The sequence below is a fragment of the Biomphalaria glabrata genome, chromosome 1, assembly GCF_947242115.1.
Source record: "Biomphalaria glabrata chromosome 1, xgBioGlab47.1, whole genome shotgun sequence".
NCBI classification, from domain to species: Eukaryota; Metazoa; Mollusca; class Gastropoda; family Planorbidae; genus Biomphalaria; species Biomphalaria glabrata.
In genome coordinates, this window is record NC_074711.1 from 81,014,190 (window position 1) to 81,075,137 (window position 60,948).

General features: G+C 37.0%; 1 protein-coding gene across 2 annotated transcripts; it reads left to right on the forward strand.

The window, feature by feature from the left end:
- Positions 1-9,382: 9,382 nt before the first annotated feature.
- LOC106075082 (fibroblast growth factor receptor-like 1) lies at positions 9,383-60,715 on the forward strand. 2 transcript variants are annotated; one of them, XM_056018034.1, is made up of 10 exons: positions 9,383-9,722; positions 9,910-10,278; positions 50,919-50,996; positions 53,799-53,953; positions 54,514-54,634; positions 55,136-55,213; positions 55,703-55,966; positions 56,568-56,686; positions 57,379-57,616; positions 57,967-60,715. In XM_056018034.1, exons 3-10 carry the CDS (start codon positions 50,930-50,932, stop codon positions 58,389-58,391), a joined length of 1,467 nt encoding a protein of 488 aa, XP_055874009.1. In that variant the 5' UTR covers positions 9,383-9,722; positions 9,910-10,278; positions 50,919-50,929; the 3' UTR covers positions 58,392-60,715. The 2 variants fall into 2 exon arrangements, with proteins under 2 accessions (XP_055874009.1, XP_055874008.1); XM_056018033.1 differs by lacking the exons at positions 9,383-9,722; positions 9,910-10,278 and adding an exon at positions 47,511-47,841.
- Positions 60,716-60,948: the final 233 nt, after the last annotated feature.

The window sequence follows — 60,948 nt, forward strand, 5'->3', positions numbered from 1 at the left end:
CGTGAAGGCAAGGAATCGGACTAGTTCCGTAATGTTGTCATTGCCGTAAGTGGTAATGGATGTAAGGACTTCATTACATATAGACTATATGCTTCCAGTGTCATGCCTCTAATCTTATCTATCTATCTATCTATCTATCTATCTATCTATCTATCTATCTATCTATCTATCTATCTATCTATCTATCTATCTATCTATCTATCTATCTATCTATCTATCTATCTATCTATCTATCTATCTATCTATCTATCTATGCATGAATCATATAATGGTGGACTGTGAATTAATCAAAGTATTCTACACCTGTATTACATTACATAAAATGTAGACACTGCCACTGAACTATATTTTGTCTGTAAGTAGACTGTTCTGGGAACTGTACTTTAGTGTGTACATTGTAGGCACTGTTGTTGTTGACAGTTGATCATGAAGACCTCGTGTGTAAGTTCGTAGGTAATGGAAGTCAATTACTTTGCTTTATTTAGTGTACCCTCTGCAGGATTAACGTTACGATGGAGGCTGATATCCCACTACACACTAGTGTGAGTAATCGTTAGTGCACGGAATGTACTTGCTGTGTGTGCGCGTGTGTATACATGTGTAGATGTATGTGTGCGCCGTGTGTTGCACGTTGACAGGCCTCTGACGGTAATTGGTGTCAGTACCAACCTGTCATGACGTTTCTAACAAAGAACAACTGTCAGCCGATGGCTGAGTAACGCTGGAACGGCGATGATTGCTGGGGTCTGTATTCAGTCTTGCCGGTGTGCACAGAGTTTTATCTCACAGAAACACATGAACAGGGATTGTATCTCAACAACTGTATGCTGACTGAATATAGAAATAAAACGTTTATTCCAAGTACATTTCTAACTACTATTTACAGATCTAGAGACGGTACTGTCACGAAGAAAACAAATATTTATTCAAGAGAAAAGTGAAACTACAACAACAGAAAAAAACATTTACAATGCGATAATTATCGAATTATGAGCTTATCAGCAGAGGCGGCCTAAGCAGTACGCGGGCCCTGGGCGACTGTCATATCAGGGCCACTAATATTTGTAGGATGGGCTGACGGTGACAAAAGATTCTCTTTATCGCGGGGCTCCCATAAGACGCGGAGTTTGGGGGTTGCCCCAATAGCCACCCCATAAGGACGCCTCTGCTTTTCAGCCAGTCATTGTAGGTCAGGACTCTCAAAATCCTATCATCATAATGAATTCCGGGGCCGGATTTAAGTAAGTGGGGGTGGGGGGTGTCCTTGTAAGACTTTATGACAACAATGTGAATTAATGCCACAATAACATTACTTGTATATTTCATCTCATTTGTTAACATTTCCTCCTATCAGCTTGCTAAATCTTCATAGGTTCAAATAGTAAAAAAAAAAAAAAGAAAATGAGTCAAAACTAACAGGAAACTGGCTGGTCGAGCATTTCGAAAACACCTCTAACGATTTTTTCCTAAAAAATTGATAGTTTTTTGTATATCTTTGGGGAAAAACAATTACTGGATAATTGGCCACATAGTGAAAACTCTGGTTTGACATGAATAATTTTACAGAATTATTCAATTATTTTAAAATTAAATTTGGCTTACGTCTTTATACTTTGAATAAAGTTTCAGTGGGACTTCCCGCACTCGACTCAAATGTTTCTTTGTATTTAGTAAAGAATTGAATACATAAATAAACGTACACAAACATTTTGCGGACCGTCATATGTAGAGATGCTTAGCTTCCTGGAATAATGAAGGATTGCAAGAAATAAATAAAATAAGAAATTACAGACCGCCTGAGACCGCCATCAGCTTTATAAAGGAAAAACTGATTTGTTTTTAAAAATGTTACTTATTGAATAATTAGTATGCATATTTTTGAAAATTTTTTTGAGTTTGTGAAGGCTCTCTCCCCCAGCCCCCTTTCTTGTAAGGCTTTGTGAGGATAGAAAATAGGAAGACAGACGTAAGCCCAAAGTCATCGATAGAGTGTATCTCTCTTCACAAGTTCACAGACCGCTCAGACTTGTATAGATCTAGATGTATAAACTTATAAAACACCTGTGCATCAACTGAGGAAGTCCGTGTGTAAATTTGGGAGGACATTGTTGTAAATAACTAGAGACGTTTACTTCCGACAAGGAAACAATACTGCGATTGTATACAATCTCTAGAAATACATTATTATCTAACTTCAATGGCTCTCTTCGGAATTCTGGCTTCAGAAGGGTAAATATTTCCCATTTCTCGGCGGGGCGCAGTTTGGTAGCGTCTTCCCTCTTCGATTCCGCATGCGCCCCTGCCTGTGATTTATTTTCATTAATCCCTGCCGTTGACCTTGGTGCAGACGTAATTTTTCAAGTGGAGAATTCTAGAAAGAAATCACGTCTCTCATTTATCAGAACATGTGAAAAAAAATTTTTTTTTGATTAATTTTTAGGCAGAACCCATTGTAAATTTCATCTTTAATTTCGTTTCACACGCCTGTATTGAAATGTTTGTTACGTTTGGTTTTAATGGGACGTGGGTCAAGGTCGGAGGGGGGTGATCCGTTTGACCTTGCCTCGCCGAGTGTAAACATCCAAGTGTTTTGCAGTTTCGCCTGTTGCCAGATGTCGTTTTAAAAAGACATCGGGTCCGAACGAACACCGCACCGTTAGAAAGTGTGAGCGCTTTTTTTTTCTCTTAATTTTTTTTCCCTCTTCCTATCGTCCCCCCGGTCATGAGTTTTGAAGCAGACGAGTGAGTCCGGGCGTAAATACGCCATAAAACACTGCCCCCGTAAAGCCGGCTTGATGCCGTCAATTGCCTTGTTGAGTGAGAATTGATGGTTTTTATGGCCTAGTTGCGCCAATTATTTTCCGCGTGCATTTACTTTAGGAGCAGTGATTCCCAGCGTGGGGCGCGCATCACCGGTGGGCAGTTTTTAACATCAGGAGCGCAGTTTATGGAGACTGTTAAAAACAGTTATTTTATTTCACATTAGCTCCGCCTCCATTCTATTTCCGTTAAAAGTGCACTCGTTTTTCAAATCATTACAGTATCGTTGTTAAATCTCCAGATTGTGAGAACCCTTTTTTTTTTAAGTCAGGGGAGGCAATACTCTTGGAAGGGAGGGGGACAATTTGAATCAAAAGAGTAATGTGCCCTTGTCACTCAAGTTGGGTTTATCTACATGCTGTCATGGCCGACGGACAGCCGTTACGTGGGACGCTTGATGGCCCAGTATGTAACGCCCTGGAAAACCTGTTGGGGGGTGGCCCAATGGTTCACTGAGAGGCAATGAATGATGAAATGGAACGGGCATGATAGAATCAGTCGTATTTCGGGTCAAGTAAAATTAATAAACCAAAACCTAGAATCTAATAGAGCTCTTCAGCATTACAAACTAAAAGTTAAAGTAGAATCACGACCCCCCCCCCCAAAAAAAAAAAAAACCCAACCCCCCAACGTTTCTTTCAATATTGTTATAAACTTGGTGGTGGCACAGATGGGGGTAGTGGTGTGAGTGTAGTCAGCCGACGCAATTCGCCCCAGGCCAGCGCTAGACGAGCGGTCAACCGTGACGAGCTACGACGGTCAACCGAGTCGAGTATCAACAGGACGGTTCGTGAAGGATCGCCGTCGTGAACAGAGCTCATGAGCGTCACGAGAGTTGTAGTCATCTGACCACCTAGAAACGTCGAGCGGCGTTCTGTCCGGTTCGAGAAGGCCAGTAGGGACCCTATATAAAGAGTGGAGATGTCGCAGTCAAGAGAGTGGAGAAAAGGGGCTCAATACAGCAAGGTTCACGGCAGGGGTTCAGAGCCCGGTTCACTACAGTCCGGACGACTACAGCACAGTTCAGCGGTGTGGTTCTGTACGGAGCATTACGACGGTTCAGTGCGGAGTACTATCAAGTACAGTTGAGACGAACGGCGTCTTGATCTTGGTCTGTGATCGAGTCCGACACAACGAGCCTAGTGTGTGAAGTCAGTCCCGAACTGTTGAACCCAGTGCAAGCCCGGAACGAGACGGAGAGACCAGTGCAAGACTTGATACGGCGGAACGGTGTTATCGAAGAGATATTTGTTATCGCAGAGCTATTTGTACTGTTCTACGTGCTGCCAATTGTACAGTATTGGCTGTTATTTATGGACATTAAACCTTTACGTTATTTTGGAGCCCTGACTTGTCAAGTTCTTTAAGTTGGTGGTGTATGGTGCAGTTTGCAGAGAGCCTGGATAGTGAGATTCGTAACAATATGTTCGAAGTGTCTCTTACGTTCTTAAGGGTAATTCTATGATTATATTTTGTTATTTATTTAAATTTGTGTAAGTGTTCTCATACAGAGGCGGAAACAGCGTCTTGAGTATGAACACAAAGTGTTGGGGAGAAATGAAATAATGAGAAATGTCAAATTAAAAACTCTTAAAATAAACATTCCGAGTTCACCGTTAGAGGCGACGCCTCTGTTAATAATTATCTTGACATATGTTGAGCTCTGCAACAAGAATGGTCCAAGTTCACGGGCAATTACTAACCGGAACTGCCCAGCAGTTGTCCGATGTCCGTGAGTTGAGATCGTTCTATTCAACACGTCGAGCCGAAGCCCCCCCCCCTCACCCCCCCCCCACTGGTCAATTAGGAACAGGTCCAGCTGTGGTCCTAGGGTAACAGGCAGTTACGTGTCTATTACACAATGAAACAGTCTACACTATTACGTCACGTTACGTAGCAATGTGTTTCTCTACTTCCCTTGTTGTGATTATAATTAATGACTCTACATTTAACAGTGAGAAAGAATCTAGATTTTAAAAGTCAACAATGGGTTCTTTTTGAAAGAACGTGAAGTCTTCAACATGATTCAAATATTTCCATGACTAAAACATACACAATAAAGGGCTAAGAAATATTGCATGATATACATCTTTAGAGAGATAAAGAGAGAGGGAGAAAGAGAGATGGAAAAGAGAGGAGAGAGAGAGCTGTAGAGAGAGGCGACTTGAGACAGATAGCAACAAGGACATTAGGACCAAAAATTTTTTTTTTTTTTTTTTTTTATTTGCAAATCAATCCAAGGTTGTTTTTTCTTTTTCATCTAGCTTTTTGACGGGTCAAGCAATCACCTAGTACAGTTAAAGTACGATAGTATTGCCCATCATTTTGTATGCTTGTGGCCATTTTATTGAGAACTAACAGTAGTGACTCCACAGTCCACACTACCAAACAAGTCCCATCAGGGAGCACATCTTTTTAAAAAGGTGTATGGGGGGGGGGGGGCGCTGAGAGAAGATATATGCGTGGGTGGCTGGAATACGAATACACTCGACTCAGTTTTACCTATAGGATTAAATATTTATTAAATGTGCTATTTATGTTTTAAAATAAAGATAACTTTTTTCCAACTAATTTTAATGTCTTGTAATTGTTTGTGTGGAGTCACTGCTGTTTGTGCTAAATATCTTTCGAGAATATATGAATACATAGAAGACTGAACACCTGCACGGAGTCTTAGTCACATAGACACATCTAGAAATATCTTACTGACACGTCAACGCGTCCAACTCATGTGCAATTTTATGGGGCTCCTATCAGGACCCGCTATCTTTACCTCAGTTACCTAATGCCGATAATCCGCGAGTTTACGCGAAGGTTTACGCATAGCGTTTCGCCCAGCGGATTAACTCATTTTTACTTTTCAATCTTGCTGGTGGGCTGCCTTGGCGCGGTGGAAGAAAACCGGCGCCCTACAAACTGCGCCGTTGGTCCAAGAGTAAAAAGATAACGTTCTGAGTATAAAGAAAATGGCGGAAGAAAAAAAAAAGATAGGACGGTCTGGCGTCTCATGTTGCAAACAATAGTTCGTATCAATGAATGTATTCCGCTAAATTTATTTAGGGCTAATCATATTGTATTGACTCTATGAAAGACATTATGGTTTTTATTAACTGCGAGCGAAGAAACACATCAGGCCACACAAAGAATGTTTCACATACATGTGTATTAAATTAAGTCTAAAGCTTTATGCATAAAACGTGTTATTTTAGGACATTTTTTTTAAGAGACGAGAGACGTGAGAGAAAACAAAGAGAATCATAGACAGAGAGAAAAACAAAGAATCTGAAAGAGAAAGAGAGTGGAGAGAAAAATTTGAGAGAAAGAGAATGAGAAAGAAGGAATTAGAGAGACAGAGAGAGAAAGAAAAAAAATAGGAAGAAACAGGAACGGAGAAAAAGACAAAAGAAAGCGAAAGAAACTCAGAAAGAGAGACAGAGTGATAGAAAGAGAGAAAAAAAATCGAAAGTGAGCGAAAGAGAGGGTGAGAGTCAAAGAGAGAGAGCGAGAGAAAGAGAGATCTTTTTTTCCTTTTTTAACTATTGTTCTGTATTCTGTTGTTCCGTTTCGTTTTGTATTTTTTTTTTGAGCATTCTAAATGTATTGAACAGGTTTTATTTTAATTAAGCAGTATTAGTAGCTTTCACGTTGTGCTGTTCGTCTATCAAAAACTTTTTTGAGTTCTTGAGAAAATTCCATATAGATGACACGGCTACTTTCGGTCTTCTTAAACCTTTTCTATTATAAATTAAATATGCAAAATTTGTTTTTTCACATGCATATACACCTTCTTTAAAACAAGATTCAAAAGTGTATATTCATATCTTAGACAGAATTAGATACAGTGGCAATATTATAAAATATGGAAGAATAATGATGCAACAGTTACTTTCTGTTACTAACGTTCTCTCAAAAGCGTGCACTTTACTTTAAAAAACTCGGCATGTCCATAATATAGACACAATAATGTAGATGTGTGGAATAAAACGCTTGGCTACCTGTCCATGAGGAGTTCGAATCCCGAGCTGAGTTGTGCTTGCTTAGCGCCCCATAGACAGCACGGAAACATCGTCTCAAATACCCCTTCACCCCACGAGTCCATCAAAGAGACAGGACCCCAGCGCAATGAGCAATCGATAGGGATGAAAGATGCTCTATAGTCTATACCAAAAAAACAACAAAAAGCATATTTATTTATATATTTTAAAATAATATGACTTTCATAAAAGGACAGAGTCGATCCATACCATGTGGAGCATGAGTGTGCATGAGTACAATTGATCCGCAATCCATAGGGATGAAAGATGCACTATACCAAAAAAAAACAATAACAACAACAAACATATTTATTTATATCCTTTAAACAAGATAATTGGAAAGGGAAAGCCGTGTTGATCCGTACCATGTGGAGCATGAGTGTGCCTGAGTACAATTGATCCGCAGCGGCCGCCTATTTTTTTTTATGTTTTGTTTTAATCTATTCCTGGTCAACCAAAGAGGGACAATGTTTGAAGTCCTATATGCCAGACCAGCGTCCACTGTTAATCCCTATCCGACATTTAACAGCCCAGCAAAAATTAAATTAAAAAAAAAAGAAGAATTAGGCAGACTACATTTGTGTGCGAACATTCTAAAAAAAAAAATAATGTCCTCTTTATTTCAAATGTCAGGGCTTGAAAGACAGTTGATTACAGAACGAAGAACCAGACGGACAAGTTGTTTTGGGGAAAATGTCTTGAATGGTGAAGGTTGTCCTTGAAAATGGGGAGTGGGGGAGAGTAGAACAAGCTGCAGACCTCTTGATCACAACTGGAAAAATTTAATGGGGAACAGTGCAGGATGTACACCGCAAGAAAACCAATTCCTGTGTGTGCGCTGTTGTCATGTTTGGGTTGCTCAAGTGGATTGAGTCCCGGTCAAGACAGTTGAAGGACCTCTGCTCCGGACAGCTGACAAAGTAAAGTGGTCAAGTGGATGACCAAGATCACCTCCTAAGCCCAAGCTGAGGGCTTGCATCCCAGTCATGTTGAACTCTGATCTTGACAAAGGCCGTGAAGGATAGAAGTTGTAAGTGGACAAGGGAACCTTTGGGAGGGAGGGAGGGAGGGTGTCACTCTATGAGAATGATGACCACACTCACGTTTATAGTCATTATATAAACTATAGGAACTATATCAACTAGCCGGATATGTGGGCCTTAAATTGGATATTACTGATCTACTGGATTGAATTTAGATCTTTTTTAAACTTGGAGAATGTTCCCTTAACATTTTTATTTTTATTTTGCCACGAAAATAAATGTCAAGTATGAAAATGGGTTTACCCGTTTAGCCGACATATTCATACCCAATATAAATTACTGTGAAAACGGGTTTACCCGATTTGTTAAAAAGGCTCGTTCTTTATTAAAGATACAATTAGGTACTTTTTATCTATTTTTGGGCCCTCCGGTTGTTGTAGTGACATTAATCATACACTACGGTCTCCGCCATGATCTAAGGAACTTTTATAACAAAGTTTATCAAGATTGGTCAGACAGTTTTGATTTCTATTCCGGACATACATACATTACCCTTCTAATTCTAAATGTTATTTTTTGCTTCCATCCTTCCTCTTAGGTTAGTAGGGCAGCAACTCATTCTTCCCATCCCTGTTTGGATTCTAATCATAGGTTTTTCCATGCTTGTAAAAAAAAAATCAATTATTAAGAATTTGACCTTCTTCTACCCCCCCCCCCCCCTCCTTTCACAGCACTCCAACACACGCTTTAAAAAGACCTGTTCCTGTCCGGAAATAGGTCTAGTCATTAAACTATCTACCAAACAATATTTGTCGTCATGGGAACAAAGGACACGCATGATCCTAAATGAAAGCACTTGCACATGAATTACATGAATTATTTATTTAGAACTATTGTGAGCTTTTGTCGTGCTTGATTGCAGTACACCTCCCTCTTACTCCCTCCCCCCTCCTCACTAATGTCGGCTTTACAAAGAAGTAAACCCATTCTCTTTCAGAGCCTCGACGTCTTACCTCTTCTGTGAGTGCGCCGCCCCTAGACAATGACGTGTCTAAGAAAGGTAAGGTAAAGATAATAATCATAATCTCGCTAATCATAAGGATTTATTGCGAAGAAATATTCGCGCAGCGTCGCTCCTGATGTTAACGTGAACCAGTGTGAAGGTGAGGCCTTGAGAGCTGAAGGGGGAAAAAAATAAAGGCTTAAGCAAAGTTTTAAAAAAAGTAGAAAAGGTAGATCTAGATTCGCGCAGACGTGGACAAGCAATTTTTTTTATATTTTGTAATCAAGTGATGAATAGGCTTTCATCCGCTCTGAAAATCATTGCCCCAAACACAGACCTGCAAGCTTGTAGACTTTCCCGCCACCTCACTTCTGCTAGGACAAGCGCGCCACTCTCGTCTCTCTCTCTCTCTCACCCCTCGCCAAGCCCGAGTCCCACGTCTTCTCTCAATGATCAACAGTAGAGAGAGGGGGGAAAAAGTGTTTCGAAGATTATTGAATACTTTTTACGGCAGATACACTTTTAAGAAAGAACACACGAGACTTTTTTTTTCTTTCTACTTCTTTATAGCGTTCTTTTTTTCTTTTCCGGACCTCGTTCATCCCTCACGCGCTAATTGGAAGGGCGGAGCTTATGTCGAGTTCGCAAACCAATCATTTCGTGAAACCCGCCATTGGCGTGGTGCTAATTAGGTGCGGGGTGGGAACCACAGTCTCGGCCATAGTCTCAAAGAAAAAAAAATCACTGGTATCACATCTAGAATATAGACGGTATGATTTCTTACTGTTAAGTGTCAACATACGCGAGACAGGCACGCCTAGCTGCTTTCTCCCCCTTGAGACGATCGGAACTTTTAGGATAATTTCATTTGAGTCTGACACGGTGGGTCTCGCTTCTGGAGTGCAGACGTTATCATAAAAGCTCGAGATATATTTGCTTTGTTTTAGATGTAATTCGGCTTTTTTGCCTTCTTTGTTAAATCGCATTTATCATTAACTTTTTGAGATTCAAAGTTTTCTCCCTTGCTATTGTGTTCAGTTAATGATTAAATTTTTTACAAATCATCCAGATCATGAGTTGGATAAATCAGGATCACCAGAAAGATGACTTGCTGTGTGAAGTAGATCTAGATCTACATGTAAAGACAATTTAAAGACTTGTGAGCTGGCATTGTTCAAGTTTTTAGCCAATCTCTGGAATCGTTATTATAATCTAGATCTATATCTCTAGATTATATAGTCTAGAGATCTATTGTAGATTAATCCAGATCCAGGAGTCTGATGACAATTCTGTGGAATGTGTTGATTTATGGAGTACTTCATTTCCAACACAGCTACGCATCATTCGTTCCAATTGAAATTAAAGTTCCTGCTGTAGACTAACTGAGGCTTTTATCTTCGCGTTTACATTTCACTTTGGATACTTATTTTTTCCTTTGGTAAGTATTTAGATACAGACACATTATTGTCTTACAAAAGATTTCACTTCTAGATCTAGATCTACATCTATAGATCTATTATCTATACTCAGTATAGAACCTAGATCTATGGACTGTGAGAAGAGCATTTAGAATCTAGACTAGATTTTCTAGATCTAGATTATATAGAGTCTAGATCTAGATATAATCTCTAGTTTACTAGATCAGATTATTAAATTCAGAAATTGTAGTTTAGTCCTTGATCTAGAGTTATTAGGTAGAGATCTAGATCTATGTTGAATCCAGATCTACTCTAGATAAGACTAGATCTATATTCTTGTCAATATCAAGAATTTGCAACATATTAAACATTACGTTGGTAAATATAAAAATACATTCTACCTCAGTCACTCCTACAAATGGGCTTGTTTAAACTTGTTAGATGAGAAATAAAATGGTAAACGCTCACCATGTCTTAATGTAGCCCACAATTTAAAGTCTTTCAATAGATCTAGATCTAAAATCTAATTTAGATTAGGTGCAATCTTGATCTACACAAGTCTAAGATAAGTTGCATCTAGATCTAGATCTACATCTATATTCTAACGATATACGTCTCCTACGAACGAATAAAACTAAGCGGTCATAGAGTAAACAATGAGTGACCACATCTTTCCATTTCTTTGTAGATCTAGACTCTATGTATCTATAAATATATCTCAAATAAACACAAAGTTTAAATGATAATCAAAATGAAAAGAAAACGACCTCATAAAGTACATAGAGCCACAGTCATAACTGACATTAGATCCAGTAGATAGAACTACAGACAGATCTAGTAGGATGTTGTAGATAGAGCTACAGACAGATATCTAGTAGGATGGTGTATATAGAACTACAGACAGATCTAGTAGGATGTTGTAGATAGAGCTACAGACAGATATCTAGTAGGATGTTGTATATAGAACTACAGACAGATCTAGTAGGATGTTGTACATAGAACTACAGACAGATCTAGTAGGATGTTGTACATAGAACTACAGACAGATCTAGTAGGATGTTGTAGATAGAGCTACAGACAGATATCTAGTAGGATGGTGTATATAGAACTACAGACAGATCTAGTAGGATGTTGTACATAGAACTACAGACAGATCTAGTAGGATGGTGTACATAGAACTACAGACAGATCTAGTAGGATGTTGTACATAGAACTACAGACAGATCTAGTAGGATGGTGTAGATAGAACTACAGACAGATCTAGTAGGATGTTGTACATAGAACTACAGACAGATCCAGTAGGATGTTGTACATAGAACTACAGACAGAGATCTAGTAGGATGGTGTAGATAGAACTACAGACAGATCTAGTAGGATGGTGTACATAGAACTACAGACAGATCTAGTAGGATGGTGTATATACAACTACAGACATAGGTCTAGTAGGATGGTGTATATAGAACTACAGACAGATCCAGTAGGATGTTGTACATAGAACTACAGACAGATCTAGTAGGATGGTGTACATAGAACTACAGACAGATCTAGTAGGATGGTGTATATACAACTACAGACATAGGTCTAGTAGGATGGTGTATATAGAACTACAGACAGATCCAGTAGGATGTTGTACATAGAACTACAGAGATCTAGTAGGATGCTGTATATAGAGCTACAGACAAAGATCTAGTACAGCGGTACTCAACCTTTTAAGCTCGGCGACCCCCTTGTTACAATCCCCCACTCCGCCGCGACCCCCCCCCCCCCACACACATATACTGCAATAGAAGAGTAGACAATAACAATCCATATTTTCAATGGTCTTAGGCCACCCCTGGCTAATCGTCAATCGACCCCCAAGGGGGTCGCAACCCACAGGCTGAGAACCCCTGAATTCTAGTAGGATGTTGTATGTAGAACTACAGACATAAGATCTAGTAGGATGTTGTATATAGAACTACAGACATAGTAGAACGGTGTATATGGAACTACAGACATAGTAGTACTCATAACAATGGTGAATATAGATCTAGATCTAGTAACGTTAGTGCCAGTAACGTAGCAACATTTCAAAACACATGAACTTGGGCATACTATTAGACCTTTTGTATGTTGTTATTTATTTATACGTTGGCTATTCGGATTGAATATGCAGGTTTCATTCAATCTATAACCGACAATAAGGAGTACACTATAAATTGTTCACAAAGATTGACAATTTATGGTCTCTGAAATTGCTATCGGGCCTGGATCTATTATTTCTTTTGATTGTCAATCCTGTGCTTGACGTTTTAATGGACAATCTAAACATAAAAAGAAAGAAAATTAGTTCAAAATAAATGTTCCCATTTAAAACTAATAACTAACCTCCATTAGGAGACGACTTACAGCACACTCCTGATGTTTTTTTCAAAGATTTGCTCATCTGTTTTATTTATATTCCTTTCGTTTTTTCTAAGCTATGCTTTTTATGCATTAATATTCTTCTAAAACTGCGATGTAGGCCTATTTATTGTTAAATCTGAATTCTGGAATGCGTTTATATAAGTTCAGTCAATATATGTCGTAAAATATAGCATCTTTGTTAATATAAATATATATGTATATATATATATATATATATATATATATATATATATAATATAATATATATATGCGCTAGTTTCATACAATTTCTTCAATACTTCACGTTTGTGTATGTGTATATTTCATATGTAGGCTCCTTGAATTTCCAAAATAACTGACTTCTATTTTGCCCTCAACAAAGGGCTCCAAATATTTCAAATTTTGCACGCGCTAGATCTATATTGTCTGTGGATTTAATCACGAGAAGTTGTGCATTAACATGTAATTCCCACATTGTAACTTAATTTATTAGCATTTTTTTTAAACCTTTCGATTTTCCTTCAGATTTGAACATTATAACATCCAAGCTCAGAAGGACGACGGTTGGTTGGCGGTGGGAAGGGTTTGAACTCGGGACCTTCGAGACGACAATCCACAGCTCATATCACAGGACCAAGCAGCTATCCAATTTCGCTTTCATTTAGCCATGTTTTTTTTTCTAATCTCCATTCGGTTTATCCCGCAGAGGATCTAGTTCGCGGTCTGTTTTGAAAATGTCTTGATGTTTCCCTCGTCACATCCTGGTCAGCTCCATCACCAGCACACCACTGTCAAGCAATTTCAGCACCGCATCTCGCGACACACAACATAGCTTTAGCGCCGCCACCATAACAACGCGTCATCACTGCGTCATCACCCGCTGGCTAGAGCGTGTTGTCACTTGACATCTTCTTGCGTGTCTATTGGGAGGTTTTCATGGAGATAGAGGCAAATAAAAAAAAAAACAATAAGTTATTTTAATGAAAAGTGTTTATATTTTGATGTTTGAAAATCACGACACACGCCAGTCATTCACACACGTTAATCACACTCAAACGAAATTGTGATGCGTGGTATTAAGGAACTAATTATATTGTCAATGTAATGTGTGTATGTGTGGGTATGTGTGGTGTGTGTAGTTGTAAATTAACAGACTTAAACGCCATACGTCTTGTGTAAATCAATAAAATCTTGACTTGAACTCCCAGCGAACTAATTAGTTTGAACCTTTGATAATAGTTTAATAACTAAAAACTGGCAATGCAAGGCTATACAGATGTAATAACGAATTGTACTTTTTTTGTATCTTAGTCTAGACATCGTTGTCCTGCCCATAATACACACAAAAAAAAGAATTATGTTTTTTTAAGTTCAGTCTTAAAGATTTAACTTCTATTTTAAATGTAATAACGGTTTGATTCAGTTGTAATAACGGTTTGATTCAGTTGTAATAACGGTTTGATTCAGTTGTATTGGGGGGGGGGAGGAGGTCTAGTTTTACAAGAACGAGACCAGTGAAAAAAGACGTCAGTTTTGGGCAGTGAGTGCTGAATGTTCACGTGACGTGGTATAGGTCAGCGCATCTTAATCTTTGTTCTCTCAGAATAACTCTTTATTGGACAGTGAGTACTCAAATATTTTTTATTTTTTTTTTAATTTATACACACTTTTTTTCGTTACAAACACTTTTCGCCACAACTTACATCTCCTTTGAGTATCGAGTATCCCAACCAGATCGCCGATACTTCTCTTAGGGTTAAAATACGCTGTTGTAGATCAAATATAAGCTCAATAATATTAACCCTATAACAGCTGTAATAGATAAGCAACATAACTAAATCAATGACGGTAATATAACAAGCAAATATATACATTACCCAATCAGAGATAAGGTATTTACTTTTACTGAAATATTATTAGACAACATTCCTCCCCCTCCCCCTAATACTTACAAAAATATGGCCGTAATCAACTAAATCTAGAGCTAAACTAAGTCTACCAAAATAATACTAAATGTAGAAACGAGTTGTTTCCCCTAGTGCAGTCCACCCCTGTAAATAAACCGACCTCATGCCAATTTGGTAATTTTGTCAAACAGTTATTGACGTGTGTATATTTTGGTGTTAATCCTCTGCACAAAAAACAGATTTCATGAATCTTAAAAAAAAAAAAAAAAAAAGCCTTGATTATGTGTAGACAAGCCACGTGATCTTGTCCCTAGTTACAGTGTTAAAGGTTTAAAATGATTCTATTTATAGTTCCAACTGTTTATCGACTGCACACATAGGAAGCAAGGGCAGACTACTAGAGATCTACCTTACCCCACTAATCTTGTCTCGTGGTTGGTAGCCTGTCAATCTCGGTTCCGTTTATTTCGATCGCTCGCTGTAGAAGTTTGAATCAGAGAGCGATTTACAACAGCGGTTCTAATGTTTTAACTATGAACTCGTTGCTTTACTGGATTTAGAAATAAGTCTCGCCATCTAACCAATCTTTTCTGTGTATGAATTTTTACAAAGGTTATATTATCTTACTCTGTCTGGTTAAAAGCTTGTACACGTCATTTCTCGGATGGAGCTGAAATTTTGCCACAATTATTTCTTTTACCTACCAACACAAGAATCAATAAAAAAAAATAATTAATTAGTTAATTAACTATTGGTAATTTTTTTTTGATATCTCGAATAAAGGAAATAAATTTTACTTGACTTATTAGTTGGTATAAGCTGAATCAGCCCCCTTGATTGTTTGTAGAAAGAAAAGTCTGTAGTTAACTATATAAACTATGTTTATAATCAGCTTCCCGGCACAGTGGATACCGTAGTGGCTTGGGGAGGCCGAGGAGGCCCACGAGTTCGTATTTAGATCACTCCCTTTTTTTTTTTTATTAATGCGTTTTAAAAAGAGATCACCCAGATACCACCTTCTTCTCCCCCCTACCCCTTTCCAACTAGTCCAGACAAGCGATACGATCATAGCGTAGTGAGACAAGTTATAGGATCATAGCGTATTGATATTGATACAAGTGATACGATCATAGTGTATTGATACAAGAGATACGATCATATCGTATTCAGAAAGCTAAAAGCATGAACTTGCGCTAAACAAAAAAAAACAATACACATATATTTCTAATCGATTTATTATTGGTAGCCTAGATCTATTACAAATTTAATTACATGACTGATCCAAACTAATTGATACATCTAAACTTAATATAAGCTTTTTTATGTTTTTTTTTTGTATTTTGCTTGTTATTAATCATATTCGTTAGCTTGTATTCTGTATTCAATAAACTCGGTAGAAAACAGCCTTTGTTTATAGAGGTTTGAGGATGGGGCCACATCAATGCATATACCACGGTGCGCATCACCACAACTATAAATAACTGTCAAAAATCCTAGAGGACAGTGGGAAATAGCCTGTGCGGCTTCTTATGCACCGTGGGCAGATTTTCGAGGGGGGCTGGAAAAGCTCCTCGTCACGGGATACGATCCGTAGGTTATAATTTGAGCATCACTGCAATATATGTACATTAATAGAAAATTAGTTTGCTAGTCTGAAAAAAAAAGGATTTACTTCTCTATTCATTCTACCTACTTCTCTATTCATTCTACCTACTTCTCTATTCTACCTACTTCTCTATTCTACCTACTTCTCTATTCATTCTACCTACTTCTCTATTCTACCTACTTCTCTATTCATTCTACCTACTACTTCTCTATTCATTCTACCTACTTCTCTATTCTACCTACTACTCTATTCATTCTATCTACTTCTCTGTTCTCATTCTACCTACTACTCTATTCATTATATCTACTTCTCTGTTCTCATTCTACCTACTTCTCTATTCATTCTACCTACTTCTCTATTCTACCTACTACTCTATTCATTCTACCTACTTCTCTATTCATTCTATCTACTTCTCTATTCTACCTACTACTCTATTCATTCTACCTACTTCTCTATTCATTCTATCTACTTCTCTATTCTACCTACTACTCTATTCATTCTACCTACTTCTCTGTTCTCATTCTACCTACTTCTCTATTCATATAAGAGATACAAAAAGTGATGGCTCTATGAGATTACAGTTTTCAGACTCCCTTTTTCAGTTACCCCGAAAGCTTTTCCACTGTTACAAAGTGTTATTAGTGTTTACACAATTTGAAAGAAAAAAAAAGGGTCGGAGGGGATAGGGAGGAGTGTCTTTATTATTAATCCCAGTATTCCTCCATCTCTCCAGCTTTTTGCTCTACTCTTCTCTTCTCGCTTTTACTCCGTCCTCAATTGTAGTGTTTACAATACAGTAGAGAAAATACAAACACACCACGAGTGCTGAAGAAATAACTGACTGACGGATCGTGTCCCCCTTCTTTGCTCCATCTTCGCCATTCCACCCTAACGCACCCCGCAAATCTCTCCCGAGCTCTTGTTCCACTGCCATATAGTGTTCTATCGCTTTCCCTAAGAGAAAAATATCCTTATTTATTTTGTTACTGGGCAAATGTAATTTAGTTTTCGCCCTCGCCAGAAAAAAAAAAGAAGATAAGGCCGCAAAAAGATACAATTTCACATCTATCTGGCGTTCTCGCGAGACTTGAAGTAGCTCTTTCTCGCTTCCTGCTCGTACTTTTCTCTCTCGTTCTTTCAAGTGCAACGAGTCTCAGTCTGTGGTCCTTAGCCTCCACCCAGGGGGTACTCGAAGGCGTGGAAAATAAAAAAAAAGTACGTCTTGTTACGGCTCGCTAATTATTTATAAAATAACGCAGTATGCCCAGACTCACACTAGACTTACTGTAGTAACACAGGTTTTAGGACATACTCGCGAGCATGTACAAAGTAGTTTAAGGTGCAACAATAACAAACAAGCTATTCAAAGTTTTAGGAAAATAAAAATGTTAGAAATACCAACGGAACAATAAAGTAAATCGATAGATATTTTTAAACATGTGTATTAAATAAGTAGAAATTCCTAAAGTCCTAAACCAATTTAGAGTACATTTTTTTTTTAAATAGCATGATCATGTAGCCGTAACAAAGATACCGCACTACATCACTACAAATGTAGTTGAAGGTTCGTTTGTTTTGTCGGAAACCCCTTTGTTTGCGTTTAGTCTACGGAATATAAGGGAAAACGAACAATTAAAATGCATAACATAGCCCCCCCCCTTTTTTCCCTGTCTCCATCCTTCTATTTCTTGTTCTCTCTTTCCTAAATGTCGCACGTGGACACCAAATGCATATATTTACCTATAATTTTAATCATCACATTTAACATTCTTTTATTATTAATATTATTAGTATTATGTGAAAAACGAACTGCCAGGCGCTGCCAGGGTCGAGCTTCGTTCAAGAAACAATATTCATTGTAATCCCTTTACAGAGAAATTTTCTGGTGATGTGGTAAGTCTGCAGCAGTACTGCCCTCTAACAGCCAACGAGAATCTTCTTATTATTATTCGTATTAAACAATCCTAACGCCATATTTAAGAACCTTCTTCACTGCCCCCCTCCCTAAAGCAAAGGTTCCTCCCCCCTCCCACCCCTGTCCCTCACGACCATCATCAGTTTGTAGAAGACTCCGCCTTACCTTCACTTTAATGTGGTCATATAGTTTTCTTAATGCTTGTTCCACCCTGCTGGCAGCGTACATTCCTAACATATGCACGTCATTAGCAGCATCACTTCATGGGCTGTTTGAATTTAAAGCTGCTCGGAACTTGAACTAATTGGGGGGGGGGGGAAATAAGGTGAGATGACGCTTTAATTTAAATGTTTTCTTTCTTGTTATTTGTACATTTGAGATTGGAGGACGCTGTGTTTATGGTCAGTGCTGAAACAAGTCGATGGTCAGTGTGGACAATTATTGTGTGATTTGTAGTTGATGTTAAGTTCCCAATAAATTGCTTGTATGTGTGTGTGTGTCGTGTGTAATTTGATACAATGTGTCAAGTTTAACCATTTTTATATAGATAAAAACATAGATATCTTTAAAAAAAAAATTAAGATAATAACATCTACTACTTCTAGAATCTAAATGTAGCCTTTTAAGGAGTTTATTTTTATTCTGACAGAACCTTAAACCGGGTCTGTCTTAGCGCTTGGTATAGTAAATAGGTAAATAGGTAAAATTGACAAAAAATAATCATTCAGACTTTTTAAAAATGAATAATAACTTTGTTTATTGGCGAGAATAATGCACAAGTGATAAATCTCAATTCATATCGCCTCACGTGGTGCTTTCTATGCAGACGACTTCTATAACATTTAGATCAATGCTGCCTAGCATTTCTGACTCCATGTGAATAGCAAGATTACATGGCAGTGGGCTAGTGGCATAATACTTAATGCAAAAAGTGTGGGGGCCCGAGGGGACTTTCGAATTTGGAACCCCCCCCCTCCATCCTAGCTACGCCACTGTGATAATATTCATTACTTTTATCCCTCCGTTACAAGATGTAGAGATAATTGGGGACAGTCTTGAAGAACAAGACGAGAACCGCTGCTTTAATGTGTTGTTAAACTCTCCTTCAATGTTTTTCTTTGCTCTCTCCTTACTGTCTCGCTCATCCCCCCCCCCCTTTTTGCCCCGAACCTCCTGCAGTGGTAGACAAGCCAAGGGACATAACAATTGAAACTACTTCCGTGTCATTATGTCCCCATTGCACCCCGCGATTTCACTAAGAGCACGGAGTGTGTTTGAATGTGCGCGCGTGCTGGAGTGTGGACGTGAGTGAATAGTGAAGAATAGTGAAGAAAGATGGTGAAGAGAAGACTTGTGAAGAACAAAAAGCATCCTTTTACCAGTTCCAGAGGGTAGCGACTTACTCACTAACACCCTCTCAGATAATAATTTTATAGATTTAACTTGTTTATTTTTTATGTAAGTTTAGAATAGCATTCGACTGGGATGCATATGGATGCACTACTTACAGGTTGTGTGTTTCAGTAATGAGCTGGCGAAAGCAGACTCTTTCATCTTCATTCTGAGACATTGATTCACTGGAGCTGGTCTTGTGTGGCTAGTCGCGTGGTTCACACTTTGGTGTTTTCAGTTTAAAAACATCTGCTGACAGTGAAAAAGAATCAGGACATAAAATGAAGTGAAAAATCTTTGAATTTCGAGATGCCCTCATAGGAAAAGTTACTCCCACATATAATGCATTGATAACAATGTGGGGGAGGGGGGGGCAAATGTTAAACCCTAACCTTAAAACATAGTCTTGACCGAATGACCAGATAGTGCCATAACCTTAAAACCCGTGGCTTTCTTTGAATGACCATATAGTAACATAGTCTTTTAACATATAGTCTTCATAGAATGACCGAATTGTAACAAGGCCTTTAAACATGTTGCCATTCCTAAAACAACCAGTTAGTACACTAAGTTTAAAACCTATGATCTTCATAAATATTACCATAACATTTGAGCCTAAGGTACTCATAGAGTGGCCAGATCCCTAGCCATATAACTTCAAGTTCTTCAGAGTTCTTTCTTTTCAATCAACATAAACAACGCACTATATTATTGTAATGAAATGATAACGACTAGAATACCAACAACATGGCTTTCTTCGAGAAGATCGCAGTACACAGTGGACGACATTGCTTAACTACTATAAACACACACTGGACATGACGACATGGACATGACCTATCGTCACGCTGGACGCACACAGAAAATAACTCAGTTACACTACAACATATTTTTTATATACGCTTTACAATGATTTAGATGTCAATTATTATCTCCGTTTTTTTTTTCTTCGGTGTTCGGTTTCCTTAATGTGTATTTTTATCCGAATCATCGATAAACACCGAGTAATGTTTGTTGACCCCTTGGTCTCCATGCTGTAAAGTGAAAGTTGTTTGATACAAGTCCCTAAGTGATGACGATGTTTTAGTTTTCCGAGCGGAATAACACAGTTGTTAGTTTATATTAACTTCATTGACAGAGGCCTACTACTAAATGTATCAATCCGCTTCAAAAAATCATTTATTAACAATATATATTTCACCAACCAGGTTACTTTTATATGTATAATCGCACTATTTATTATTTATTTCTTCCTGATATACAGTTCATGTTTGTGTACTAGTTGATTGTAAGCCCGTCAAACTGGGGGATAACAAACTAAATTTCTTCATTTTTTTTTAATTTTTAAACTTTTCTTGCAAGATTGCTGTGTTTCGTGTTAATTTTTATGCATTTATTTTGTTTTTAAACTTTGAAAAGTAAAAAAAAAAACATATATATGTTTAAAAAATCGGAGTACAAGTCTTTTTAAATTTTATTTTTATTCCAAGGCTATTTGATCCTTGAGATACGTATCTATTCTTCTCCATGAGGATGGCTTTATCAATCCTAATGTTTGAGGGAGATTTCTCTTTTGAGTCTTCTATATTTTAAAACTCTTAACTCTTGCACAACATTGTGTGACGTGTGATTTTCTTGTCTAGCCCCTAACCTTTTACTTTTGCCTCTCTCTTGCACTTAGGAACTGTCCATTTACTCAAGGAAATAAACGCCTTGTGGGGCGGGGGGTATTTACATTCTTAGTTCCAATGTAGAGTGTTTCAGGGCATGGACAAGTCGGATGATTAAGTATTTAAACACTCCTCTTCTCCTCTCGAATCTCATCCTTTTGTAAACACAATCGGAATCTGCAGCAGATGCATGCTCGTGGAGTCAGGAGTAGGAAATTTTGAGCCTGTCTCGTCAACAGCCCTCGTTTGAGCCTCGTGCATTTAGTACAACTTTTTTTTTTTTTACTAAAGGTTCATTTTAAGTTCCTCTTCTCTCACTCCAGCTCTCGTGAGTCGTGGCAGTGAAAAGGGCAAAACGAGCCTTTGTATATATCAGCGGGTCACGTGGTCGCAAGGTGTCCAATCATTTGGGGGTGATGCTCACAGCAGTACCAAATCTCACGAGTAAACAACGCCTCATTTTTACAGCTGATTTCATTCCTACTGGGGATGGGGCTGTGGGGGGTGGTGGTGGTGGAAAGCTGTGTAGGAGTGAGCTGACGAGGATGGCTGTCTTGTTAGACACCTTGACACCTTGTTCCATACTCAAAGAAAAACGAAAATAAAATTACGACCGTGAATACGTCACTCGATGCATGTTGTATTCTTTATTGCTGAGGCTTCGAGAGTTAGCCTACATGCAAACTTTGGCAAGGTCGTTTATCTTCATAGTGTTTCATTTATTCTTCTTCTGCGTTCTCATTTTTTATGTAGGGGAGTTCAAATGACTAGCTCAATATCTGAGATGAACTGCGCAGTGGTTTTTAGATCATGTAGCTATACTGGCTATATGTATAGTTTTTCTAGCTAGATCTATACGTATAATTTTATAGATGTGTTTTGGGAGCAGTGTCTTGTTCGGGTCTCTCGATGGAGAATGCAGTTTTGAAGGGCATGGTAGGCATTCTCTGGAGACACTTCACGAGGGCAAATTTTAACTAGTCTCAATTTTCAACTTCCGGAACAAATGGCGCAGTCTGTAGTGTCCGGTTCTGAGGAGAGAAGTTGGTCACATGATAGATGTGTTTCATTTATTGCGTCTTTATAGTCTTTAGAGTTTAGTTCAAAACCATTGTAGCCATTTAAACCAGAGCGCCGTTAAAATGTTTAGTAAAATTGTCTTTACGACTATGGGACTCTGCAACGTGAGAACCTCCGTAATAGTGTTGTATTCTTCAATCTCCCCCCCCCCCACCCCCAGCGCCAAAAAGCATAGAACAGCCATAAATTGACATATATAGTGTACTTAAGTCGTTGCTGGAATGTAAAAAAAAATAATAATTTTTAACAACATTAACTATAGTTGATTCATAGCAACTTTGATTTTGATTTGTGTACTTTCTTACTTATTGTTACCACCTATTATCAACTGTTAAGTTAGTTTAAGAGTTTTGCTATTTGATTTAGTTTCTCTTACAAGAAAAAAAAAATTGAGTAAAATAATATGTATGTTTGTAGTTAACTGGAGGCGCGGTGGCTAACTGGTAAAGCGCTTGAAATCCGAACCGGGGGACCCTGGTTTGAATCCTGGTGAGGGCTCTTCTAAATGGGTACTTGACATTAGTTGTGTAAAAGTAAAGGCGGTTGGTCATTCTGCTGGCCACATGACACCCTCGTTTACCGTGGACCACAGAAACAGGTGACCTTTATATCATCTTCCCCATTGATCATTTTGATCACAAGGCCTCAAAGGGGAACTTTACTTTTTTTTCATGTAGTTAACTCAAAAGTCATACAAATGTTTTTATGAAGGTAAATTTTTAATCCTATTTTTAATCCTATTTTCTTTAACAAAGCGATTTAAAGAACTTCATGTATTGAATGATTTCGGTTAACCAAAATCTCTAGAACGAAACTAAACTGAAATCGCTATACCCAGTGATACTAAAAAAATGGTGTCAGAAGTGAATTGACAACGTACTTAACATCTTGCATACTCTAAAACTTTTAACTTTAATAAGCATTTTTAAACCCATCGGACATATTACAAATGTCGAAAAGTCGAATAATATTTCAATTAGTTTGGATGACCTTTGTTGAACTTGAAGTCTTGATGATATAGGGTGTAAACAAATATAAAGAAATCGTGTCAGAAGTAATTTGTCCTGGGGTACAAAGGTATTTTGCTTTCTAATGCCCCATCAAGTTTCCATAGAAGTAGAACATCATCCGTGCTACAAAGCGAACCAGTTTCTCGGACCAAAGAATCGTCCAAATATTAACACAAGGAGCTCGTAACTAGCTTTCAAGTCCGTTGTACGTCGCCAGGAGCTATCGCCACCTTCTCGTCAATTACACCTACTCAAAATGGACGCGATGTACTCGTCACCTCTCGCCATGTTTCAATCTCGACACTCTTTTGTGAAGGAGATGCGGATTGTGTTGCACATGATTTCCTGGAGTATTCAATACATCTCTCCCCCCCTGACCACTGGGCAGTGTTACTTGACCATTGTGTCCTCTGCGAACGTGGCCATTCATGGACGTAACGAGTTTCTGACCGTGGACTTTATAGAACTAGCGATCGTGTTGTTGTGTCTTTCCCTCCCCAGACTTTTCTTTCACAAGAAACCCTTCTTCGTACCCCGTGGCTGTTTTTACTAGAAACTTTAATGTGTGCCCTCCTCTCTCCCCCCCTCCCATTTTTGTTTCGCTCTCTCATCCCCCCTCCCCCCAAATCATGGCTCTTCTCATAGACTTCTTTGCTCTTCATCTTTCCGCCTCCTTTTTTTTTCTTCTCTTCACCACCACCTCCCTTGACGCGAATCCAAAAATGATTTACTCCCAAACAAATTCACCTGCCGTAGAAGCTCTCGTTTCACGCTCGGTTATTTCACTAGGGAGCTATCCACTTGCCATTAGCGAACCCCATTTTCCTCTTACCGGTTTTTTTATTTTTTTATCTGGTTTATAGTCTACCCCCATCTACTCCCCGTTTTCACGCAATTTTTTTTTTATAAGGAGCGCTCCTCAATGGCCACCTGTATAGGGCGTAATCGTGTAAGATTTTGTTTAGAGTTATATAGATATATATTTTTTTTAAAAAGTCTTTTGTTTTGAGAGTGTTGGTGAATAAGATCAGTGCGGGCACGAGTGTCGCCAGATGAATACTATTTGGAGGACGAAGCCATTGTTGAGTTTTGTGGGGAATATAAGAGACTAGAGTGCGTCTTGAATTGTGACACTTCTAAGAGAACATATAATCAGACAATCCCGTTCTATAGTCGAAACACTTCATCGTCTCTTCCATCTCATTTATAACACCAACGATCTAAATACATTAGCGAGTCGCGCTACGAAAGATATTTTCAAATCTCATAACGAGGGCCCTGTCGAGAGGTCCCTACGAAACAAAAAAAAAGTTTTTATACGCTCTATAATATATAGTTATTGTTAAGTATATGAGTTGAGTTGTTTATTTTATTATGAATGTATTTTGTAAAGATAATTGTATTATTACGATCTCATTGTATGATAGCAACATTCGGGAGAAATGTTCTGGGATCAGATCCCGGGCACTGAGGTCAGTTATTCCATACACATGTTTACCGTCTGGTACTAATCGATATATGGTTATGGAAAAGTGGTCTCAAGTGGGCCATAACGGACAGCGGAAATGTCCGTGAAGTTTTGAGCCAGTGGACTAGTTGACCGCTCGACTTTTTTTATAAGCTGACAAAGCTTTTGGCGCTCAAGGTCGTGATGAAAATTTACGTGTTTGAAATGGTGTAGTTCGTTTATTTTCAGAGTTAGAGTTTTAATTTTTATTTTAGAGTTTTGGAAAAGTTGTTCAATCGACAATTTCGGTGCGCGAGTAATTGTCAAATCCAAAGAAGATTCGCCGATACAAAATGAAAAAAAAAAAGTCCTTTAAAGTCACTTAATACAATGTATATGTAGGCACATATGGATACTTATTTTTTTTACTTTGACCACCAACATCCTTGACCTTTTTTAACTGATTCCAGGTAAACGTTAAAGCTGGCTGGACTTAAAGAGCATCCTCAAACTCTCGAAACATTTAATTCAATAGTCGGACTCGGCTTCCATGTTTCACATTGTCAAAACCTGATTGCAATATGTCGCTCATAATGTGTTTTACAGTGTGCCTCTAATATTATTCTGATCTTACCATACCCCCCCCCCCACCCCAAACAATTTGTGCTCATTACAAGAAAGCTTCATGAACACAGTATTATATAATATATGATATGAATACACTTTAGACAGCTAATGTAATCTTGACAGGGGCGTAGCTAAATTTTCCATCGTTTGGGGGCCCGGGGGCTTGACCTCTTTGGGGACCCTTGCATTTTGCATAGTATTTAATTTTTAATGTAAAAACACTCATTTGGACCCACCCTCAAGTGGGGCCCAGGAAGATTTTCAAATTCTCCCCCTCCCCCCCCCCTAGCTACGCCACTGAATCTTGAACTATGATTCTAAAAAATTGCACAACTTGGTCGTTGACGAGACCTGACTAGTGATATAGAAGTAGAAAGGTCCGAGCTGTTCATCATCGAGACAGCCAAGCGAGGGCAGAATTGTAAATATTGGCTTGGAGTTTGTATGCCAGAGAAAAGAAACAACACAGGATTACGTATTTTGTTTTCAAGTGTAGGGGGAGGGGTGTCTTTCTTTGTCTTTGAGGTTTGTTTGTTTTTTTTTTTGTCTGTCGTAGTCGAGCTATAAATAATCTGTGTCATAACAATAAATGCAAAGAGGAATTTTGATGGGCATAATGGAGTGGTTGACGGGGACAGACCCTCCTCCAGGTGAGGAGGAGACAAATAAAAGGGGGGGGGGGCCTGCTTACGCTTTTTAAAAGATATTTTGTCTTCTTATTTGAAGATTATTAATTTTTTTTCATGTTGGTGAGAAAACAAATATTTCTGGCGGCGGGCCTGAAAGTAAAAATAAAAAAAAGGAGGGGGGGGGGGCGACTTAAAAGGCGGATTACAACTATAAGCAGTCCCAATAGCTTTGCTTTCTCTAAAACATACACGCTTCGTTAGAAACGGAAATGTCCACCCCCCCCCTCCACCCCCAGGTACTCAAGCAACTTAAATACCATTCATTGGGGAACAGGACCATGTTCTACTTTTTGTTTTAGAAACATGTCAGAAACGCTGCTAGTATCATACATAACTTAGAAACATGTCAGAAACGCTGTTAGTATCATACATAACTTAGAAACATGTCAGAAACGCTGCTAGTATCATACATAACGTAGTTCTGTGTGGGTGAGCACTCTCTGATCGGGTGGCCTTGTGCGCACTGTTTGAGAGAAATGTTCTTAATTAATACAACAAAGGCGGGCTCTAACTGGGGAAAAGCTGGTGAGGTGGGGGTAAACAGAAGGGACAAAGTGTTGGTGTCATGATAAGTCACGTCAACTTCCACGTTCATCGGGTGCTCGCTGGGAGAAGCTCCAATTCATAAATCATCCGGCCTCCCCCCACCTCCCCCAACGTAACACTTCTTGCGCCCAGCACCCAACGTCCTTGCTCTCGCACGCACCCCAGAACGCGCCCATACATATACACAATTTATCTCTTCAGCATAAACAGAAAGGTTGGGGGGGGGGAGGGAAGGGTAACAGGGTTACTTGTAGGAAAGCCTGGTCAAGACATGAAAAGAAATGGGAAAAAAAAAAACACAAGGTTACAAAGACAGTTTGTGTGGAAACAAACTGAAAATCGGCCCCCGAAGTGGTCGACCCAGGCAGGTAAAAAAGGCAGGTTTCAATATTATCAGAATGAAAGTCTATCAAAGACAAATGACAGAAAATAATGGAGAAAAAAAGGTTAACAGATCTCGTATGGTGCCCCAGCAGACCAAAAGATAGGTGAAAGGGAATGTGAAGTTAGATGTGAACCTGGCCTAACTGATGTCTTATAATGAATATCTAATTGATCTAATTGTTTTGTAAAGGGCCAATCTCTTATTCCTCAAGAATAAAACATTTCCGTAAAAAAATTCTTTTTCTTTGGTTAGGTGTTCTATAGTAACAGCGGCACTGCAGTTCACGCGATAATATGAAAAACTACTTATTAATTGTTGTTTTAAATTATGTCTGACTTATATGATACTATACTAAATAGATTTTTTCTCTTTATGAAAATAATAAACTATTTTTTTGTGTGTAAATATAGTACTTAGTATAACAGAACTTACATAACTTAACAATACAAATATTTAAAAATTGCCAAAAAATCTACAACCGTTTGCATAAATGTCTGAAAAATATGGTATATTTCCAGAGTGCATAGTACAGATCGAGCCTTAAGTATTTGTTACTATTAATAGTGAATAGTTGTAAAAGTGGTGTATTTTTATGAAAAAAAAAACTGCTTGCATAAGTGATTTAAAAAATTAGATTTCTCTCTTCCAGTAAAGAAAAAAGTAGCCATTGCATCAGAACTTTGAATGGTCTAAAATATTGTGTTGTCGAATTTTCACTATCTTTTCTAGTTTACGAGATCTAAACGGGACGGACGGACAGACGGACCACACAAAACTAATAGCGTCTTTTCGGCCGCTAAAAAAGATTGGGGGGGGGGGGGATATTTTGAAACTGACCAAGATTATCTAGATTCTTTTTTGCTTTTGGATATTTTTATATTGAGCTAATTAGTTAACACTTTCTTTATAATCAAAAGTGTGAGGTGGTCAAAAGATGTAACATGTATAAAAAGCACGGCACAAGTAAATATTTGAATCACTTATTTCAAGCCAACATTTCCCCTAGACTGGATCGCTAAGTTAATAGAGTGTCTCCTCTAAATTACATGGGTTCAATTCTCATTTTGCCCAAATGTTATTTTTATTTTTCAGTGGCAAATAGAATATGAATGTTTGGTTTATTATATTATTTGAACATAAATCAGGAACTGATTAAAAACACATTAACATGTTTCTATTACTTGCTCGGTGCATCAAACATTACATTAATTGTTCATTGTGACCTTTAAATGACTTAATGACAACTATTCGTTTACTGATTCACTTTAAAAAAAAAATTATATTACCATTAATTACCATATATTATATTACCATATAGTAAATGAACTAGAGCTGTCTTAAATGAAATTTAGAAAGCGTGTTGTAAGGTTCCTGCATTTCTTATCAAAGTTGTTTCTAACAATTCTATCAGATCGTCGGTTCCTGGTAAAGATAGCCAACTTAGTCCTAAGGGTATGCACATATACACCTAGTCGTGCATTTTAATGACAGACTTAAACTCTGCTAAGTCATTGGTTTGCTGGTTGATTCGGGCAACCCGTTAAATAGCCCCCGGGGAAGAAGGAGGACTTACAAGATTTTGTCCTAGCACGTGGAATAAGAAATGTGCCTTTATCTTTTTTTGTGCCTGAGTATTTTATGCGGTTGTATTTTTTGTATTTGTAAATTATGGTTCAATGTTTGATATAATATTGTTGATTTAAAGTCTTCTGTCCTAAAGTTTCCTTAAATTTAGCGATTTTACTAAATGTGTTACTGTAGTCGAATTTCAATATTCGTTAGTTATAAACCTGAAGGCTCAATTTTACGTATGTTCCAATCTATGTTCTGTAGCTAAGGTTAAATAGCATTTTTGTTTTATATTCTTGGTTGATTAGTTTTTAGTCTGTGTAACCCTTTCAGCATGAATAAAATTATTTATTTATTTTTTTAGTTTCTCTTACATTTTCTTTTTCTGGGTGGAAAGACCTGTTCCAAATTGATTCCAATTTATTTAACTCATCCAATACTCCCTTCAAAATCACATATTGCAGACTCCATTCTACTATATATTGTGCATTCATCTGCAAAAAAGTTGGTCATTTGTGTAAATAAGAAACATTTTAATTGTGATTTCTTATACATGTTTTGGATGTTCCTTCAGAGTTGAAGATAATGTATATCCCAGCCCAAACCTCCCGATGGGGATGGCAGTGGGCAAGGTATGAATACTGTGAACCCGGGACTATCGAGTTGACCGAAAGACAGTTCAGCGCTCATACCGCACGACCAGGCAATAGTAGGGATTAGTGGTGGGTGCAGTTCGTTCCTTGAGATACAAATGAGTTTACTTTTATTGGCGTTAATCTGGAGCCTGTATTATGACAGTTTGATCTTTCCCTAGAGTCTATGTGAACATCCTGAATCCATTAATGAACCAGTAATGCCAAAATATGTTTTATGTAGTGACAAAAATATAATAATAATGTTCCTTATTTTCTAGGAAATGTTCTCTATTAACCATTTTTCTGTATTTATTTTATTGTATTTACGTATTTGGTTCGTCCTTCGTTCTTCAAGACGTTAAGTCTGCCGGAGGAAGTTTGTGGTTCTCGGATTGGGATTTTTAATTTCCCATTATGGTGATCTGGGTACACCTTGACAGAGAAAGGGAAGGGGGGGGGGACTCACTCGTAAGCGAGCATCAAAGGTCGGAGGTCAAAGTATGGCCTAGTCATGTCCCGACATCAAAAGGAATTCAGACAAATAAACTCGAGTCCGCTTGCGTTCTTCATTCAATTGCGATCGCTGGGGTTTCGCTGAGTGAATTGCCGAGGAGCTGGAAGAGTTATCTCGCCATGCCCCCCCCCCCCACAGGCCGGCAAGCTTTCTTCAGCCCTTTCTGCTTAGTGTTTTTTTTTCCCCCCTCAAGACTATTATTTCAATTTCTTTCAAATGTTTTTAAAGACTTTTTTTTTCCGAAGAGGTCTATGTTATGTTCATATAAAAGTCTGTTAAAGTATTGAGACCTTCTAGCGGAAAGACTTGAAGAACGTTGTAATCTTTAATTAAATATGTGTCCTCAGATTTCCAGACCACCTTTTATAGAACAGCTTGATTGAGTAGGACCAACAATATTTACAAGTGTTGAAATGTGTATGCGCCGATACAGCAAACAAAAAGAACTATATACGTTTGGAGAGGGGGGTGTCTGTTTACTTAAGGGGAAAAAAATAAATGAATTTTTTTTTTGTCGCGCTTTTTTTTTTTTTTTACTCTTGAACATCTGCAGAAGAAAAACAAGATGGCGCTTGTGCCGGCTAAATAAATGTTTCAGAACTTAGAACTTGTATAGCTCAGTGACGTTTGAACGTGGTGAAGTTTGCCCTCGGTCAACAGCAGGTCACGTGCTATATTATACTATTATAATACTTCGACACCTTTAAAATCACGGAGAGGCACAATTGTCTGTTGGGTTTTCGCGCCTTTTATTTTTTTTATTTCGAAAGAAAGGTTGAATGAAAAGACTTAATCTAGAGGGAAATTTTTGGCACGGCGTTTGGAAAACATTAAAAATGTTTTCAAATATTTGAAGATATATATAGGTCTATATTTGTTTTTAAAGTGTCACTGAAAGCAGAGATCAGGTCAAAATGTAAACCATGGTCACGCTTTTCGAACCCGACTACATTGATAGCTCGAATACAAGAGAATCTGGCTTTAGGTGATGGCTTTGCCTGGCTTTCTGTGATGGGTTTGCCTGGGTTATGTCACCAATTTCCCTTCTTTCTGTGATGGGTTTGCCTGGCTTTATGTGATGGGTTTGCATGGCTTTCTGTGATGGGTTTGCTTGGCATTATGTGATGGGTTTGCCTGGCATTCTGTGATGGGTTTGCCTGGCTTTCTGTGATGGGTTTGCCTGGCTTTCTGAGATGGGTTTGCCTGGCTTTCTGTGATGGGTTTGCCTGTTTTCTGTGATGGCTTTGCCTGGCTTTCTGTGATAGCTTTGCATGACTTTCTGTCATGGGTTTGCCTGGCTTTATGTGATGGATTTATTCTGAATGTCTACAGTGGTTTTTGCCTGACTGTGATGGGTGTAGTAGGGAACGTGTTCTTTATTTAATACCCATAGAAGCGTTTAGATGTTACAAAGTTTAGTGTTCCATGAAATAGGTGAAGTGATTGAATCGCCATAAACTAATTGAGCTTCAAGTTAATGACCTTGTGAAGTAGAATGTACCGGCGGCCAAACAATATAAAAACCCTTAAAAACAATAACATAAACAACGCATATTAGTCATTAAGCCTATTTAAGTGGATTCAAAGAAGTCATCAAATCACTTTCGTCCCGTAGAGTCATTTCCTGTACTCCTGTCATTTGGTCCAAGAAGCTAAACTTTTTTTTTTTGCAAATCAACCAATTCGTCCACGAAAGACACAGTTTAGTATTTTTATGAAAACATGAGCTAATGATTCTTCTTAAGTACTGCCTGTATGGAGGAGACTCGTTTAAGGGTAACAAAACTATTGTAGTCCCCTTGACCGTGCCCACAAAGACATTGTCTGATGAAGCGGCAGCTCTGCTGCAGTACCGGCCGACAGCTCACGTAACAAAAGTCTTCTTAGGTATGGCTCAGTATTTGGAAGATGTCTGCAAGGTCCTTTGTCCTCACTAAGTTGGGCTGATTACACAATTGGGTATATTGTAAGATGTTCAACTTTCACAGTTACATCTTTGATTTATTTTAATTTTTTTTTCATTATTTTTTTTTAAGTTATGAGATAATGATACTGTAATGTCAATCATTATTACGAATTTTTCTTGTTTTTTTTTAATATTAATATTAATAACAAAATTGTTAGGATAATCACGTAGTCTAAACATGTATAATTGAGAACTAGATTTACCTCGCGCGAAACAGTTAAAATGCCACGAGTGCGCCTCGGCATCTGTTAGACCACAGTACACTAAAACAAACTCAGCGATAAACTGTCGGCGTGATAAGGAGACAGGAGTACTGCAGTTGTAAACAAAGGAACCTGCAGATCTAGGCCTAGTAGGAGCTCGTCTGCTTATGAACTTGTAAATACCGCCCGAACCGTCCATCGAGGGGAAAAAAAAAAGAGAGCAATATGTTACCTTCCTTTCTGGTCGGACGTGTAAATTGTCGGTATAATGGCTGTAATACGCAACGAATGACTAGCTTGTCTCCCTTTGCCCGTGTTCTATTGTGTACCTACGCGAGGGCTGTCAGTCCGACCCAACATTTATTTACTATCGTATGATTTATGGACTGGGGCTCTGGCGAGGAGGGAAATGCAAGAGGAGGAAAAAAAATGGAGTGAAGCGGCGAGTAGAAAAGATTTGGGTCTATAAAAACGATCTCGCCCTCTCTTCTTTCTGTTCCGCTCTTTACCTAACAATAAAAGAGCCTCCTGTCCCTCCCTTGCGAGCGCCGCCTCACTTCTCTTTAAGCCGGATCAAAATCAAGCCATATAAAAATGTTTTTGTCTACACTAAAAAAAAAAAAAAATCACATCTTGTCACGTCAATCTTTGATTTAGATCACATATCAATCACTTTACACGGTGGGATCCCTATCGCAAATCGTGTACTTGTGGTATTGCCTGAAGGGGGCGCTCCGATCACATCGGGTTTCAAACTTGGCGTGAATGTGTCGTGTTTTTTAATTTTTTCACAATATCCTCTAGATTGTTCTCTCTTTCAAGCCATGGGAGCCCTTTTCTTTTTAATCTTTCTTTTTTTTTTTTTCGGAACTTTTCTTTTTCTCTTCTGTTTGAGTCTTTTTTTCCCCTTAGGCAAAGTTCTAAATCTATATGCTTAAAAAATATTTGTTCTTTCTCTTTCCCCTCTTCTACTCTCTTCTCCTTTATGTTCATTTTATTACCATTCTCATTTTTGTCATCTCTTTACGATTTCTTTAATTCTCATTACCTCGTCCACTAATTTCTTTATACCCCTCCCTCCTCTCTTTACTCTTTTCACATCCTTCTCTTGCCCCCACCCCCTTTTTTTTTCCAAACATATCCGAACAGTCCGGTAATCATTTCAAAGGTTACGGAAGCTACACCGGAAATGAACTCTCTAAACTGTTCAACTCTATTCCTCGAACTTTCCAACAAGAGTATATTTTTATAAGGAAGACGAAGCCTGGCCAAGTTTTTTTGGGGCGATGGCCCCTTCAGCAGCATCGTGATAGGACCGGGGACTGGTGCAGATGTTATAGCCACCGATAGACCCAATTAGACCGTCCACCCTCTCGTCGTCTGCTGTATTGGAACCAGGTTTTAACCCTTTTCTGTTAACAATTACCCTCTCCCGTTACCATTCTGAGACTTCGTACTCACACACTAGCGCTCACAAACGCACCACTTGAGTCCACTCAATTAAAACGACAGCTTTAGAGGGAGTTATCATTTATTGCGCGAGTACAGTCCCCCTTGTTTATATGGCAACCTTCTCAGAGCGTTGAGGAAACTGCGATGCTCTGGGAATCTCTCTCCCCCCCCCCCCCTCCCCTTCTCCACCCAACACACACACACACATCTCTCCGATGATTCGAGTTTCTGGGTTTAGTTTGCCTTGGGTCCGTGATTCACCCCAGCCCTCCCCCTCTCTCCTAGTCTACCCCCCTCAACACACACACGCACACACACGGGAACACTTACACAGAAACACGAATATTCAAGATGATCTTTCCTCCCCCTTCTTTTGTTTGCGGACAGATCTCCTCTGGGGCGGGGCTGACAGTGGAACAAGGTCTGATGTATGTTTGTTAGTGTTGAATATGACGTGATTAAGACACACACACACACAAAGTAAATGTATTATTTCTTCAGTTATTTCCCTTTCTTTTTGCGCTGTATCTATTTGTGGCTGCCTGGTCGTGCGGTTTGCTCGCTGGACTGTCGTTCGGATTTATCGACGGTCGAGGGTTCAAACCCTGCCCGCTCCCATCCCCCGTCGTCCTGCGGGAGGTTTGGACTAGGAAGTAAACTATCTTCAACTCTGAAGGAACATCCGAATTATGTAAAACAAACATTTTACGTTCCTATCTTACTAAGCAATATACAAAAGTGGATAGAAAGTATAAGCCGTTCACTGGGAGTAATGCAAACAAAGGCGTCTTAAGGCACCGGGATGGTCTGTGTTTATATGGAAGATTCTTTTAAAGTGTAATTTCAATTTGATCATAAACTTGGTTCTATAATGAATTTAATAAATACCTTGGATTGAAAGAACCACGAGAACTGAAAATAAAGGGCATTAATAAATTATACTCATGGGAGCCTTGTGCATTTTCGGTTCAAAGTCATTGTCTACGAACGTTGAGTAGGTCTAGGCTTACAAGCTTCCGATGGTCTGGAGGTTAAGTTCGCTTAGTGCTTTATCGCTAGGCGGTGGTGTCGAATCCAGAGTCACAGGTTCGAGCCTCGGTCGGCGCATTCCCTTATTTTCGTAGCATTTTAATTCACTACTTTCTCTCTTAAAAAACTTGGTCCCTGGTGCTGCTATCCATTTATGTCTAATATATGTATGTATCACATTTGTTTCAGCACCTAGCTTCATCTCCATATTTAAGCTTCTTTAAAACAGTCGCTCTGCAGAAAGATTGTTTCTATAAATTCTTATCCATTGCCCCTTGAACCCACACAGTAATACGCGGGAAAAAAATACGCGCCCTTACATCTTGATGTAAAAAAGGGGCCCCCTTCTGTTTACTTAATGACGTCACGGCTTCAGCCAACCCTTAATCAGGTGGGACGTCAGGAGGGATTATCCCACGCGTCAACACTTCCTCCCATAGAATGGGGTATCGTATTTTTCTGGTCGTTTCCCCACTCCCCCCCCCCTTTTTTTTTTTCTTTTTAGAAATGCCAGGTCACGGTCCAATGAAATCATATCTTTACAATTCCGTGTACTGTAGCCATGACCAGGAGAGGCTGGGGAGGAAAGAGGTACTCTATCCCCCAGGAGAGGCTGAAGAGGAAAGAGGTACTCTATCCAAGTGGTCATTGTTCCCATTTCCTTCCCTGCACTATTATTATCTTGACCAGGGGGAGAACGGGACTAGTCATAACGGATATCTAGGAACAACTAACGTCAGGAAGACTTGAACTGGGGCAAAGAGTCTGTTGGATTAGTTGACAAGAAATGTCTTTGTCTACTTCGCGTTATCAACGGAGTGGTTGGGACACTGTTGTGTGTTGATTGAAGAGTGTTGTATGTTGATTGAAGAGTGTCAACTCATTCTGTTTCAACACTCGAGCAAAAGAGAAGCATTCATACAGATGAAACTATTGGATGAGGACACTGCTAGCTAGTACAAACTAATCGCTAAGTTACTAGAACTGAACGGGACTCACACATATGTATAAAAAAAATCATCCGTGACTTTGTCCTCGCGAGCAGACCTTTCGAGAGGGCAGGAAAGCACCGTTTTTCTGATCGGATATGGACCGCGGTCCGTAGGTTAGGCATTAATGCAACAGATTATCATACACAAATGAAATATCCTATGCACCTGCATTTATCAAGAACGGTAGCATTTGATGTGGCCAAAAATTATTCACAGTTATTACGTGTACATGGATATAAACCAAAAACAATTCCACAGTTGGAAACATCTTCAGTGACATAAGAGAATAAAAATGCATGATTAATGTTTACAAATTACTTTCGACCTTAACAGTCACCAACACCAGACCGGTACGTTTGAACTGTGAGCTTCCATTTTTGTGTTCATTGTTTTTTCTTCGTCTTGTGTAACCGATGAAGACCTTGTGGCCCAAACGTGTTTTAACATTAGTTCATCTGCGTCGCCTATATTGTAATGACAATTGTATTTTTTGGCTTTTATTTAGAGCCTTTCCAATAAAATATTATTATATGAATATTAAACTCTTGATTTTTTTTTCTGGTTTCAAGTAGATACAGTGAGAAATTAAGAAATATTGTATCATGCCAGTCTTTATGACCCTGGATATAGATTCAAGTCATGTAACATACTTTTTGTTTAATGTACCAGAATTGTTCATTTCTTCGTTGATAGATCTATTTTTGGATTTCAAAACACCGCTTGTATTACTGAGCATGCGCAGATGTGTGACTGTTCGGCTATAACGAAATTCAGCATACGTTCCCGTATAGTTCAAAATTTAAAAATGTAATTCCCAACAGTTTTTTAATTCTACGGGCCAATATTTCTTTTTTTTTTTTTAACCCAAACCAACGCAACACTTACCGACACTGTTACCCTCTTGTATGGACGATGTTTGCTTCAAACTGACGCCGCCGCCTTCCTTGTAGTATGTGTACTGACATTATATACGTCATACATCACGACTCTCAGCCACTTACAGCCCCCCGAAATATGATGAAGGAAACTGTCCCGACATGTCCTCTGGAAACACTCGCTCCAACAATGTCACGGCAAAGACATCAATTAACTCCAAGCCAACTCTTATCTTGTTCCAGATCATTCTCCCGAAGCTCCGAGGTGCACTCCTGACATTAACTCATTTTGATATGAAGATGTTACTGACCCCCCTCTTTTTTTTTTTTTCCCTTTCTCCGCAAACCTGTATCATGGATAGTCTGCCATTGCCACCCCCTCCCGTTTAAATTATAGTAATACGTACACAGGAAAACGTTAACTATGAGTTACTCCCCCTGTGACATAATGCATTAAGACGTTATGCATGCGCACTTTCTGGTACGTCTATGGAATTGTAAAGTCTACAGAACTCTCTCTCTCCCTCTTATGTCACTTTCGTTTCTCCCACTACTTCTGTACACTTGTTCACTCACGTGCACACACACACTTCCACCTCTTTAGTTGCACATGTACTCACACATTCAGACAAGAGCTATCTCGCTCAAGATGAGAGCAGAGCTGGCGCTACCATAATATTAACTCACTCTAAATTATCTCTGATGCTGTGGGGAATGTCTTTAGCGCATTATCACAACAGCGGACACGAGGACGATCAATTATCAGAACAGCGGACGTGAAGGCGGCCAATGATTAGAAAAACGGACTTGAAGGCGACTAATGATCAGAACAGCGGACAGGAGGGCGGACAATGATCAGAACAGCGGATATGAAGGCGACTAATGATCAGAACAGCGGACACGAGAGCGGTCAATGATTAGAACAGCGGACATAAAGACGACTAATGATCAGAACAGAGGTTAATGATTGGGATAGCGGACATGAGGGAGAACAATGATTAGAACAGCGGGCATGTGGGCGACTTATAATCAGAACAGCGGTCACGAGGACGTCCAATAATCAGAAATGCGGATGTGAGGGCGGCGTCAACCAAGTAGTGAGTTAATATGAGTGAGATGTAGTGCGTATATGTATATTTATATGGGAGATAAACCATGTTTAGCTTCCGGGACGTTTGGCTACGGAGAGTCACTTGTTTGGCTTTCTCCGGGGCTTGATTGCGAACACATTTAGAGAATTAACTGTCTGGCTGTCTGAAGGGTTAGAAATTTGAGAACCTAGAGGCGTCATCGAAATTAAGTGACTATGCAAGTGCTAGTGACAGGGGATCTATCTATTTGTCAGACATTTTCGGGACTCAGAATATACATCAGGAGATTCGTGTTACCATTCAGAGTCGATGCTTCTACAGGCCTGCCATATCAAATACAAATTCCTTTAGCATTTGTTTTCAGCGAATCTTCAACAGGCAGTGCCAGAGATTGACTTTACTATGACTATACTATATGAGGGCACATTCATCTCCAGTATGTATATATTTACACCCACACACACACAATGATTATTAGCCATTCATTTGAAAGTCTAAAGTTAAAGTAGATTGAACGTAATGATGTATACCTTTAGTTAGTAGGAGCTGGGTAGGCGCAATGTATGTGTTTGTCCAATTTTAAAATGTGGTCTCAGAAATATTCTTAATGTTTACAAAAAATGCCTAGTTTGTCAGCTCTTTGTTGAAACACGCTAAGACTTTTGTTTGGCTTCACATTTTCCCCCCAAACTTGGAGACATTTTTTTTTATCGTCTTTCATTTCGTGCCTGCCTTACCCCCGTGGTAGCCTAGTTTTGTTGAAAGACCAGTGCATGAGTTGAGCCAAGGATAGTATGGGTGAAGAAAACATGGAGATATTAACCCCCCCCCCTCTTTTCCCACTTTTATCTAAAACGAATTCAATTGATTTGTTATGATAAAATCTTGGCCCCAAAAGCATTAAAGTCAGGAAAACGAGTGTCTGCTAAATGTTGAGACTACAATTGAGTGTCTGCCAGTGTTGAGCCTTCATTCTTCTAAACTAAAACCAACAGGGCGAAAATAAAACATGTCGCTTACATTTTATTGATTAAAACTACTAAACTTTTTTTTTAAACTTCTTAGTTTGAAGTATTCAGGTAATCATTTAATAATATTTAAAAAAATATTAAATTGAAAAGATTTCAAGTCTGTGCTTTAGAATTCTTTTTGAAATCCTCAAAATTTTAAACAAAATTAAATTTTAAAATTCAAATTTAATATTGTTTACTGAATTTTTTTCATGATTTCTACAATTATTCAATGTCGATGACAACACAGGAATTCATTTAAAAAAATAAAAAATTCACCAATAAGATAATTTATTTACAGTAATTAAATAATTTTTGATATATATATATTGAAAGGGAAAAAAAATATCGAGAGATGGCAGTCAATGCTCAGTTTTTTCCCTTAATTAAGTAAGCTACGTTTTTAAAAAGTTTTTTTTTTTTATTTTTTGTTCGCCTATCCATTAAACTAGACAATAACTTAAATAAGATTTCAATGTTACGGAAACTTTAAAAAAAAAGGTGTTGTTTATGTGAGAAAGTTTACCTTGTCTTTGTGATTTGTAAACTCGTGGCCGTTTCAGCACGGTGCTTGACAACCCTCTTGACAGCACTGTGCTTGACAACCCTCTTGATGTCCTCGTTCATTAGGACTTGACTTGTGGAAAGGTAAATCAGTTCGCCAGCCTTCACCCCTGCAATAATGTCAACAAGACACGAGCCATAAGTAATATTCTGAACATGTAGGCGAATATTTTTAAAAGGGGCCAACGGTTGACGAGGGTGTCTTGCTAGACAGTACAGCGGCTTACCACCCTGCTTTCCTTAACTACAGTCAGGAACCATTAACCGCGATTCGAACTCGAGTTCCTCGGTTCGTAAGATGAGCGCTATATTACTAACCCCCTAATGTGCGTAGTGGTTCAATTCATTTGGAAAAAAGATTCCGTGTTGCTTTCAGCCGCTACAACTGACCGCTAGTTATATCTCGATCTATGGTTTAATATTTGTAAAGAAAATAAATCATAATGTCTTCATTGATAAAGCGAGATGTATTATAAAATAGAGGTCCAGCACTGTAATCTAACGAGCAGTCCTGCAACTCGTTTATATACCAGCCTAAACAATTGTATAACTGCATATATATATATATATATATATATATATATATATATATATATATATATATATATATATATATATATATATATATATATATATATATATATATATATATATATATATATATATATATATATATACATATATATATATATATATACATATATATATACACACAAGCAAACAGGTGAAGCGCTTGTCTATTTCATCCCCTGACATACGTAGCCAGCAGCCCCCCGGTCAAATTTGACAGGTATGATTGATAGCATGGATACCAGTTCGCGTCTTTGGGGTTTCCGCGATGCTGTTTCGTAGGGAGCCTTGAACCACCTCCAGCAAGCTACACATCTGACATTTTATTTATTTACCTTTTGAGATGTGTACACCCGAGGTAACACTCGGAAAATACCCATCGTGTATTTCACGTCATCATCAAACAGAGGAATGCAGAACATAAGTGTGAACTGTTTGCATGGCCATTTGTTCTGAACATACTCTCGGTCTATACCACATTTAGAACTGGAACTTCTTACGATATTTGAAAATAACTTTGATTGCAAGCAATAGGCACACTAGGAATCTATAAACGGATGTTGACTTGTAGCACCAAACTGCTGGTAGACAACTGCTGGTAGACAACTGCTGGTAGACAACTGCTGTGGGCGTATATATCTTAACTTATAAAACTTGAAATAACTTTAATAACCTCTTTGTGAACAAATTATATACAACTTGTATTGCAATATAGACAAAATCAACTTGAGATGAGATAAAAAAAGTGTAGAAGACTTTAGTAATAGTAAAAAATGTTATTCTGATCAAATAACTCACTACAAAAAAAAAAACAAAAAAAAAACACGTCTTTTCACTCTGACAATCTAGAGTCGTCTGTGTTACTTAGCTGACGACAATGTCGCTTAACTTGCATCATTCTCACTACATAGCCACCAACCAATTGCTAACCTCTTCTCACCGTCACCATAGAAACACACACACACGCACACACTACATAACAATCGTCAAATACAGTCGTTCACATTTTTAATTAATAAATATTTAGACTTTGAGAGCGGCTCTCTTTGTATGAAACGTGTTTGGACTTTATAAATCATAGACTTAAATTTCGTAGTGACCTGCGCGATATAACATTTCATTTCAACCATTGATCTGGTGCTGTGTACTCGTCAATTCAATACCTTTTCCTCCTGCATTTCCTTTACTGTGCAGGTAAATTTCGGGTGAGAGGCGATGTATCAGTAATGGCTTGTGGCTAGGACTAACAGCAACCTCTAAAATCCTCGGACTGAGATTCGAACTGGAAACACCTAATCGCTGCAGATAAGCGTTTTACAACTCGGCCATGTCGGACCCCTCCCCAAATAATTGCTAACTCAGAATTTTTTTTCCATTCCCGATATAGCAATATAAGCAAGAACAAAAAAAAGATAAAGATAGGCCTACCGTTCTATGTGATACTGTATTTTAAAGTATGTAATGTATGTTACATTAAAATCAAAACTATACTATTTATTCCCCCCCCCCTTTCCATTCTAGAAATATTTTACTTTAATAATAGTAATAGAAAATTCATATACAGGTCATAACATCCAGCTCTTTTGGGTGCAGCCAGAAAAACTGGCCTTACTTGACAAACTGGACTTTTCCAATAGGACAGACGGACTTCGATATAATATAAATTCAAGATAAAATTTTATCCCTTGACCTTCCCTGCACAATGCATATCGTACTAGTTCTCAATATAAGTTATGATGGTCTGTGACCCGCTCGTTACCTTGCTGCGTTGTCTGATGTCTACCTATTATCGTCTTATCGTTTCATCACTGACGGACACGAACCACTGTTTCAAATGATCATCTCAATAGCCTTCTGTTGATGTTTTTATATATATATATATATATATATATCAGCTACACTCTTTGTTGTATGGTTCAGTCAATCTGCAATCTTCTATAGTCTCTCTCTCTCTCTCTCTCTCTCTCTCTCTCTCTCTCTCTCTCTCTCTCTCTCCTCTCTCGTCTCGTCTGTCTCTCTTCACCTACTTTATCTCTCTCTCTTCTTTGTTGACAAACATGCTAGAGATGCACAGCGGCCAGGGGCACACGGTCTGAAAATTCAAATTGACGTGCAGCCTGCACTTGTCTAAAGCTCGTCCTGTTCTAGTTGGAAAAAACAAAAAAAAAAAAAACTCACCCAGACCAAAGCCAGGCTTATTTCGTGAAATGTTTGGGTTTTCTGGGTTTGTTGGGAAGCGCAAAGTAGAAAAAAGTAGAGCACGTTGCTTTATTGTGTGCAGCCCTTGAGCTGAACAGCATTTGGATTACTATAGCTAGAAACTTGGTTACGCACTGTTAAACACTCTGGAACGAAAAAAATGCATGAGGGTGGGTCATGGCGACCACTGTCCACAGCCGTTTCATAATTTAATATGAAGTCACTTTATTGATTAATCAAGACACGTGACATTAAAATATAGTAGGCCTATAAACGAAATTCCTCCTTAAAAAAACAACACAATAACACCTTTCCCTAGCAGCATTTACTACCAAACTAATCGCTGTCTTGTTTAATGTATGTTCTACTGTAATCCCAGGACTTGTCTTCAGTTAGAAGCGCAATGTTTGCCCCCCCCCCCCTTTTTTTGTCCCAACAAAAACAACATTATCTACTTAGCGCAGACATTGTTAGCAACGAACATTCCTGGCGGCTTGTTACCAATAGGCTTTAACAAGCTTCTTGTAGAAAAATAAAAATGATCATTGTTATACACTATTCTTGATTTTCATATATGTCGGAAAAACTGTAAATAGATCGCTTTTTTGGTGTATCCGGTGTAAAAATAAAGAAAGAAAGAACGTGTTGACTACCTATCTTTTTTTTTAAAGGCACGTCACTGCAGAATTCAACATTTTCTAAGCTCCTCTGTTATAGTACAACATATTTTTTGTTTCTATGAAAGTGGCTCTGATATAGTTGTGCATTTTAAAAATTATAATCTAGTTTCTTCAATTAAAAAAAATACGTTTAAATTTTAGATAACTTTTACAATTATTTAGATAGCAGCATCGAGGTTCAATTTAGCAACCTTGACATTATTTGGTTGATTGCGAAAATCTCCAATGACAGTAAGGCCTAAACTACGAACAGCGGGCCACATCTGGCCCTATAAGCATTGCTTTCTGGTCCCTCGAGACTCCTGTCCACAGTATAAGGTGAAGCCACAGATACTCATCTCATTGAACGATGATGCAGTGATGTACCCCGCGACATGCATGTCAGAAACCTGGGCCCTAAGTGGCCCTTGGGCCGAAAATGTTGGACACCAGTGTTCTATGTGAATACACTAGCCGGATATGGCCTGCGGGCCTTAGTTTGGGTATTACTAATCTAGTGAATTGGAGTTAGATCTAAGTCAAACATGGCGAATGTTTCCTTCCCATTTTATTATATTTTGCCACGAAAATAAAAGTAGAGCGTGAAAATGGGTTTACCCGTTAAGCCGATATATTCATATCAAATATAAAATACTGTGAAAAAGGGTTTACCCGTTTTGTCAAAAAGTTTCGTCCTTTAATAGAGATATATTTAGGTATTTGCTTTTTTTATTTATAGGGCCCACCGGTTCTGGGAGAGACATTAAACATACGCTTAAGGAACATTTATACAAAGTTTTATCAAGATTTCATTGCTATAAGTGCATTATATACATACATTACATTCAGTTATATATATATATATATATTAGATTTAGGATGTCTTTCTATTGTTGGTGTATTTTCCATTTTCAATATTATTGGTCTACCATGAATCAGAGAAATGTGCATACGTCTCATGTGTAATCATGTGCTCAAACATTCTACGGACAACCAAGTGACCTTGCAAGGGTAACACTATATTTTTAGCCCGCTAGTCGTTCGTGTTTGCTTTCCTGGCCGCTAGACATGTGGTGTCGTTCTATTCACGGGCCGGTGTCGAAGTGTCAAAAAGTTGTCAGACGTCTGCAGAGATCATCCAGGCGGACTGTTCGAATCAAGTTTTAATTTACAAGCCAAACATGTCAACTTTTATACTCGTAAACAGGTCGAAGATTATATTCAAACAAACAAAAACCTTTTTTTTTTTCTTCTTTTGCTTCACTAAATTGTATGTGCATAATTTATCGGCCTACCAGCTCTCCATACGCTAGAAGCATGACAAGTGACATATTTTCAAAGATAATATATCTTTATCTTATCTTCAAAAAGAGAGAGAGAGAGAATTAATCTAATAGTGCATGTAAATTAGAGATTTAAACATTGGTGTTCCTGACTCTAGTGGCATTATGAAAGAAGGAGCACATGCACGACTTTGTCCTAGCATGTGGAATAAGAAATGTGCCTTTATCTTTGTGTCTTTTGGAGTATTTTTTTCTTAGGTTGTATTTTTGTATTTGTAAATTATCAGCTGTATAAGTAGAACATTGACTCTAAAATAACCCGGCTCACTAACATAGTGAATTGCTATTGCTAATTGAAACCGTATCAAGTTGACTAATGAAGATAATAAAGTTTATCTAAGGGTACGAGACATGTATCTGCTTAAGTTTATCAAACAAAGTGATAAAGATATGATGATTAATTTATAGCATTGTGCCCAAGGCTATGACACTTGTATTTAATACAAACTCAAGTGTAATGTGAAAACCCTAGGTATTGACTACATAAAACTTGATTGCGTTTAAATACTAAAATAAGAAGTCATTTAACTTTATTTTGAAATGTGCTTGGAGTCCACATCCAGCAATGACCAAAGTGAAACGATACATCTAGCAATGGCCAAAACATATCGATACATCTCCCAATGACCAGAGCATATCGATACACATACATGACCCGATTCTTAGCGATATCTTAAGCTATGGTCAAGGAATTAGTCGCTTTCCTAGATTCGTGTAAGCACCTGTTATGAATCAAATGTCAAGCGACCGGACATTGACCTCTAATCCAAACACAGTTGAAATTATCCGTAGATCCAAATATTTCAACTATATCGAAATTAAGCATCATATATTTATCCGATTGAGGACTACTGTATGACAGTTACTCGTGTTACTTGTATTGAAAAGTACTTTCTCTTAAAAAGAATGTGTGAATTATTGGCATCTTATCAAGTTGTATGTTTAAATTTAACTCTTTTTTTTTCAAATCAAGTCCCCTCCCCCTCCCTCCATGCATGAGGTTTAAAAACTATGACTTGAAGATCGGAAACAATTATTATTATTATTACTTATCACCCTAAAGAACGTGACGTTTTTTTTTTTTAATATTGGGAATCTATAAAAAAAAGTCTAGTTTGAACTAATTTAATGAACAGTTTTTAAGAGCGTGATTTGGTCAGGTAGAAGACCTTAGGAACTCTCGACAATAGACCTCTACATGCCCTCTACAAGCTCTACAACAATGGCCACTCTGATAGCTCTTCTTACCTGAGGTGGTGCCCCAAACCCGGACCTGTAATCAGCTGGACAAACACACGCGTCGACAACTTCCGTTAGTGCGAGCTGAGAGTGTCATTGACAAGAGGGTCATCAGAATGGACAGGTGTAAATGTGACTAATGGTACCACTGACCAGACCTATTGAGACTTGGTAAACAAACAACACTTCGCGGTCAGTTCTTGCCATTAGCCTTGGACATGTCGCCAAAAAAAAAAAAAAAATCCCCCATAGAAACTTCGGTTCATTTTGTGAGAGACATTTGTGAGAGAATCTATTAGAACGTTGAGGTTGGAAGTGAACCAGTTCTTCATCTCTAAGCGAGCACATCGCCGAGGTCTTTTAGAGTTGAAGTCTTTTCTCTTGAAACTTCAAGCTAGCAGAACTCGAGTTTGTGGTGAAGAAAACAGAATTACTAATCATTACCTCTACAGTTGTGTTTGATTAAAAAAAACAAAAAAATCAACAGTGAATTCTACATGTTTCGCATATAAAGGATTACAGGAAGATTTTGTGACATTTTGGGATTTAGCTCATTTCTGATTTCATGTAAGCATCAATTTGATTAGATTAGAAATAGTGTATTCCTTTTTTTTTTTAAATGTAATTTGAAGGGTAGGGCCTATTTGAAGCGTAGGGCCTATTTCAAGCGTAGAGCCTATTTCAAGCGTAGGGCCTATTTGAAGCGTAGGGCCTATTTCAAGCGTAGAGCCTATTTGAAGCGTAGAGCCTATGTGAAGCGTGGGGCCTATTTATGAAAGAACGTTGTTAGAAAAAGAAGTTAACTCATGGAAAAGTTAATAAATCTACTAAAGTCTAAATTGTGCAGCGATATTAATTTCATTCTAATGTAATGTTGTATTGTTTACTTCCAGGATAATAAAGATATTATGATAATAATAATAATAATAATACAATAATAATTTTTATCATCCGTGAGGAAATTTGTTTAACAATTGTGCCTAACAAAAAAACATCACATGATTAGAGCAAACAATGTGTACAATAGCACACAAGATATACGTTAATACCCCAGTTTCTCATTACGACAGTAAGTTACATTTTGTTCAACGATTTAATTGCCAAATGAATAAAAGAGTTCTTGTGTCTCCTAATATTAATTCCATTCTAATTTTCAACGCAAAAGATGAAATGTTATGCAGTGTTTGCGTTCTGGCTTCGTTCATGTTGATATACGGTCGTTGGGCTGTAGCTCCAGACATCCTGTACTCAACAAAACTGTTGCAGACGTATTCATCTCCAAACGTCCAACTTGAATAAAATATACACTTCTTTCTTAACAAAAATGAACTTTACTTTTATTAACAAAAATGCACAAATTCAAGTTCGATATAGATGTAGAGTCACAAGTAGAATATTAATATGAACAAATGAAACAAAGTACACCTCCCTCTAAAAACTACACGTCTTTCTCTCACTCGTCTCCCTGCATTCCCATTACAACGTTCACCACCCTTACTCGTGGTTACATCAGAATGTATTCAGCCTATCATAATTTTTACTCTTGGTTACATCAGAGATATGCGAACACTCACTCTATAACATAATTACCAATCGAAACAATGAGTCTTCTTTTTTTCCTTCCTATGAACGAAATTAACTTTTAACCAGGAGAGTGTAAATGTTAAAAATGTATTTTAAAACTTGTGAAACGAAAATCGTATCTCCATGTTGCGTAAAAAAAAAATATTCAGGAATATTCAGCAGAGAATTCATCAGGCTAAAAGCTTTAAGAGCAAGTCAAAGATTTGTTTGTGTGTCGCCGGTCTAGCCCATGGTTGTTAGTAGGCCTACTAGACTAAGAAAATACGTTTTAGTTCTACTGTTTGTATTCAGAGCCGGATCTAATGATATGGAGGCCTTGGGCAGGATTTTCATCAATTCAACGCTCATCTTTCGAATTTGTTAATAAAAATACATTTAATATTTATAAATCTTAATTCATGTCATATTTGTAAAGAAAGAAATTTGATAAAATTGTCCTTTTTTAAAAAAATTGTATAATTTTAAGTTTGTGTAGGGCCCCCTTTAAGGATGAGGTGCCTTAGTCTGGATTGCGTAAATTTGGCTTTGAGTAAATGGGGTCAGCTAGATTAGTTTTTGAATGTAAGGCTCATTGTGACTGTATGTCAACCTTTGTAAGGGATCCCCCCCCCCTCTTTTCCCGTTTCAGACCCCACCTGTTACGTGTGGTTCCTATAAACAAGATTATATAGTAATATTTCAGATATCGAAAGTCCACCAGTCTGTAGGGTACGCCCTATCATCACAGCTGTTACATATTTAACCGTCAAATGTGTTACTCAAATTTTTAAACAAAAAACATAATTCTTCCTCAATGTAAACATATTCACATAAACATACATATATGCTGATAGGGTCTTAACACAAAAAATACTAAATCTATTTCCTGATCGCTAAGCACATTAAATAACTTTAAAAAAAAAAAAAAACAATCACTCTCTTAATTCAAGATAATTCGTTGTTGTTTTTTTCCCCTCTTCAAGACACGCGGGCCGACCAAATAAAACATTGGCTTGATAACGAAAATAGCTTTAGAATCACGTGATAAACTTACGAGGTCGTTATTGGCTATCGTAAATCAGCGGGATGGGAGTAGGGTCGAGGGAGAGGAGAGAAAGAGAGAGAGAGAGGGAGCGAAAGAGCGGGGCTATACCCCAGCTAGCAGTACGAGCCTTCAGGTACGGATCACTGCATATTTCCAGTGTAGCTGGCCTATTCAACGGACGTATTCCTCGTTTTGTGCTGTGGTGTGGTAGATCTAAATTTTTGAGTGCTATTTTATTGCCCCCGAGATTATGGTGTGTGTAGTGGTTTTTTTTTTAAAGCATTAACAAGACAAGAATCTAGATTACTCGATTAGTTTTAAGTCGACTAAGTGCTCATTTAGGTGATTTCTTCTGAAAGCAAGACGAGCCATGCATCATTTTCAATTAAACTTTATTTTACATCAGGTTGGTTGGTTTCCTTTCATAATAAACTGTTTGGTCTGAGACAGACAGAAAGAGATTAAGAGTCTGTTATTGTTGTCAGTGTTGTGTTGTTGTTTTTTATATTGACTGTAGACATAGGATAATATAAATATAAGGTGGTAGTCTACTACAGTCTAGTATAGTACTCTAGTCTCTAGTATATAATACTATAAGTAGATCTAGACTTATTCTAGATCTATATATAGTAAAATATCTAGTAATAATAGTATCTAGTCTAGATAGTAGATTTTAGCTCGATCTAATACTCTAATAGTAGATCTAAATAGCTGTAAAGATCTAGATCTAGAATAAATAGTCTAATTAGTAGATAGACTCAATTTATTAAAGATCTAGTTATCTACTGTATTGTCTGTATATTATACTATATACTGTAGTATCCCTACTGTTGTAGAGACTACCTAGCCGTCCTAGCTCATCTACTCTAGAGTCTCTAGAGTTTATAGATCTCTAGATGATAGGTCTATATGGTATATCTACTAATTATCTAGTCACTAGTGATAGTGTGAAATCCAATCAATAGATTTAGAAACTAGATCTAGATCAAGAAATAATCTAAGTTTAGGCCAGTTTAGGGTCTACATACTAGTGTAGAAGACTATAGAAAAGTCCTAGACTAGATTAAACATGTATTTCAGTAAAAGCATTGTGGTGTATAATTATTGGGTAATCAAGATAGGGTATAATAATAGACTCTCTAGATCTAATGTCCTAGAAGTGATTATATCTTCACTCTATAGTTCTACTGTCTGTAGTAGATAGACTCTTGATTTAGATGCTAGTCTAGACTCTAGATCTAGATCTACTTATCAGACTTATCTAGTCTAGACCTACAAATAATATGATAGATCTATTTCAATATAGTATAGAATCTAAATATCAGCCTAGATAAAGATACAGATGTTGAGATCTAGATCTAGATCCCATTCTGATATCAATTTGAAACTGTGCACAATTATTCATTGTTCCTGACATTGTCAGTGACAAACATGAATCCACCAAAAATTAAACATTTAGTTCATTAAACAGTGATAATAATATATTAATTTTGTTTATTAATTTGTTATGGAAAAGGGGAAATAACTTACATAGTGTGTGTATGTGTATTATATATATATATATATATATACATGTGTCATTGTGTGTGTGTGTGGTTGTAAATATGGAGTTCTTCCCATTTCTCCAGAAGATAAGCTTTTTTGTTTGTTTTTTTAAATATTATACTTATTGCTTGTTCTATTTAATATTGTAGGGACATTTACACTTTTAGCCCTCTCCCCCCTTTTCTCTAAATTATCTTCTAGATCTAGATCAAATCTAGATTTCAAAACAGGGACATAGCATTATGAATAGGCTTATAATAATACAATTCAATATCCAGTATTTTAAATATACAGATTTTTATAATTTATAGTCAAGACTAGAGCTTGGGCTGATAGATTCAGATCTAGATTCTATATTCTAGATCCAATAATTTTATGTTATGGCTATATTATTTGTATTATTTGTAGGTCCTTGAAGTTGTACAGTGATGATCACTAGCTAGGGCATATAATAATTACAGACCTACCATCTAGTTCTAGTCTCAGATATTTCTGCAGTATGTCTGACTAGGTCCATAATAGTTATACCCCTTTAGTCTAATCTTTAGAAAAGCATGCTACAACCATTTTGTTCACTTAGACATTGTCTCACCTAGGTACATTAAAGGTTTATCAAGTGAGAAACCTTTTTTTTTTTTTTTCCTTTCTCATTCTCTTTTAATTGCTTTTTATGGAGAAACGATAACCCAAATACACCTAGGTCACATGACTTTCTACCTGTCTAAAAAACAACAGCTAAATTTCTCTAAGGCAATATTTAAGTCACAAGAACAAGAGAAGGATTAATTCACAACTTTAGATTTTGAAGATAAGGTTTAGGCCTGTACTCCATACGCTGCAACAATCATTGGGGTCTGAGATAACTTTTTTGTTAAAATAGGTTGTATGCTCTTACATAACTCGTGTGACATTATATATAATTGTTACTATGTAGATCTATTTATGATAATCATTATATGTATGTTATAATAATCTGTATCTCATACTTGAGATGTTTTACACAGTCACATAACAAACCATTATAATGATAGCAAATGAAATATACGCCAATTTTCATACCACAGTGACACTTAAACATTACATGGGGAGGTTACATCAAAAAGTTGGATTGTATTTAATGATTTGATTGCCAGGGGAACAAAGAATTTTTTTTTTTGTCTTTGTTACCAGTGTCTTGTATCTTCTTTGATGGTAAAATGTCATGACTTAAAGAATGTTTTTTATGTTTGTTTTAAAATCTTTTTAACTTTCATAAAAATGTTTTTCTTGAATAATTGTACAATTAGGGTTTCTGGCCAATGACCTGGCTAGCAGACTATAGGATTTCGTGTTTTTAATATTCAAATTGAATTGACTATATTTTTATTATTCAGATTGATGTGTATAACAAACATTATATCAGAAACCAAAGTCATTTTAAAGCATTAATAAGTCAAAAGTTTTCCCTTCATTCCACTTTGACTTTTATCTGGTCCAGTCAAAAGCTGAGTTTAATCAGTCAAAAAAAAAAAGTGGACCTTGGTTTATCTAGTGACTTTTATTTCAAGTGACTAGTTAAGTAGGATGTTTGTGCCCTGCTCTATAGTTGACAGCCTAACTAGTTGATTTGATTAGATGAAAGCATAGTCTACAGTCATGGCATGATTGTTTTTGAAACACAACTGCTAAATTAGTTGATTGACAAAAATTTTGTTCAACTTTTCTATTTGTACTGCCATCCAGCTGATAATAAAATTTTTCCAGGTTATATACAATTATTTAAATAAATATAAAGCTATTATAGAGGTCTTTTTAAAAAATCTCTTTATCCTTAATTATTTGGGCAATAGTTTATTTTACCAAAATTGTATAAAGTTAAAATTATCCATGTATATGTCAAAACCTTGTAATATTGTTCTTTATATTTATAGCTTGTTTGTGTTTTCTATTTATTTTTAGTGTGGTTTGCCATGGGAGTCGTGACAGTTTATCAAGGGCTGCTGTTTCTATTAGCACTTGTGTTTTGTTCTGCCAATAGTAAGTATAATTTTACACTGTCTTATCTTATAAATATTACAGATATACCATAATGACTGGTAGCAGTATTACTGTGTTTTCAAAATAAATATACAGATCACCACTTTATTTAAGCAGATTAGTCTGTAACCTTTCATTTAAAAAATTGATTCTAAGGATGTAACTTTAAGCTAACCATGACATATATTCTCAAACCTTAGAGATGTCAGTTTTCTTGTGACCACACTGTGGATGATTCTGTTAGAAGTCTTGACATTAAAATAAGTTATGGGGGAGCCTAGTGAGCTTCCACTAAGGCATCGGCCAATGCTGCAGTTGGCTTTATAGAAAGGATTTTTAGGTTAGGCAAACTACCCACAACAAAAGCAGCACAATACTGTAACATACAAGTTCTCATGGTACACTTCTGAAAGCATTTCAATCCTACACACTTCAGTTGATTGTAGACACACAGCAGAGTAGTGATCAAGTGCTTCATCCATTTCTTGATGGTTAGAAAAATTCTTACACTAGTAGTTCCTAAATGGCTCTTTCTTCATTACTCTTTCCAAACTTCAGAAAATGTAACCCATTGATTGATTTCAGATTGTCTCACTTTGATTTATTTATGGTGAAAAACATTTCTTTGAATTTCACTTTTCACAAACGGGGCTGATTAAAGTTTCTCAAGATAGAATTCTCATCACTATTGTTAAATGCACAATCATTCTCAATATTGTTGTTTAATCTTACATTTGTTTTTTTAGTGGCTTGGGCTCACATCATGCCAATACATATTTAGTGCCAAGTACTGATCTGTGTATAGTGCTATGTAATATTTTTTATTTTACATCTATGCTATGGAAATATTCAAGTTCCAATTTTGAAAAAAGTTTGAAAAAAAAAAGTATTTTTAAAAAGGAAAGGTGTTGAATAAAAAAACAACTTGTGAAGTGTTTGATATAGTTTGGAATGTGTAACCCCTTAATCAATCATCATAAACCGAAAATAAATCTTTGTTGTTGAACTATAATTTACAAGGTTGTGGAATCTTATCTGATTTAGCTCTACTTCTAGTTCATAAAATGCTTGTTAGTTCTTAAAGAGCCTTTACTGATCCTGCTATTGACACAATGAACCCCCATTCCCCCTGCACAAAAGAAGCTTTCTCCTGCCTGGTCTCACCAAATTCTATGCCAGCTCTGAAATATAATCTGCCTTGGTCCCTGGTACAAAGGTCTGAATGGAGCACCCCCCCAATGCCTGTCATTGTGCTGGGTGATGGGCCTTCACTGAGGTGGAAAGGGAGTTCATACATAGAACCTTTAAACAACACTAAGTTTCCTAAAGTATGTGGGGCATGAGGGAAGGGGAGACAAACACACCAAAAGGGGGAGAATTTCAAAATGTGCACTCCAGTCAGTAGACCCACCATATGCCTGTGAAGATTTAGGTTGTCTTCAGAATAACACACACACACACACACCACTCTTTATAAACATGTGTTACATTGTTGTCAGTTCTACTGGTATGGATTACAGTACAATGGCATTCAGTAGACCAATATATAATAGACTGTATTATATCTTGCTTATTGTGTGAGATTGTATTGATGTTTACTTTCACACAAAAATAATATAAGTTGGCATTATTTTTCAAATTTTCTTGAAAATTTGACGTAAAAATAGTTGTTGTTATAATCAGTTTAAAACAGCTAGATAGTTGATGTATCTATAGAGTACAGCTGTAGGCTACTCATTAATGTATTGAGTACAGCTGTGGGTTTATTATTTATTTTTTAGTACTGCTCTGGGTTACTTATTTGAGTATTGTAAACATTACTTTAAAAGGATAAAAGCCAGAAATTCAGCTGGTACTTCTTCATAAGACGATTTCTAAAAAAAAATAATACCTTTTTGTATAGAGGCTTGGACAACATTTGATGTTGCATTTATATCTTAATAGCCAACTTTTATTGATTATTATCCTTGTAAAACTTTTTACTTACTATTAGATTTAAAGTAGTTTATCATGACTGACCAATGGTAAATTGTTTGCCCCTTTTTTTTTTTCAAAATGTGTTTGAATTTACTTGACTTTGTGTTGTTTAAAAAGTAGGTCTACTGAAAAGGTCTTACTTATTTATTTGGTGTGTTCTCTGGTCTAAGGCCTAAAAAAGTAAATTTTGTTGATTTCAATTCACCTCATTCATTAAACTAAATGGTCACATGATTATCATTGATAGAATGGGGGGAAAAAATCCACATGATAACCATTGTTGATTCAAATTAGGTTGCAAGTTGTATAGAAGAGATATGAAAGCATGTGGCTGAATGTTGTTTGTTTACGATTTGTGAATGAGGTCTATTGTTGAACACTCATTGGCTTTGTGGCTCACTTTAACTGCTGTTTAGTTGTAGACAAACATTTAGTTCTAACCAGAGCAATTGGGGGAAAAAATTTAAATATTTAAGCCCTACCTGCCATTTTTTTATGTGAATACTTTTTTCTTTGAGTATTAGCCACCATTAGTAAAAAATGACAACTTTATATTACCAGAAATATATCTAGAAATGTATCATCAACTTTGGGTAGTTACCAAATTTATATCTGGTTTAAGATTTCAATTGCATCATTTCATCAATAAATAATGCAATGCATGATGGTGAGTGAATGTTACAGATGACTGATTTCCAGGCTCAAGCTGTTCAGCAAAAATATTGTAATGATTTATATTTTATTACTATCAATATGTGTAAAATTTTATTGTTCCTAAGTGTGCAATTGTATTGTTCCTAAGTGTGCAATTGTATTGTTCCTAAGGTCCTCCATCACTATCAGGAAAAGTAATGCAGCGAGTACCAGTAAGAATTGGGAAGAATATAAAGCAGCCGTGTAATGCCCAGTCTGACATGCCAGAACTTACTCAGTGGAAGAAAGATGGACAGTCCATTAACCCAGGCTGGGACAGGTTTAAGGTGAGATTCTAATATACATTTTGTTGATTCACAATTATCCTCATTTTTTTTTTATATACTGTTAAGAAAATTTGTAATTGTATTTTTTTTTTGCCAGTGTTTTTGTGCAATCTTAATGCTGTTGAAAAGGAAAAGGTTTGGGTAAAGTTACTCAGTGATGCAGTAAACATTATTAAGAGCAAATTGATAAATAGACTAGATCAAAGAACTGTTTCCTTTAAGACCTAGCCTAGAAGTTTCTTTCTGCTGTTAGTTTCCTTTAAATTCCCTTCTATAGATCTTAGGGTCACTTTGAGTAAACTTCAGTTATTTTTTTCTGTGGCCCATAGTTGCTTAAGATGTTGTTGAGCCTGCGTAGTTGCTTTCTATTTTTACTAAACTGACTAAATGTCAGATACTCATTCATACTTCAGGTGGGTCAAAGTAGGTCAGTCTAATTCTACATCAGGAACTCAAAACCTTATCATATTTGTCCACTTAACCCCAATTAGTTGCCTACACTTGTGTCCATTTGATGTTTAATGATCTGAGTCCTTTTTTTTCTTATCCAATATCTACAGATATCTCAGGATGGTGAACTACGTATCAGAGATGTGGAGAAGTCTGATGCTGGACTCTACACTTGTATTGCTACAAATGGATTTGGCAGTGTCAATGTTAACTATACAATTATTGTTATAGGTAAAAAAAAATATTTGTATAGGTTAGTCTTTACAAAGGTTTTGACAAATTCACACACTTGTAAGATTCTGAGGGTTATTACACCTGAGCCTAAACCCTTTGTGTGCTGGCAAGAACGTACCATTTACCAGGCGGCCAATCTTAATATTATTGTTTAATTTCGTAACAACATTGTCCCCCTGACATCGAATTTGTAGAATACAATATAGTCTTTTGTGACAGTAACTAATTTAAGCAGAGTCAGCAGTTTAAAATAGTTATATTTATATATTTATTTATATATATAGATATTTATCAAGTTGTCAGATTTTGATGTTAAATACGGATAATAAAGATTTATTTTTAGTATTGTGTTTAAGTTAATTTTTCTTCAGCAATGATCAGACATTTTAATCTGAGATTAATTAAATTAATTAAATTTTTTTTTTACAAAACTTATTGCTTATAAGCCAATTAAAAAAAAAATGTTGTTGATAACTTGATTCATTTTTCTATTGATAGATGATGAGAAGCAAGTATTCTATGAAGGAGATAAAGAATACCAGATCACTGCAGATGAGGACCTCACCAGAGATGGATGTATGTCATTTGTAATTAGGATAGCATTTTGTTTACAGTTTATCAAGAGATCTGTTTCTAAGTAAATTCATTTTAAGTCTCAAACTAAATAAGGAAAATATTGGAAGCAAAGTAATAAATTTGTTAAAATAATTACCTGGAGACTAACATGCAAAGAATACTTGCAATTAATTTGTGTTAGCGGGAGCAATGCCAAGAAGAGGAATGGTTGTTTTTTGTTTGTTTTTTAGTTATGTAGAATACCTTTTCCCCAATGTGACAAACTGTGCATATCTGGCTAACTAACAACCCTAAATATGTGACAATAATTGTTGTTTTTGGCTAAATTTTTAAAATTTACTTTTTCTGGCTATCACTTCACTGAAAGTATTGCAAACTGTTATGTCTACTTTCAAGGCAAAATATAAAATTGTTCTTTTGTAAGACCAAATTATTTCAAGGACTTAGGATAGCAACATTTTAATGAGCTGTATTTTGGTATACTTTTAGCTCCTCCATACTTTGAGGATTTGGACATAATGAGAAAATCCATGCACCTGGAAAAGCCAGTAAGGTCGACCATCAAATTAACGTGCAAGGCTGAAGGCAATCCCAGGCCAGAGTTTACTTGGCTGAAAAATGGACATTCACTTCCACAAAGGCGAAGTCACATAAAAATGACTGAATTGACCCAGGCAGACAGTGGAGCCTACACCTGTGTGGCTCGAAATAGACTGGGACAAGTCAACTTTACATATGATGTTGAGATCATAGGTAGGTTAATCTAAGTTGCAGACATTTTATTTCAAAATAAGCTGTTGTATTTTTCTTTTGCAAGTATGCCTGTTACTTAATTTAATTTCTTGTCTTATGGTATGTAGGCACTTGATGTAATTTATCATCAGTGCATATATAACAATGAGATGCCCCTCTACCATAGTGGACTGATTACTCCATATGTCCCCCAGAGAGCCCTGCGCTCAATGGACTCAACGCTTTTAGTAGTGCCACGTTTCTCCCTCAAAAGCTATGGTCTGCGGGCTTTTTCAGTGCATGGACCAAAGGTTTGGAACTTACTCCCCATTGATCTCAGACAGACAACATGCTATACCACTTTTAAGAAAAACATTAAGACCTACTTGTTTAAAACTTCTTTAGATTAGTTTTTGATTTCTATTGTCGTGTTTGTGTTTGTAATGTTATTACAGCTCCTTGAGCCTACATTTTGTTTGTTTGACAGCGCTCTATAAATAAAATTATTATTATTATTTTAAATGTGTTGTACACTGTGTAATTTCTTGTGTATTTTAAAAATTTGATGTAATTAATTGCATGTGTGTTGGCACTTGCTGTAATTTTGTGTTTATGTTGACAGATGAAATAAGTGAGAAACCAAAGTTGATAGCTCCACATCCCTTGAGTCAAAACGTCACTGTTGGCTCGCCTGTAACATTCCAGTGCTTTATAGAGAGTGGTGTCAAGCCAGAAGTCAAGGTTTGAGACTCAAATATTTTTACCAACCAAGACTATTTATTGCTACATTTTGTTGTTTTCACTTTAAATTAGAAAGCTTCAATTTAAAAAACAATTTTCCTTACATTTCTATATAAATGTAAGTCTAGTAATTCATGTTACTTAGAAATTCTACCTGTACTAAGATGGGTTTTTCTTGCATATCCAATTACACTGTTTTGATTCTCTTTTGTTTGCTTATCACCGAATAGAAAAGTAAAAAATCATTAAACACTTTTTTTTTAATATATGGAGCATGGTGGCTGAGTACTTGGCTTTTGAACTTTTGAAGTTCAAATCCTGGTGAAGATTTTGAGCTTCAGGATTTTTAGGATGCCCCTGAGTTCACCTATCTCTAATGGGTACCTGACATTTTTTGGGAAGTAAAGACTGTTGGTCATTGTGCTGGCTACATGTTACCCTTATTAAACTTGTCCTTAAACACGGATGAGCTTTATATAATGTCCCCATTGATTGCAGGCTCTAAAAGGGGTGCATAGACCCTTTTCCCCCTTTTTTTTTTTTGAATATATGTTTTTCAATTAATTTTATATTGTTATTTCTGAGAAGCTTTAATGAGGAAAATGAGCTCATTTTTATAAATTGATAATGGTAGTTTTTTGTATTGCTGTCTATTCAGAATTCCTAACACTACTACAAATCTTTTCATTCAGTGGTTGAAACGACTTGATCATTCTGAAGCTATTCCTCCTGCCAATGTCATTGAGTATGACGGTGAGAGGTTCATTGTGTTGAAAAATGCTGGCGTTCTGCTGGAGAAACAAGATGGACATTATTTAAATAAATATGTGCTGTCTAAAGTTCAACCCAAAGATGCTGGGACATTTGTCTGTTTCGCCACCAATAGAAGAGGATTTACAACAAGACAAGCACATCTAACTATACGGCAAGGTAAACAAAACTAAACTAGGTTACTTTAATATTAGACCAAAATTAATAATGTTATCAGTGTGAAAATATAACTAAGAAACAAAGAAAACAACTTAAAAACACATTCTGTTCAAGTTTGCTTTTAGCTGTCTGTAACTTTATTATATGTACTTTCCATGTAGGAATTCCTAATGCCCAAATACATTTGATGTAGGAGCGAGGGGTGGTAATATCATGAAGAGAGAAAAACTTATTTTATGAGAAAAAAAACTTTTTTATGAGAGTCAAGTTTACTGGCAACAATGCTGTTAGGTCTTTTATTCATATTTGTAATAGCAAAGCAATGCTAATTTAAACTTTGTCCTTTGCAGGTCCATATGTAGTTGAAAACTCTGAAGAGGAGATCGAAAAAGCATTTAACAATTCATCCAACCAATCATCTGAGAGCGCAGAGACAAACTTGCCCCTTCTGATTGGTTTGCCATCTTGTGCAGTGCTCTTCTTCATTCTTCTAGCCGTCTTTTTGATGCAGAGAAACAACCGTTGCCATCGCTCTGACAATAGTGTGAAAAAGTCACCCCGACCTCCAGTGCCTCCGCATGAAAGAGACGCTTTTTATTACAGCAGCTGCCAGCAACAGCAGCAGCAGACGGTTAATCCGCTGTTGACGTCCAGAGAAAAGCTCCCACCTAAAACTCCAACGCCTTCTATGGACATGACATGTTCAGAGTTCTCTTCCGTTTCTAGAAATCACCCACAGTACTATAATCCCAATCATGTGACTTATGGATACTAAGACATTAAGCAGAAGAAAGCAAATAAAAAAAAAAAACTTCAAGCAGCTATAACCCAAGATCTTTAGTCAAACAGAAGCTAACATCATCTTAGATGTTTGTCATTATGAATATTCAAAGGCCTTGGTGTGACTTTGCCTCATGCATAGTAAATATATTATTAAGAAAATCTTTCTGTCTACAGTCTTTGTAGAATAAAGTGTTTCTTCTTGGGGGAAAAAAAAAGATTCATAAACAGTGCAAATGCTTACGGCTGTGACTATGATTGGTTGAATTCATTTTTGTAACCATGGCCAGCTGAATCCATTGCTGCTACCATGGCTATCTGTGCCTTCAATGTCTTCACTATTTTAAAAATCCTATAAAAAGAGGAGGCTACTTTTTGGGTTGACTCATCCTGTTACAGGGGAAACTAATTCATCTCAAAGACTTCACTTTCAGAGTTTAAATACTAAATCATTTCTTTTCTGAGATGTGGACATGATTTGTAAATAGTTTGTTGACATGAACACTGAAGTTCAGTCTCGAATAGAAATTAATAGTTTAAAATATCAAATTTATTTTTTTGTTGACATTTTGCAAATCTAAGAACAATAATGAAGAAAGACTTCTAAACAATTATTTATGTTAGTAAAAAAAAAAAAAAATCAAGAATTTTTTGAAGTAAGCAGTGGTTTTTGTTTGTTTTAGTTATTGAATGTGACCCTATTTAAAACGTAGTGATGGCCTGTAACAGTACAGAGGAATCTGTTTTGCAAAGCACTTTTTTTTATATTATTATGAAAAGCAGGAGCTAATTAATTTTATGTCCAAAATTTGTTTCTTAGGAAAAAATTGTGTCCAGGTTTTTTAAAATATGGAGTAAAAACAATGTTGCTGTAAACTTGACAGCCTGTTCATTGCCATTTTGACAGTCCCGGGTTCGAGTCCTGCAGCCACCCTCCCTTCCTGCCTTCCTGTGGGTGAGGATATAATAAATATTCAATGCTGATGGAAGATTCAAAACTTTTGAACAAAAGAATAAAAAAAAACAATTTTCCAAGCAATCATGTTCTACTTCAGTTTAGTAGGCCAGCGATTTCAACAAGCTTTAATTTCTAATGAGCTGACATTTGTAAATATACAGGTCAGTTTTATTGACTTTTGTCCATCTAAGTTGTCAGTTTATACATTTTATAATTTGTATGTTTGCGTAATAGATTGTAATAGATTATGTGTGTGCAAATTTCGCAATATACAGAGAAACCTATTAATGATTATTTCAAAGTGACAGCTCAGGGGTTAATGGAAAGCAGAAGTGAGCCAAAGATAATGTGTGTGTGTGTGTGTGTCCACTCAGCCAGACATGTTATACATTTTATGTTTTAGTTCGACCAGGCTAGAGGCTTTGTTATGATTTTATGTCTCTACATAAACATCAGCTGTGCACAGCAGTCATTCTTGTGGAAATGAAAAGTGTGTGGGAGGCGGTCCAGCCATTGTCCTAAAACAACAGGTGTGCCAGCAGCCATGTCTGCCTGTGATCATACTTCAGTGTATCTCACTTGTAGATGAGGCTTTGGAAAACTTTTGATACAAAAATAAATATTTTTTTAAGAGTTATCAAAATGTTATCACCGTCTTGAATTGTATTTTATATGAAATTGAAATGTCTGTTTTTAACCAAATGGATAGTTTATTGAAATAGATGTTTAGTTGGTGTTATGAATGTTTTTTGTTTAAAATGTAAAATAATTTGATGATGAATGTACTGTGACTAGTATGCTTGTAAATAATGTTTATATTTCTGAAATGTTTATTGTTAATCAAAAAATTTGACAATGCTATTGATTTATGTAGATAAAGGAAACTTTGGTTTGACTCATGAGTTAAATGACAGTCATCCCCATCATTCATTACTGTTGTGTAATGTCTGTGTTGTTGTTTCTATTTGAAATATGTGTAGAGTTGAAAATGGAGTAAGTACTGAAGTAGAAAGTTCACCAAATGTTTGATCCTTCCTAAGCAAGTAGACATGTTTAACAAAAAAAAAAAAACAAAAAAAAGGCTCTTATTTGGTCAGTATTAGCTTGGCAGTTATTTGAAATAATTAAGTTTGCTCAGTTACTGACCTACTTTTGAAAGTACATAGTCTTATGTATCCTACTTTTTATGCACATTTAAAATGGTCACTGAAAAGTGGAAGTTTTTAATATTTAGTATCCTCAATTTATAGTTGGGTCTGTTTCCCAACTCACCCTCTTTGTGTTAAAGGATCATTCCCTGTGAATTGACCTCCTTCTGACAACTGTTACAGTCACTTTTGAGGATACTGGGTGGGTGGGTGGGTGGGGGGGGGGGGGTTTCCTCATACTGCTCTGTAGTGTCATTAGTATTTCTAATGTCATTGTCACATCTATCTTAAACCTTTTGGAGCACTACTGATTTCAATGTGGTGTCCTTGTGACCTTACTCTATTATGATGACTATGTATGTGAAACCAAATCTGTGATTTTTTAAGAGCCTCTCAATTTGTCTTGTAAATATTTTGTAAGTTCTGCAATAGAATAATGGCATAAA

Excerpts from the sequence above, each read along its gene's own strand:
- LOC106075082 (XM_056018034.1), top strand. The coding sequence starts at position 50,930 with ATGGGAGTCGTGACAGTTTATCAAGGGCTGCTGTTTCTATTAGCACTT. Across the intron at positions 54,635-55,135 it reads CTATACAATTATTGTTATAG|ATGATGAGAAGCAAGTATTC; the intron begins GTAAAAAAAAAT and ends TTCTATTGATAG. Across the intron at positions 57,617-57,966 it reads ACATCTAACTATACGGCAAG|GTCCATATGTAGTTGAAAAC; the intron begins GTAAACAAAACT and ends TGTCCTTTGCAG.